This window comes from Pinus tabuliformis, chromosome 6 (genome assembly GCF_031772625.1).
Source record: "Pinus tabuliformis cultivar Carrire ecotype Pingquan chromosome 6, CPIR1, whole genome shotgun sequence".
In the NCBI taxonomy this organism is placed as follows: domain Eukaryota; kingdom Viridiplantae; phylum Streptophyta; class Pinopsida; order Pinales; family Pinaceae; genus Pinus; species Pinus tabuliformis.
In genome coordinates this window covers 898,193,950-898,266,038 of record NC_142292.1, presented here as the reverse complement: position 1 = coordinate 898,266,038, position 72,089 = coordinate 898,193,950, and the positions used below count along the sequence as shown (strand labels likewise).

At 33.6% G+C, this 72,089-nt stretch overlaps 1 protein-coding gene and 2 pseudogenes across 1 annotated transcript; all 3 read right to left on the bottom strand.

Annotated features, from left to right (window-relative positions):
• Positions 1 to 16,114: 16,114 nt before the first annotated feature.
• On the bottom strand, positions 16,115 to 29,328 carry LOC149261824 (elongation factor 1-alpha-like; annotated as a pseudogene).
• Positions 29,329 to 44,590: 15,262 nt separating this feature from the next.
• Positions 44,591 to 49,850, bottom strand: LOC149261823 (elongation factor 1-alpha-like; annotated as a pseudogene).
• Positions 49,851 to 56,284: 6,434 nt separating this feature from the next.
• Positions 56,285 to 57,097, bottom strand: LOC149261822 (uncharacterized). Its single transcript, XM_089371263.1, has one exon. It carries the CDS (start codon positions 57,095 to 57,097, stop codon positions 56,285 to 56,287), a length of 813 nt encoding a protein of 270 aa, XP_089227389.1.
• Positions 57,098 to 72,089: the final 14,992 nt, after the last annotated feature.

Genomic DNA, 72,089 nt, shown 5'->3' with positions numbered 1-72,089 from the left:
ATAAAGCATCTGCGAGTATTTCTAGGGTTGACAGGGTATTATCGCAAGTTTGTTAAGAATTATGGGAGAATAGCAGCACCTCTAACAACATTATTGAAGAAAGATTCATTTTCATGGACTCCGGAAGCAACAAAGGCCTTTAAACATCTTAAGGAGGCAATGTGCCAAGCACCAGTCTTAGCTACGCCGGACTTCACAAAAACCTTTATTGTGGAATGTGATGCTTCAGGAAATGGAATTGGTGCTCTTCTAATGCAAGATGAAAGACCCATTGCTTTTGAAAGTCGTCCAATCAAGGGAAAGTTTTTAAGCAAAGCTATTTATGAGAAGGAAATGTTGGCAATACTCCATGCACTTAAGAAATGGCGACCCTACCTAATGGGAAGACACTTCAAGGTAAAAACGGATCATGATAGCCTTAAATACTTTTTAGAACAAAGATTATCCTCTGAAGATCAACAAAAGTGGGTCACAAAGATGTTGGGTTACGACTTTGAAATCATCCACAAAAAAGGGAAGCAAAATGTGGTGGCAGATGCACTCTCAAGAAAGGATGAGGATATGGAAGCATTGTTGTGTGCCATTTCTATTATCCAACCAGATTGGATAAACGAAGCAAAGGAGGAATGGAAGAATGACGAAGAAGTGTGGGCACTTATTCGAAAGCTACAACAAGATTCCAGTACTTCTGATACATTTAGCTGGAAAAATGATTCGTTATGGTACAAAGATCGCTTATACCTCTGTAAGAATTCCCAGCTAAAACAAAAGATTCTTATGGAATTGCACACTTCTCCCTTAGGAGGGCACTCAGGATTTTTAAAAACTTACCACAGGGTTAAGAAGGAATTTTTTTGGGATGGCCTTAAATCAGATATTCAAAAGTTTGTAGCGGAATGTTTGGTTTGCCAACAAAATAAAGTTGAAACAATTAAGACACCGGGTCTATTACAACCTTTATCCATTCCAAGCCAACGTTGGGAGGAGGTTTCAATGGATTTTATCACAGGTTTACCCAAGTCTGAGGGAAAGAGTGTCATCATGGTGGTAGTTGACAGACTTACCAAGTATGCACACTTTTGTGCATTATCACATCCATTTAAAGCCAGTACAGTTTCTACCTCATTTATGGAAAAAGTTCAAAAGCTACATGGAAACCCAAAGATTATTGTAAGTGACAGAGATCCCATTTTCACTGGAAATTTTTGGACAGAATTATTTTCTTGTCTTGGTACTCAGTTAGCTCATAGCTCATCTTATCATCCTCAATCTGATGGGCAAACTGAGATAGTAAACAAATGTTTGGAAGGATATCTTCGTTGCTCTGTATCTGATAAACAGACACAATGGGTCAAATGGTTGCCTCTGGCTGAATGGTGGTATAACACTTCCTTCCATACAGCAACAAAAATGACCCCATTTATGGCACTTTATGGGTACCAACCACCATCAATCACATCATATTTAAGAGAAAATTCTAAGGTTCAAGCAGTGGAACATCACATCGAACATCAACAACAAGTCCTCCAACTCTTAAAGGATAACCTCGTGTTGGCACAAAATAGAATGAAACAACAGGCAGATCAACATCGCAGTGAAAGAAGTTTTGATGTAGGTGATTGGGTATTCCTACGGCTACAACCATATAAGCAAATGTCCCTAAAGCAAGCTAAGAAGGATAATAAATTATCACCAAAGTATTATGGTCCGTACAAGGTGTTGGAAAAGATTGGTACTATGGCATACAAATTGGAGCTTCCTGCAGCTTCTCGATTGCACCCAGTTTTCCATGTTTCATGTTTAAAGAAGGTTATAGGCGACAAGCTCCCAGTTCAAACAATATTGCCAGAACTTGACGAGGAAGGAAAAATTATATTGGAACCGGAAGCAGTCATAGAAACAAGAACTCGGCAGCTACGAAATCGATCAATTTCAGAGTATCTTATCAAGTGGAAGAACTTATCCGCTGAAGATTCCACATGGGAGGATGAGAATTTTATGCAGAAGTATCCAGAACTGCTCAAGCGTTTAGGACAACACTTTTTTTTAAGGAGAGGGGCATGTTGGGTCCCTATAATACTAGTGATTACCCCATTACTATTGTAGTTATACCCCTTATTTATATTGTTGTGCCCCTATTACCCACATATTGTTATTTCTGTGCCCCATAGAATCCCTCTATTATTATTTTTGTGGCTTTATATTGTGACTCCTTAGACTCCTATATATAGAAAGGAGGTTTTGTCATTTGTATCATCCAAGAATTGTTCATTTATGTAATGTAAAGGAGGTCGCCCCCTCGAAGAGACTGAATTCTAAGGCGTTGATCTTTCTTTTCTATCTTTTCTTGAGCTGGTTTCATAACACTTGTTCTTAGCCTATTTTATTTATTGAAGACTTGTCACAATGGCTTGGTGGAGTGTTATGCTCTTGACCTGCGAGAAGATACCAGAATACAAAATATGCGAAGAAATATACCCAGAACACAGAATAATGAGAAATAACAACATGTATTTTATTATTTAGAAAGGAAAGCAATGTTCACTAGCCTTATCAAGGGGGCAACCTCCAATAGAGCTATGCTCGATTACAAAATAAGACACGATGCTCATCAAGGGGAGTCTCTATAATTTATATAGGATTCATATATGCAATACCATGGGTCAGTACCATGGCTATTATTAATACAAACTATCTAATACCATGGCCCATTTGCAACTAACTGTGGTCCGTTGTTTAAATGCAGGTCAACCACTTACAATTATTAATATGGGCTTTATTGACTCTTTAACTAACTATAACTATGACTTGACCCTATTACATAAATAAGGGGGTTAGGTTTCAACCCTACATGCTCTCCCCCATAAAAATAGCCTTGTCCTCAAGGCTGAAGCTATGGAAACTGTTGAAGAACAATGGTTGGTTCCCAGGTCGCATCTTCTGGAGAGGTGTCTTTCCACTTGACGAGGACTTCCTTTATCATGCGGGCATGCAAGTGTTGTTCTCTGTTATGAAACCAGCTCAAGAAAAGATAAATCAACGCCTTAGAATTCAGCCTCTTCGAGGGGGCAACCTCCTTTACATTACATAAATGAACAATTCTTGGATGATACAAATGACAAAACCTCCTTTCTATATATAGGAGTCTAAGGAGTCACAATATAATCCAGCCGACCTAACAATAATAATATAAAGCCACAAAAATAACAATAGAGGGATTCTATGGGGCACAGAAATAACAATATGGGGGTAATAGGGGCACAACAATATAAATAAGGGTATAACTACAATAGTAATGGGGTAATTACTAGTATTATAGGGACCCAACATGCCCCTCTCCTTCAAAAAAGTGTTGTCCTCAACGCTTGAGCAGTTCTGGATACTTCTGCATAAAATTCTCATCCTCCCATGTGGAATCTTCAGCGGATAAGTTCTTCCACTTGATAAGATACTCTGAAATTGATCGATTTCGTAGCTGTCGAGTTCTTGTTTCTGTGACTGCTTCCGGTTCCAATATAATTTTTCCTTCCTCGTCAAGTTCTGGCAATATTGTTTGAACTGGGAGCTTGTCACCTATAACCTTCTTTAAACATGAAACATGGAAAACTGGGTGCAATCGAGAAGCTGCAGGAAGCTCCAATTTGTATGCCATAGTACCAATCTTTTCCAACACCTTGTACAGACCATAATACTTTGGTGATAATTTATTATCCTTCTTAGCTTGCTTTAGGGACATTTGCTTATATGGTTGTAGCCGTAGGAATACCCAATCACCTACATCAAAACTTCTTTCACTGCGATGTTGATCTGCCTGTTGTTTCATTCTATTTTGTGCCAACACGAGGTTATCCTTTAAGAGTTGGAGGACTTGTTGTTGATGTTCGATGTGATGTTCCACTGCCTGAACCTTAGAATTTTCTCTTAAATATGATGTGATTGATGGTGGTTGGTACCCATAAAGTGCCATAAATGGGGTCATTTTTGTTGCTGTATGGAAGGAAGTGTTATACCACCATTCAGCCAGAGGCAACCATTTGACCCATTGTGTCTGTTTATCAGATACAAAGCAACGAAGATATCCTTCCAAACATTTGTTTACTATCTCAGTTTGCCCATCAGATTGAGGATGATAAGATGAGCTATGAGCTAACTGAGTACCAAGACAAGAAAATAATTTTGTCCAAAAATTTCCAGTGAAAATGGGATCTCTGTCACTTACAATAATCTTTGGGTTTCCATGTAGCTTTTGAACTGTTTCCATAAATGCAGTAGAAACTGTACTGGCTTTAAATGGATGTGATAATGCACAAAAGTGTGCATACTTGGTAAGTCTGTCAACTACCACCATGATGACACTCTTTCCCTCAGACTTGGGTAAACCTGTGATAAAATCCATTGAAACCTCCTCCCAACGTTGGCTTGGAATGGATAAAGGTTGTAATAGACCCGGTGTCTTAATTGTTTCAACTTTATTTTGTTGGCAAACCAAACATTCCGCCACAAACTTTTGAATATCTGATTTAAGGCCATCCCAAAAAAATTCCTTCTTAACCCTGTGGTAAATTTTTAAAAATCCTGAGTGCCCTCCTAAGGGAGAAGTGTGCAATTCCATAAGAATATTTTGTTTTAGCTGGGAATTCTTACAGAGGTATAAGCGATCTTTGTACCATAACGAATCATTTTTCCAGCTAAATGTATCAGAAGTACTGGAATCTTGTTGTAGCTTTCGAATAAGTGCCCACACTTCTTCGTCATTCTTCCATTCCTCCTTTGCTTCGTTTATCCAATCTGGTTGGATAATAGAAATGGCACACAAAAATGCTTCCATATCCTCATCCTTTCTTGAGAGTGCATCTGCCACCACATTTTGCTTCCCTTTTTTGTAGATGATTTCAAAGTCATAACCCAACATCTTTGTGACCCACTTTTGTTGCTCTTCAGAGGATAATCTTTGTTCTAAAAAGTATTTAAGGCTATCATGATCTGTTTTTACCTTGAAGTGTCTTCCCATTAGGTAGGGTCGCCATTTCTTAAGTGCATGGAGTATTGCCAACATTTCCTTCTCATAAATAGCTTTGCTTAAAAACTTTCCCTTGATTGGACGACTTTCAAAAGCAATGGGTCTTTCATCTTGCATTAGAACAGCACCAATTCCATTTCCTGAAGCATCACATTCCACAATAAAGGTTTTTGTGAAGTCCGGTGTAGCTAAGACCGGTGCTTGGCACATTGCCTCTTTAAGATGTTAAAGGCCTTTGTTGCTTCCGGAGTCCATGAAAATGAATCTTTCTTCAATAATGTTGTTAGAGGTGCTGCTATTCTCCCATAATTCTTAACGAACTTGCGATAATACCCTGTCAACCCAAGAAATCCTCGCAGATGCTTTATGGATGTGGGGATTTTCCATTCCTTAATGGCTTTAATTTTGCTAGGGTCTACCTTAACTCCTTCATGAGATACAATATGACCCAAATATTCCACCTCCTGGACTCCAAAGAAACATTTGGATCTTTTTGCATATAATTGTTTCTCCTCCAATAGTTGTAGCACCTTGTCAACATGTTCAACATGATCCTTCCAAGACTTGCTGTAGATTAGTATATCATCAAAAAATACCAACACAAATTTTCTAAGGAATGGTTTGAAAATTGAATTCATCAAACCTTGAAATGTTGAAGGTGCATTGGTAAGGCCAAAAGGCATGACCAAAAATTCATAATGACCCTCATGAGTTCTAAATGCCGTTTTCAGAATGTCTTCAATCTTCATTCTGATTTGATGATATCCCGAACGAAGATCCAACTTGGTGAAGTAAATTGATCCATGCAATTCATCCAGTAATTCATCAATGACAGGAATGGGGAACTTATCTTTAATAGTGAGCTTGTTGAGCTCCCTATAATCTGGACACATGCGCCATGATCCATCCTTCTTGTGCACCAATACTACTGGAGCTGAGAAAGAACTTTGACTCGGTTGAATTATACCAGCCTCTAGCATTTTTGCAACCATACGTTCAATTTCACTTTTTTGGACATATGGATATCTGTACGGCCTGATGTTTGGAGGAACACTTCCTGGAATCAGATGAATAGCATGATCATGATCACGCATAGGTGGGAGACCTTTGGGAGTCTCAAATACCTTGGAATGATTGTCCAGGACTTTTTGGAGATCTGGAGAAATAGATGATTCCAATGTGGAAACATCTAGCGAACATAATTGTGCAATTACACCTCTTTGCTCCTTTTTTAGAAGCTTTGTCATGCCATTAGAGCTGATTATCTTTCCTGGTTTCCCTGCAATACCCCTTAATTCAACTTCCTTTCCTTCCATAGAAAATTTCATGAAAAGTTCTTGAAAATTAAAAGCTATTGTACCCAAGGATTGTAGCCATTGGACTCCTAGTACAACATCAGCACCTCCCATTGGAATGGAAAGCATTGGGCTAGTCAATACATATTCTCCCATGGATAGCTTGATATTATGGCACTTTCCAGAACAATTTATTGTTCCTCCATTTGCAATCATCACTTGACACTCTGGTGCTGGATATAGGAAGCAATTCAATTCTTTTGCTACCCTACAATGAATAAAATTGTGGGTGCTTCCTGAATCAATCAACACTATTACCTTTTTCTTCTTGATTTGTCCTTCTATCTTGATGGTTTGAGGAGTGGTAATTCCCACCAATGCATTACAAGATATGGTCGGATTTATTTGTTCTTCATCTAGGCTTTGTTCCTGGAATATATCCTCTTCTTTTGACCTTTCTTGCTCCTTTTCTTCTTCCTCTTCACAATCTATGTAGAATAATTTCTTCTCACCACACTTATGACCCTTTGTGTATTTGCTATCACAATTGTAACAAAGCCCTTTTGCTCTTTTTTCATCCAATTGTTGTGGTGTCAACCTTGTAGGTTGTGGAAGACTATGGGCAACAACACTTCCGTCTTTATAGTTGTGAATGGTATGCTTCCTAGTTGCCATAATTTTGCTTTCCATTTTTATTGCTAGCCTGAATGCCTTCTCTAATGAATCAGGTTCCCAAAGGCGCAGATCATGTTGGATATTATCCTTTAAAGACCCTATGAACACATCAATCCTATGCTCCTCTGGAATATCTTTTACCCTTATGTTCAATTTTTGGAACTCCTCAATGTGCTCCATTATTGAACCCTTTTGTTTGAGACTTATCAATTGGCTAAAAAAAGTGTTGCTTTTTGTATCCTCATAATGTGCAATCAATTCTTCCGTAAAAATTGCCCAAGTGATAAATTGTTTACGAGAACAAAGCCATTGATACCATACAAACTGATTTGGTTCCAAATATAAAGTTGCCATACGTACCTTTTGTGTGTTTTGCACATTATTGAGATCGAAGAATTGCTCCATCTGTAATATCCATGTGGCGGGATCCTTGCCATCAAACTTCCTCATATCGATTTTTGCAACATGGTGAGTCTTCGATCCAACATTAGAGTCTATGGAATCATGATTAACATTTCTTTTGTTCTCATCATGAGTTTCCTTTAGTACTCTTTCACCCTTAGTGACCATTTCTTGTAGCAACTTATTCATATTTATCTTCAATTCTTCCATCTTATCATCCATGCCATCAATTTTAGCGTCCATGCCATTCACCTGAGCTTCCATGCCCTTTATCTTAGATTCCACGCCATTTATCTTAGCATCTGTTAGCTTTTGTGAGCGTGATATTTGTTGCACTTGTTCTTGTAATTTCGATATATCATGTAGCATTTCTTCCTCTTCTTCATGAGTCATGCTAGAGCTTTCAGGTTCCTTACTAGGTGTTTGCATTTTCTTTCCTCGGGGCATCAGTTACCGATAATAATGCTTTACTATGCCCTTTGAATTCCTTCAAACCAAGCTTATGCAAAATTAAAAAGAAAACTACACACCTTTTTTTTACTTTGTAGAAGCCTGATATTGAATCTGATGTATCTCTGTAATTTCGAATCATCCAGTTCTGAAATTGTGACTTGTAGTAGCCTTCTATGTCCTCTTTCCAATGCCACTAGTCTGATCCAAATTGGATTCTCCAAGAAAGAGTTATGCACAATCTCCCGCAGTGACCTGATTATAGAATAGTTCAGTAGAGCGAACTTGCATGAAGTGCCACGTGTCACTGTTTCAACCTTTGACTCTAAAAAATATATAAAAGAAAAATACAATCCGTCCGCTTTCTGTAACTTCTTACGAAATTTCAATCTGATGCTCAGAAAGAAAGTTATGACAATTTTCCCCGGTCACCTGTTTTGAGTGTAATTCAGGAGTCTGCAAAAAGACCAACTTCCTCAGATCATATCTCCGAAAATATCGCGCGAAAAGCTCTAAAATTTGGACCCAAGGTTCAGCGTGATTTCTTCTCAAATGGGTTTTTTTTGTGACTTTCGAAACGTCCCAGAAAAAAAGTTATAGCAAAAATGCCACGATGACCTGTTTGGAGCAGCGAAACCCTAGAATCCAAAGCTCTGATACCAAATGTTATGAAACCAGCTCAAGAAAAGATAGAAAAGATAGATCAACGCCTTAGAATTCAGCCTCTTCGAGGGGGAAACCTCCTTTACATTACATAAATGAACAATTCTTGGATGATACAAATGACAAAACCTCCTTTCTATATATAGGAGTCTAAGGAGTCACAATATAATCCAGCCGACCTAACAATAATAATATAAAGCCACAAAAATAACAATAGAGGGATTCTATGGGGCACAGAAATAACAATATGGGGGTAATAGGGGCACAACAATATAAATAAGGGGTATAACTACAATAGTAATGGGGTAATTACTAGTATTATAGGGACCCAACATTCTCGCATGTCAAGAACCTGTTTAGGTTGGAGCCAAATTGAACCTTCTTCATACACTTTTGGTAGATTGGTTTGAATTCTGCAATTTTTCCCGACCACTTTCTTGAGGCATGAGACGTGGAAGACGGGATGCAATTTTGTAGTGGGTGGTAAGGCTAGGTTGCAAGCTACTTCTTTGACGCACTGAAGTATTTGATACGATTCGTAGAATTTTGGAGGTAATTTCTGACAACCCTTATCTTTGAGTGATGTTTGCTTATATGGTTGCAGCCTCAAGAGTACCTGATCCCTTTCTTGAAATTTGTGCTCTAAACGATGTTGGTCTGCCTGTTGCTTCATGCGATTTTGAGCTTGATGAAGATTCTCTTTGAGGTGGGCAAGCATGGTTGCATAGTTCTATAGGAGTTGATCCACTGCTTGTACCTTAGAGCATCCCTAGATATAAGAAGTAGGTGAAGGGGGGAGTTGACCATAAACTGCTTCATATGGAGTCATCTTGGTGGTGCCATGATAGTTTGTATTATACCACAATTTGGCTAGAGGTAACCACTGTACCCATATATGTTTCTTTTCTTAAGTGAAACACCTGAGGTAGGTCTCCAGACATTTGTTGACTGCTTCCGTTTGACCATCAGTTTGGGGATGATAGGAAGTACTGAGTTGTAGTTGGGTACCTTGTAGCCTGAAGAGTTCCTGCCAAAAGTTACTAGTGAAGATTGGGTCACGATCAGACACAATGGAAGTGGGCATGCCATGCAATTTGAGGATCTCGTCCATGAAAGATTGAGCCACCAAAGCGGGTGTAAAAGGGTAGGGTATGGCGCAAAAATGAGCATTATTAGAAAGTCTTTCCACAACCAACATGATGAATGTCTCCTTGCCTAACTTCGAAAGACTAGTAATGAAATCCATAGAAACCTTCGTACAGATTGAGGTAGTGATGAGCAATGGATGTAAGGTGCCTGGGGATTTGACTGTTTCTCCTTTGTGGCACTGACACACATCACACTCAACTACAAAAGTAAGAATGTCCTCTTTCATGCCTGTCCAAAAGAAGTAACGTCGCGTGCGAGCATAAGTCTTCTGAAAGCTTGAATGGCCTGCAATGGGAGATGAGTGAAACTCTGCCAAAATGTGACTTTTGAGGGTGGATGTTGGTGATATCACTACATTGTCCTTGTAGCGAAGAATATCATTATGCCAAGAGTAGCCCGCTGTGGAAATTGGATCCACTTGCAAGTTATTAATGAGTTGGGAGAGCGAAGGATGTGAAAACCATTCCTTGCGAGCCTCTTCAATCCATTCTGGAATGGGAAGAGAGATTGCTAGTAGGGTACTTGCCTCCTCAAATTGGCGTGATAACACATCCACTACTACATTTTCACGCCCTTTCTTGTAAATTATCTCATAATCATATCCCAACATTTTGGCTAGCCATTAATTTTGTTTTGGCAAGGATAGGCATTTCTCCAAAAAATATTTAAGGCTTTGATGGTCTGTGAAAATTTGGAAACGTTGCCCCAATAAGTATGGTCGCCAGTTGTCCATTGCATGTAAGATGGATATCAGCTCCTTCTCATAGGTAGATTGTCCCAAATTTGTCCCACTTAGTTGTTGGCTAGTGAAGGCCAAGGGTTGACCTTCCTGCATTAAGACAACCTCAATACCCGTACTTGAAGCATCACATTCAATCACAAAATATTTGGTGAAGTGAGGTAGTGCCAATACGGGAGTGGAACACATGGCATGTTCGAGAGCTATAAATGCCTTTTGCACTTCATCATTCTAGAGGAATGAATTTTTCTTGAGAAGGTGAGTGAGGGGTCTAGCAATGCAACCATAATTGTGGAAAAATCTCCGATAGTAGTTGGTGAGTCCCAAACATCCTCTCAAACCCTTCAAGGTCTTTGGTTGAGGCTAATCCTGCATTGCCTGGATCTTTATGGGATCCACCCTGACACCTTCACACCCCACAATGTGGCCCAAATACTTAACTTCTTTCATGCCAAAAGAGCACTTGGAAAATTTAACAAATAACTTATGCTTCTGGAGCAGTTACAAGAGCAAGTCTACATGCTAAAGATGTTTTTCCCAGGTGAGGCTGTAGATGAGGATGTCATCAAAGAAATCAAGGAAAAAAAATTCTGAGATATGGTTTGAGCAGGTGATTCATGAGGCTCTGAAAAGTGGATGGGGCATTACAGAGACCAAATGGCATGACCAGGAAATCATAATGGCCTTCATGAGTTTGGAAAGTAGTCTTTGGAATGTCTACTTATTTCATGTGAATTTGGTGATAGACCGAGCAAAGGTCGAGCTTAGTAAAGAATTGAGCCACATGTAGTTCATCCAACAAATCGTCAACAACCGGGATGGGAAATTTATCTTTGACCATCAGCTTGTTGAGGGCCCTGAAGTCTAGACACATACGCCATTCCCCATGTTTCTTGAGCACCATGACCATAGGCAATGGATAAGGACTAATGCTAGGACGAATGACACCGGCTTCCAGGAGTTCGTTGATGATTTTTAAAATTTCATTCTTTTGGGCAAAAGGATATCTATATGGGCACACATTTGGTGGTTGTGCCCCTGGGACCAAAGTAATGGCATGATCATGTTCCCCTCTCGAGGGTGTAAGCTCATGAGGGTTGTCAAAGACCTGCAGATGGTTGTTTAAGCCCTGTTGTAGCTTATGATAAATATGAAGAGAATTGGGCTCGAAGGCTTGTATGGAATTAAATTGGGCTATAACTCCATGGTGGCCCTTTTTTAACAACCTTTCCATCCTATGCGAGCTGATGATAGAAGGAGGACTTTCCTGGAGCCTCTGTAGGGTATGCGTGTGGTCATTCTGCTTAAAGCTCATATATAACTCCTGGCAATCCATTGTGATTGGGCCAAGTGTTCGGAGCCATTCAGCACCCAAGACAATGTCACACCCACCCATGTTGATGGCAAACATGTGGGTTTTTAGGTGATAATACCCCATCTGAAGTTTGACATTTTCACAGTGACCTTCGCATTTCATTGTCCCCCCATCAGCAATCTGGACCTGGAAATTAGAGACTACTCTAATAAAACAATGCACTGCTTTGACGACTCTTTGATGGATAAAGTGAGTTTGGGGAGAAGAAATTTCTCCCAAAGAATGGAGAAATATAACCATTTCTTCTGGTGTAGCTGGAAGCTCATTATTTGGCTCGTTGTCCTCATCTTCCTCCTATGCTCCCTCAATTGGTGGGGCTTCCTCAGATGAACTGTGACCAGTAGCATCAATTTGAAAAAATTTGGGTTCCTTGCATTTATGCCCCGGGGAGTATTTTTCATCACAATAGTAACATAGTCCTTGATTTCTTCTTTCCGCCATTTCCGCTAGTGACACCTTTTGAAACTTAACTGTTTGGGTAGTACTCGAAGCCTCGGTGGGGTGTCCTTTGGCTATGAAATTTGGATGAGTCGACTGTGCCGCTAATGGGAGTTCTACTTCACAAGTTGTTGTGCAAGCTGCCAGCCATGAGACTGGGCGTTGCATCCGAACGTGCGCTTGTATGGCGTCTTTGAGACCACTGATAAAACATTCCAAGTAGAATTCATCTGCTAGACCTCCTGTGTAGAAGGCTAATGCTTCAAAGGCTTTAATATATTCTTGCACCGTGTCTCTCCGTCGGAGCTTAGTAAGATGACCCAAAAAGTTAGATTCATGGTGAAAGTGATCAGAAAGGGCTTTTGAGAATATCTGCCAAGTCATTGGCCTTGCATAGCAGCATTGATGCCACTTCCACCATTGCCATCTTTCTTGGTCCAAGTACAGGCATCCCACACTGAGCTTAGTCGCATAATCTCTGATGTGATTCAATGTGAAATATTGCTCCATTTATGATAGCCATATGGCCAGATGAGAGCCATTAAATTTATAAATGTCTAGCTTGGGTGGTCGAGGCTCGGATTGCTGGTGGTTTCCATAGAAGTGAAAAGAATGGCTAGATTCGCCATCAAGGATTTCATTAAAAGCATATGCCTTCGATTATTCCCCTGACTTGCCCTTGGTGATTATGTCATTTAAGGACTGGATCTGCTTCGCTAATTCCTCCAAATTGTGTTCAAGGGAGTCTATCTTCTCATTAGCCATAGCTTGAGCTCTGGTTTGTACCATTCATAGATCCGGTGCACTTTTCGTTAATGTGAAAAAAAATTGTGACTACCTAAAATTTTGACACTAACAAGTGAATGGTACCACCTTGCTCAGCCCATCGACCTGATTATTATGGTCTTAGTCTCCTATAAGCGTCCCAGGACGGTCTCAAGTTTTTTTTTTCTTTTTTTTTTTTTACTCCGAAAGGAGTTTTACTCCTCTCTTAGGAATACTGTAGTCACGAATTCCCATAAAAGTTAATTGTACCCAATGTCCTGTGAGAATCACACCTAGGTATAGGGGCCACAGGCCTCCCTGCACAAATAATCAGATCCGTCGGCGAAACCCTCAACTGTAGAGTATGAGTAGGAAGGTGGTAGTGATCGAATCCTTATTGTTATATCTGAATGGCGGATCTGATTGTTGCGGTTGCGATAGAACCTAACCTGTTAGATCAGATCTGGCAAAGATGAGGTGTGATCTAGAGAGAGACAAGGGAACTATGGTCTCAACGAGTGTTAGGTGCTACAGATTGCAATATACATAAGGTTCCAATATTAGTACTCGGCCCAATATTTCAGGGCACTAACTAAGGAGGATCAACTGTATGCTTAGTTGTACTACCCAACTACCCTATTGTATGTGCGAGTAATCTCCCCGAGTGCTATTCTCGGTGTACTGTAGCAATAAGACGGTCGATATTTTATCTATAGTGAGGTTTGAAGTGAGCCTAGGGGGCTTCTGATATACCCAGAGGGTACTTGGAAGACAGTCCATGTGCGGTTCTGTCTAATGCACTACTACTCGAAGGGGTACCCACAGCAGTTACAATGGAGTTCAACAAGCGTGACCACCTCTTGTATTTCCTGTGCGCATGCCTCCCCAAATCCTCAGGTTTATGTGCTCAATGACAGATCCTGTGGTTTAAAGATGCCAGAACATGTCTCTAGCAAAAAAAAAAAAAACTGCTAAAAATGGAGATCCCACCGGCTTTGGAAAGTGCTCTGATACCACTTGTTATGCTCTTGACCTGCGAGAAGATACCAGAATACGAAATATGTGAAGAAATATACCCAGAATACATAATAATGAGAAATAACAAAATGTATTTTATTATTCAAAAAGGAAAGCAATGTTCACTTGCCTCTTCGAGGGGGCAACCTCCAATAGAGCTTGACTCGATTACAAAATAAGACATGACACTCCTCAAGGGGAGTCTCTATCCTTTATATAGGATTCATACATGCAATACCATGGGTCAATACCATGGTTCTTATTAATACAAACTACCTAATACCATGGCCCATTTGCAACTAACTGTGGCACCTTCTTTAAATGTGGGTGAATCACTTACAATTATTAATAAGGGCTTTATTGACTCTTTAACTAACTATAACTATGACTCAACCCTATTACATAAATAAGAGGGTTAGGGTTGGACCCTAAAATGGAGTGTTCAGGAGATGAAGAAGATGATCCATCAAGTGACAGAAGTTTCGGGGCTGAAGGATTGATGTTTTATCTTAGTTTTAGCCTTAGTCACATGGAGATAGGCCTTCGGGAGTAGCTGAAAGGCTCTATTCACTGGCATGCAAGCTTGTGGGAGTGGTTATAACCTCCATCACATGGATCAATGCTATGGGAGAGAATAAAGGATTTCATGAGAATTTATCTGGATTTCTTCAGTTGCTCAGCTATTTTTTATGTTGTGGTGACATTCTTGATCGAAAATTTTTGGTTTATGGTCAAGAAATTTTGTCGAACCTCCAGAAGTTGATTGAAGTTGAAATTATCAAAAAGGCTAATGGAGTTAGTGGTTGATTGAGTCAATGAGTTGAATCCAGATCTAATCAAGCATATGAACATAGTTATGAAGCCCAATAGTTCTGAGTAATTATTGAGTTGATCACTTGAGTTCATATTTATATTGGAGATAGCTCAATGATAGTTGGTTGGATGATTTGTGTGTGTGTAGAGAGTGAGCTTGGGGAAGAGTCTGCAAAATGTATTATTTGTCTAGGTAGATTTTATGAATTAGTTTGTAGTAGTAGTAGCAGATAGCTGAATTATGTTTCAACCATATATTTATGCAGTGAGTGTGGTGTTGATGTGTGGATTGAGATAGAGTTTAAAAAGATTGTTTTGTAGTTGTTGTGAACAATTTTGTGTGGAGTATTTGATGTTTGGAGTTTTGTCTCAGATTTTGTGTGCTTAGATGCTATGTTGTTGTAGCTCATGTTGAGAAAATGAGTCCAATCTGAAATATTGTGAAGCGAGGCTCACATGGCAGAAGTGAAGGCATGGAGGCTTTGAGTATATAGTGACTTGGTGGATTTAGTAGAAGGAATAGTTTCTTCATCCAATGATGGTTGGATAGTTCGACAGAAACTAGGTGTTGGCTGTGATAGTACCAGCATATCGGAGTTTGTAGAGTCGATTGTTAGTTTAGGAGTAACTGGGCAATAATCATTGATCGTTGTGGCCTTCAGCAGTTGGTAGTCTGCAGATCTGAGATAGAAACAATTTACTGCTTGACAGAGATGGGATATTGTGAAAGAAGTCAAGTCTTCTAGATCATGGGAGTGATTTTATCCATGTATAATTTGTTCAACATATAATAAAATAATTGAGTAGCATAGTAGCAGCAAGGTGGTTTTTTTCCTGGTGAAGGGCTTTCCACTAGAAACACCTATGTCCATTGTGTGATTGATTTCACGGTTTCTAATTTATGTTTGACGCACTAATATCTAATTATGTGTTTTAGTTTATGCATGTTAAATATTAAATAATTGGAGAAAAGATTATAAGTGCTGACACTACTAATTCAGTCCCCCCGCCCCGCCAGTAGTGATCTAGTTTCCAACAATTAATACCCTTCCTCAATCCAACTGCATAGATTTCCTAGCATTTCAGACATACTGATGATTTTCCCGCAACTACGAAATCTTAAATAAACTTACCCTAAACCATTAAAAAGTATTTACTATAAAATAATGTATGTTATGCCACTGTCAACCAGGAACCCAATTCCCCATTTGACAAACTAACTCTACTAACATACTATCAGGAAAATATAGAGGCATACAAGCACATAAAATGCATCACACAATTCTCCATTCCCAATCACTTTGCTGGAACATTCACTTCTTTTTAGCTACTGCCTTGGTAACCTTGGCACTAATAGGCTCATTCATTTTAATAACCTTGGTGACTCCTAAAGACTCTGCCTGATGTATGTCCCTCACTGCAAAACAACCGAATGGAGGATACTCAGCAAAGGTTTCAACAACCATGGGTTTGGTTGGAATCATCTTGACAAACCCAAAATCTCCACTCTTAAGGAACTTGTGCTCCTTCTCTAGTTCCTTGCTAGAATGCTTGTCAACCTTGGTCATGATCTCAATGAACTTGACAATAATGTGGGAGGTGTGGCAATCCAAAATAGGCATAACCATTTCCAATCTATCCTGAATGATTCATAATAATAAACCGTGCCATAAAATTGGAAGCTTCCTTTGTTGGATAGTTCTTGGAATTAGATGCCACATAACCACACTTAAGATCCTTAACAAAAACATTCTTAATTGTTGACTCCCACATTGTCACCAGAAAATGCCTCTTCAAGAGCTTCATGATACATCTCAACAAACTTAACCTCAATGGTCTGCCCAGTGGGACCAAAGGTAACAATCGTACCTGGCTCTAAGATTATACTTTCCACATGACTAATAGGCACAATCCCAATACCACCAATCTTGTAAACATTCTTAAGAGGCAACCTCAGAGGCTCGTTTGAAGGACGCTTAGGCTCTGAAACCTAGTCAAAATCTTCCTAGAGTGTTGGGACCTTATACCAATCAAGGTTGATAGAATTCTCAATGAAGTTATCACCCTCAAAACCAAAGATGGGCATAAAAGGAATATTGTATGGGTTGTATCCAACCCTCTTCAAATAAGAAGATAGTTAATTAACAATTTCATCATAACAAGCCTTAGAGTACTTTGGTGTAGTGGCATCCATCTTGTTATTACAACAAATCATTTGCTTCACTCCTAAGGTGAACACCAATGGGGCATGTTCTCTTATTTGACTGTCTTTGGAGATACAAAGTTCAAAACCTCCAGTGGTGGAGACAATGATCAAAACTTCCCATTCAACCTGAGAAGTTTAAGTAATCATATTCTTGATAAAATCACAATGACCAAGGTCATCAATCATAGTGCAGTAGCATTTAGTTGTCTCAAATTTCCATAGTTTGATATCAATTGTGTAGGTTTTAATCTTGTACAAAAATTACCTGCAAACAAATTCTTAAAAATAGAAAATATACAATGATGAGAATATAAAACAAATACACAGATATTTACCCTGGATCCCAAAAATGGGACTATTAGATTGATTTTTCATTATGTTCCTTTCAATGTTACAATACATATATATACATGCACAAGCATTCATAAAACCCTAATCCATTAACCCTCGATTATAACATAAATGTAGTTCCCTTTACCTGATCTACAAAATACCATGGGAAGAAAACCATCATGCCTAAAACCATGTGTGAAACCCATGCACAAAACCATAGGTAGGTCCGCCCACCTAATATAGGGTCTAAAAAAAAATTCCTTGGGAGCTCCTCGGACACCATGTAGGGGGGCTAACAACCCCCTGCGCTCCCCAAACCCCATGCAGGGGGGCTACCACCCGACTACAAACCATCCAATAGGGGGGCTGTCGGCAGCCCCCCGACTTCGCTCGTGGAGCTAATCGGGGGAATAAAATAACATACACCCAACAAATTGTGATACCACATTCACATTAAGGCTTGAGTTTGTCAAGAACCCAAGCATACTTGAATGATCTCTTATTCATCTCAACGAATTCTTTCTCAAAACATTCAATCACACGCTTATCAATTTCTCCAAGCTTGTAGATCAAATTCCCAGTGGTTGTTGACTTACCCAAGTCGACATGCCCAATAACCACAATGTTGATATGGTTTTTTTCCTTACATGTGATGAATTAAAACCTCTTAACAAAATCGTCTGCTTGAGTCTGGAGAATCAAAAGATTTGAAGAACAACTTCGCAGTGACATAGATATCAGAGAGACTCGTACAAGATGAAGAGGAAAAAATGACTCCAACTCTAACATTAGTAGCTTACTTTGGTAGACAAAAATGACTAGCAGAAGTTTGGCAATTGGGTTCCTTGGTACTGTTACCAATCGTCCTAGCCTAGGGACTTTGTGAACGAGAGCAAGGGAATTTCCTACACGAGCTTTAAGGTAGCAAATAAATTTTGGTGCTTGATATGGACGATGATCAATCAATATGGTATCTTTATAACAACCTTGGCAATGAAATACTTCCAACTACCTTGCCCTGATGATCGAATGGTTGAACATGTTATGATCATTTAACATATAATCCAATGGTCCATAGTGATGACATGAGGGCAAGAGGGAGGTTCTTCTCAAAGGGAACGCCTTACAACATAATTAATATGAATCATTATTATTTAAAATTATTTTGATGTGATAGGCGTACTATTATTTTTAATTGAGGAAAATTGTTTATAATTTCATTAATAAACAAGAATTACAACAAAATAAATTGAATTGAGTTGAATTATTATTTTTATTATTATTTTAATTGAGCCAACATTAAGTTCTTTTATTATTATCAGTATTTGATTTAATGCTTCATTTTTTCAGACACTACAACATCTCATATATTAAACTGATATTTAAATGTTTACACTCATTTACTAACATTACAACATCTTCACCATTGCACACGAAAATATGTCTAGACCCAAAAAAATATAAATTTTACTTATTATTATTTTTATTTTATATAATAATAATAATAATTTTCTCCATATTATAATAATTCAAAAGTGATGTTATTATTTTATGTAATATTTCCATTTAGTTCATGTATAAGTTATTTACTGAAATTACATCTTACTATGGGACATTAAATATTAAATGATTTAGTTATGCTAAACCATCTTGTGATTCACATAGTATAAACAATCCCAATTGAAATCAATCTTTTACTATTTTGATTTATAAACAATATCTAACAATCTTTTATGTCTCCATCTATGTATTTTCTTTCTTAAACAATTTTTTATTAAAAATAATGTTATTTTAACTACTTATTTAGTAAATAATACCATAATGCATATATGCCCTAAAAAGATTACAATATCTTTAGCAAATTATTATACTCAATTATATATCAATTATATTTCTTTTATAAAATAATATGTTATAAAAGAGACAATATAGTGATATATGCAAAACAACACTATATTTTAATTGCCTTTGAAAAGTTTATTGTAATATAAATTTTAGTTATTATTATTTTTATTTTTTTATAATAATAATAATAATAATTTTCTCTATATTATAATAATTCAAAAAAGGTGATATTATTATTTTATGTAATATTGCCATTTAGTTCATGTATATATGTATGATTTAGTTACTAAACTATCTTGTGATTCACATAGTATAAACAATTCCAATTATAATCAATCTTTTACTATTTTGATTTATAAACAATATCTAAAAATCTTTTATATCTCCATCTATTTCTTAAACATTTTTTTATTAAAAATAATGATATTTTAACTACTTATTCAGTGAATAATTCCATAATGGATATATGCACTAATAAGATTATAGTATCTTTAACAAATTATTATAATAAATTATATTTCTTTCATAAAATGATATGTCATTAGAAGTTATATATATATAAAAGAAAGACTATATATATAAAAGAGAGAGACAATATAGTGATATATGCAAAACAACACTATATTTTAATTACCTTCGAAAAGTTTATTGTAATTATTTGAATGGTTGAACTTGTTACCAAATAGATTTAATGTCTTCGAAGATGGTGTTTAATGTGTTTGAAGATGGTCTTCATGGTATGACAAATAAAAAGCCCTACTGAATTCTCTTCATATAATTTCCATATAAATTTGAATCATGATAAACTGGTATCATTTATATGTATATACTCATTAAATATAAAATTCTTCTTTATACATATTAAAATAATATGATAAATAATATATTATATAAGATAGATATGATTTATTTTTTTTATTTTTTCATGTAAGTAGATCATTTAGGGACTAAATGCTTATAATTGATGATGATTGTGAAAATGAAATATTATTTGAGAAGAGATTAGGTTCAAATCTTATCCTTCTTATTTGCGTAAATAGACACTTAACAATTATAATAATAATGAGAATCTAATAAAAAATAAACAAACGCAATTACCAATACTTCTTATTAAAAAATAAACGCAATTACCAATACTTTTTATTAAAAAAAGATAATTTATTTCTATTTTTCTATTTTCAATGAATTTTTTCTGACAGTTTTCTATTTTGTCTTCGGTCTTTAAAATTCGAATTCGAATTCAGATTTAAATTCAATAAGACACCATAAAAATTTAAATGAATTTTTTTTAATTAAAAAAATTCAACATTATTCGAGGTAAACTCAATTCCAACCAAGCACTGACATCCGTCATCAAAATTTTGAAAACACTGACATCCGTCATCAAAATTTTGAAAAAACACAGAAAAAGTTGTAGGGATCGAGAAAATAACAGGACGCCAGGACGCCTGTGTTTCCAAATTCCCTCATGAATATGACCTTCAAACTTACATCCCTAAGACGATGGGAATAAGACAATGCACCCGCAACGATTTTGGTAATATTGTTGTCAGGATTCAATCTCACCTCCACAATATGGGGGCACGAGATTAAATGGTGATTGTCGCATTAGGTGAAAAGCTGGCCAATCGATCCTGGTGCAAGGTTAAGATATTATGTATTGTGTGGTGTGGAAGACAATGCAAATTGAAGAAGACGTAACTAACCGTGTACTTCATTGCCCAGTATTTTTATGTATTTAATTATCGAGTAGAGCTTATGTAAGGGTGTCCGTAACTCAAAGTTGAAATTTTATTATTTAAATTAATTTTTTTTTTAATTTAAAAATAAAAATAAATAAATAATTCTACAAAATATTTAAATAATGTCAGTTCATAAAAATTGGATCCTTTTTCGTTTATGGTAGATCCATATTTAAAATGGATCTATGTTGCTTATTATTATTATCAGGTTAGGTCGGTATTAAAGATAGATCTAGGCTGATTATTATTATTATTTATAAGGTCACAACCAAGCCAAACATCAAATTGGTGTATGAGACTCCTTGTTTGTGGGACAAGGAACCCACCTCCACACAAAGATTTGACTACTAAGTCTACGAACCCCTCTCATTTTAATGCTCTTAACCATTAAGCCCGTTGGTTTTAATTCTCTTAACCATTAAACCCACAAAATGGTTTTAATGCTCTTAAACATTAAGCCCACTGGTTTTAATGCTCTTAACCATTAAACCCACTCAAATTGTATTCAATATATTAGAAAGTATCATTGGTACTCTTATGTATTCAATATCTTAGAAAGTATCATCATTAGCCTTAGTTGTTGTTTGTCTTGCTATGCACTTTACGGTAATCAAGCCCTCTTGTTTTGAACCTGTGACCTCTTAGGAAAGCACATGGTCTTAACCATTACGCCCACTAAAACTGTATTCAATATAGTAGAAAGTATCATCGGTACACTTATGTATTCAATATCTTAGAAAGTATCATCATTAGCCTTAGTTGCAATGTATGTCTTGCCATGCACTTTACGATAATCAAAGTAATACAGGTTACATTTAAAACATTAAATTGCTTTAGTATATAATTCGGTAAATTTTAAGAGGTGAACATATTGAATGCAAATTTTTATAACTATTCATACTGTAGATAGATTTTCGGAACTAAGTGTGTCTATCTTAAGGACAAAAATAACTTTTTGAAAAATGTTGCCAGAGTGTCCAAATTTTTTTATAAAGAAAGAACAAGTTTAAGAGGAAGACATTTTTTTTTAATTGTTATTATCACCAACTAATGATAATTTTGACCTTAATTATTCTCCTAATCTTGTTTTTTTTTATATATTTTTATCAATACTCTCGTACCATTATTCAAAAAGTTTTATTTTTTTTTGTGTTTAGAATAGACATATCACCCTATTTACACAATTAAATTCCACCTATCACATATTTTACATACTTTGTTTTTTCGAACATATTTTCGTATTTTGCTTTTCTCTTAATTTGAATGTGTAATATTTTAAAAGGAATCACATACCTTTGAACATCTCATTTATTAAAATTACATATAATTAAAAATTAATAATAAAAATAAAATTTTTTAAAATATCAAATACAAAATAAAATAAAATAAAAATAAAATTCTATAAATAAATTTAAAATTTATATATTTATATATTTTTATTGTGATTTTGAACGATAAAAAATTAATGCTCAAATTACTATAATTAAAATTTTAATAAATAAAAATGACATTAAAACCATTATTTTAAATAAAAAATGTATACAAATCTTATTCAAACTTTTAATCACTGTAAAAGAAACTAACAAAAACATAAAGTTCTTATACAATAATATTGATAACTACCCATATATATGTATAATTATATAATTAATTTGATAACATTTTACATTATGGAAACGTAAAGATACTTCAAAATCATGTCAAATCGTAAAAAAATTGCATGTCAACCATTGATGAAGTGACTCAAATCCTAGTTAAAGAAAAACTACTACAAACTTTGCCCACGGGAAGCCTTGTAAGCCTTGTAGACGACACCTAGAAAACTTTAATAGAGACGCTGCTTAAGGAAAGCCTTGTAGACGACACCTAAAACACCTTAGACGACGTTGGTTTCGAGATTAGCAAGGATTGGCTCCCATTAGTGAGTTAATTAATGGGAACTAACCATTAGAAACAATTATTTTATTATTATTATTATTTTTGGATTCTCGTTTTCTAGTTTTTATGATTCTCTTTTTTCCACCATAAGCTTAATTTACTTTCCTTTTACATTCTTAGAAACATGTGTTTTTATTTTTATATTCTTATTTTATATGGTTAATATTAAAATTAACAATATTAATATAATTACTATTACATAAATTAATTAATAATAATATTGATATTTTCTTATAATTTTTATACATTAATATAATTATTAGTTAACAATAATATTGATAATATTTTATATTTAGTTTTTTTATTAATTAACAATAATATTCATTTTTTTTATATTTAATTTTTAATATGAAATATATATATATATATATTTACAAGATTTACCTTTCAGTAGCTTTATTAATGATACCTATTTTCAACTAATTATACTAATAAAACTTGACAATATCGATGACAATGATGATGATGATGGTTAAGGTCTGCTGAGACCAAACATTGGTCTATCGGACCTAAAGAAACAAATTATTTATTTTGATTTAAGATTTTATTCCTATGCTCAAAAAGCTTGGAGAGAAGCCTCCCGAGCTCACTATAATTTTGACATTGTAAAAGGCTAGGAAGGTCAGTATTGTAACAAAGATTGTGAAACTAAGATCTAATGTGGTTGTACGCGGGGCACTCTAAGAGGAAGTGGTTTTCATCCTCGATGTTCCTATTCTCACATATATGGTAGATCCTTTCCATCCATGGCGTTTTAGGAACTGCCCAACAACCTGTTTCACTATGGAGCTCATGAGAATTCGTTCTAATCTTTGCTAATATTAATTTTCTTCTTTGAGCTAGTTAGAATAGAGAGATACTTTTGATCTTCTAGAGTGGGGTTGATGACCTTCTTATAATAACTTAATTTATTTTAGCCACTAAATCTTTCTCACACCACATTTTTCTTTGAAATTAGAAGTAACAATGTTTTTAATGTTATTTATGTTTTGCAATGCATCATTCTCGTTGATCTCCCAATAGTTTAACCAGGCCCTTGTGTCTTTATGCCACCCTCGATTAAGCCTTAGGTGGTTTTGGCTAGAATTCAAAGCTAACTTAGGAAGTCTATGATCGTCTATGTTATTGAATTTGTGCTTGTACATCAGAAACCTAATCATAGCTAGGCTCTCAATAGGGGAAAGACCTGGTTCTATAAGGAGAATATGATAGGGCGTATTAATTTTAATTTTCAGGTTATAAGTTATAAAACGCTTCTGGATTTGCTCAATCTTTCTCCATGATTCTCTGGAGATGCTGCAACCCCAAACCTCACAGCCATATAAGATAACAGGAGTGACTAAAGTTTCAAAGAGGAACTTCTTTTTATCCCACATTACGAGGTTTGTTGTTTTACAATTATTTTCAAGACCAAAATAAGCTTTCCACCCCCCATTAATCCTTTTCTCAATGCTATGGTTCTAGTTGAGCTTGTGATGAATATCAATTCCTAAGTACTTGTAAGAATACACTTTGTTAATCATAGCTTTTGTTTTGTCACTGTTAACAGTCATACCCATGGTAGTGCAAAAATCCTTAAGAAGCCTGAGTTGCTTATCAAGATCAGATGGGCACCTTGTGAAAAGAACAATATCGTTAGCATAGAGAAGAAGGATGATACTATCCCAGCTAAGATCATGACATCACATCTTGCTTCCTTGTTTATAAATTTTATTTATTTTTTTTTTATTAATTATTTTTTTATTAATATTATTAATTTTAATTCTATTATATTAATTAATAGATTACTCTATTTATAACCACTCATTTTAATACTAATAATATTAAAAATTTATTATCTTTTTACATAGATTACTGTATTTATAACTATTCATTTTAATATTAATAATATTTAAAATTTATTATGTTTTTGATTCTCATTTTTCACGAGTTGCTTCCCCTATAGTTTTGTCTTACGTTTTATAACCAACCTTAATATATTAATTAAAAATATTCCGTAATTTAAATTAAAATGATTTTTTTTGTATTTGCAAAAGCATGTTTTTAATCTCATATTTTGCTTAAAGTTATATAGATATACCATGTCTAAAAAATTTCATCCGTTGCATTAAAATGATCCATCTATTAGATTATGATATATTACTTTATATGATATTTTTAAATTTGCAATGGATTTCTTTTATATGATGCTTTTAATGACCTATTTTCCTTAAACTCATAGCTACATAAAGTTAAAAAATTACATTTGCAGTGACAATATGGTTTATTTGGTGAGGATTTGAATTAAGCAGGAATCCTTTTGATGATTGGAGGACGGGTTTTATGATGGAAATAATTTTTATTTTTTATTTTTATATTATATAAATAAGTTATATAATATTAATAATTATTTAAATTGATTTATTTTTTTCTTACAATGGATGAAAATTAATTTTGGAAGTTTAATAATTTTTTTTTATATCTATATAAGAGAGTTTATAAATATCAAGTTTTAAATTTAGATTATTTATGTAGTGTTATCTCATTTCAACAACTAAGGGCTTGTTAGAGAACATTCATTGACATTCAACTTATCCATTGATATTTTGCTTTTATGAAGAGGTTTGATGTTCATGGGAAACTTCCTCCTCAAAAGATGTATATGTTACTTTGCTTTTGAGGTGGGTAAAGTTATGGGTTAGATTAAAGAAAAAAAAATCCACAAATCCCCACTCCTTTAAAGAAGTCATCCAAAAAAAATTCATCTCCTCTATAGAAGAAGACTTTTAATTCAAAATTTTTAGTAATGGTGAGTTTGAAATATATCCTCGAATTTACAATAGAATTAATTGTGATTATTAAAGAAAGTTTGCATTAATTTACCAAAACTATTATTCATAGGTTATTGGGCTATGACTAATCATACACATCTTCTGTAATGGCTTCCTAAGAATTAGTAGAAATAGTTGAAGATAAAATTTACTCTTAAGGATTTTTGGTAGCTTTATTAATGAGACCTATCCTTAACTAATTTTACTAATAAAACTTGACAATATTAATATTATATTAATTTAAAATTTATATTTATTTTTCTTGTTTATAATTTTAATCATATTTTTTTATTAATTAATTTTATAATATTAATTTTAATTCTATTATATTAATTAATAGATTACTGTATTTATAACGACTCATTTTAATACTAATAATATTTAAAATTTATTATATTTTTGATAGATTACTGTATTTATAAGTATTCATTTTAATATTAATAATATTTAAAGTTTATTATCTTTTTGCTTCTCATTTTTGAAGAGTTCCTTCCCCTCTCGTTTTGTCTTATGTTTTATAACCAACCTTAATACACCAATTAAAAATATTCCGTAACTTAAATTAAAATGATTTCTTTTGTATTTGCAAAAGCATGTTTTTAATCTCATATTTTGCTTAAACTTATATAGATATACGATGTCTAAAAAAAATTCATGCAATGCATTAAAATGGTCCATCTATGATATATGATATTTTTAACTTTGTAATGACTTTCTTTTATATTTGTACAAAGATGTTTTAATTGCATATTTTCCTTAAAGTCATAGATACATAAAGTTAAAAAAGTTCATTTCATTGCATGATAGTGCAATGACAATATGGTTTATTTGGTGGGGATTTGAATTAAGCAGGAATATGATACATAAAGTTAAAAAATTACATTTCATTGCATGATATTGCAGTGACAATATGGTTTATTTGGTGGGATTTGAATTAAGTATGGAATCTTTTTTGATGAATAGAGGAGGGGTTTTATGATGGAAATTAATTTCTCTTTTATATATTATATAAATAAGTTATATAATATTAATAATTATTTAAATTGATTTAATTTTTTTTTACAATAGATGCAAATTAATTTTGGAAGTTTAATAACTTTTCTTTATATCCATATAGGAGAGTTTATAAATATCGAATTTTAAATTTTGATTGTTTATATAGTATTATCTCATTTCAACAACTAATAGCTTGTTAGAGAACATTCAATGACATTCGACTTATCCCTTGATATTTTGCTTTTATGAAGGGGTTTATGTTCAAGGGAAACTTCCTCCTCAAAGGATTTATATGTTACTTTGCTTGTGAAGTGGGTAAAGTTATGGGTTAGGTTAAAAAATGAAAAATCCACAAATCTCCACTCCTTTAAAGAAGCCATCCAAAAAAAAATCATCTCCTCTATAGAGAAAGACTTTTAATTCAAAAAATTTGGTGATGGTGAGTTTAAAAGATATCTTTGAATTTACAATAGAATTAATTGTGGTTATTAAGGAAAGTTTGCATTAATTTATCAAAACTTTTATTCACAGGTTATTGGGCTATGACTAATCATACAAATCTTCTGTAATGGCTTACTAGGAATTAGTAGAAATAGTTGAAGGTAAAATTTACTCTTAAGGATTTTGCACTACCATCTCAATAGCATGAATAAAGGACAATTGATCATGGAAACAGATCATGGTTTTGGGCTACTACTTTTTTGGGGTCAAACATTAGTTCCATAAATTCAAAAAGGTAATCATGATACTTATTTATATAACATTAATGTAGGTATGACCACCAAATATTGTAATATACTTGCAGAAGAGTTAATGTTTTGTAGGATATTTATATTTTCTTTGTAAATTTCTTAACAACTTGGAAAATGTATCACCACACCAATGGGATCAAATGTGTGGAGATTTACTTAAGTGAATGTATTAAAAGTATGTCAAGATATAATGCAAAAGGAACTTATTCCTCAAAATTGTGGATTATGAAAAAAATATTTTTTTATTATGGAATTTTTTAACAATAATATGATTTAAATGATGATTGTTCAATAGCATTAATTGCTCTAGAAAAAAATATATGATCCAAATGAAGAGGATAATCATAAATGAAGAAGAATCTTATATAGGTAGCTTCAAAATAGAAAATAAAGAAAATAAGTTCCCTCTCCTACCTCTAATGCTTTTGATGTGATTTGGATTAAATTCCTACCTTTTTAATTGATAACCCCTTAGTAGGGCCAAACATCCTCCAAGAATAAATGGGGAGTATTAAATTCTCTTGTAATTTAAAAATAAGGAAAAATAAAGCAAAAGATGACCAAAGAAAATCATTTCATTGTTTCAACATTACTAGATATGGAACATTAAGTGTTGGAAGTTACACCCTAAGGTTCATCTTAGCAAACACAAAAGAAGAACCGAAAATGGGTGTATAGCTGGAGAAGAGTACATGTTAGCACTATTATTCACAGGAGAAAAAGTAAAATAAAAAAATTATTCTTAGGGGAGAAGAACCATAATGGGGGAAGAACCAATTTTAAATATAATGGTCTCTCTACCAATATCAATATTTACTTGTGAGGAATCCATATCGTAGATATTCCTAGACATTCAGGTCCTTTAAAATTTAGGGGCAATGATTCAATAGGTTGAATCAAGTCATGGTAAGGAAATTTGCAGTATAGTTTTCAGTAATTTTTTAAGGTTGCAATAATTTCTTTAGTATTCATATTTGTTGGTCATAAAAGCATATCTTTCATGCACATTATCTTTATAATTTGTTAAATATAAAAGAGATAAGTGAAATAATTATCATTTTCTTAGGATGGTCATCAACTTGCTAAGGCTTCTTCGAGTATGACAATGGTTGCATAATATGTGTACACTCATAGAAAAGCATGTAACATTGTATTGCAAAGTGAATAGTAAGACAAAGAGTTTATTGTGCGACGTTCACAATCCATATATGAGTATAACCATGGCAAGTTGAATGAATATCATGTATGTATTCCAAAGTGAATAGTAAGACATAAAGAGTTTATTGTGCCACGTTCACAATCATGAGCATAACCATGGCAAGTTGAATGAATATCATGTATTCTCTAATTTCACATGCACATAAGAATGGCTGAGTGTTACAATGATAGAAATATGTGTTGAATTTTTTTGACAGTTTTATATTTTGTTTTGGATCTTTAAAATATAGTTACTAAATTCAGATTTAAATTCAATAAGATATCATAAAAATTCAAATGAAATTTTTTTAATTATCATAAAAATTCAAATGAAATTTTTTTAATTAAAAAAAAAATCAACATTATTCGAGGTAGACTCAATTCCAACAAAGCAAGTTAAAGATAAAGAGAATCTCTGAATCGTGAAGTTTTCCAGTAACAGACCTGTTTCACTTTACTGTTAATTAGACTTTCCCGGACTTCCACATCGTTCAGTCCATCCACAAAGCTGGACATAAGAATAACTTGGAAATTATCACCCAATCATGATGGGGGCACTCACAGGCGAAGATATTGCCCGTAGCTTCAGAGGCCTATACCTGAATATGGCCACAGACGAATGATGGCACCAGTGACAACATCTCTAGTCTGTCTTCCTTTCTGGACCACGGTGCAACTCGATACGTACATCAGTCTGAATTTTGACATTTTTCCGGAATTGCAAACTGTGCAATTTGGACACATACATTTATTACCCATGCTTGCTGGAATCCTAAATATCTGCTTACGGAACAAATTTAAACAAAATGTTGGCAAATATTGCAGGCATTGCTAGAGTGGCCGTGTTTTTTCCTAATCTATATCTTGATATAGTTTTGACCTGTTACTATTTATAGTTTAAAAAAATGGTGCGATAGACCTACATATTTTCACTGTTCAGAACAGTGAAAACAGTGTCATCCGTCATCAAAATTTTAAAAAACACAGAAAAAGTTGTAGGGTTCGACAAAATAACAGGACGCCAGGACGGCTGTGTTTCTAAATTCCCTCATGAATATGACCTTCAAACTTACAGCCCTGAGACGATGGGAATAAGAGAATGCACCCGCAACGATTTTGGTAATATTGTTGTCAGGATTCAATCTATTGTGTAAGGTGTCTCCGTATTTAATTATTGAGCCGAACGTACACCCCCAGAGTTCAGACTGAGATGACGTGTAAGTGTCTCTGTAAGGTGTTTGTTCATCATCACACTTTGAAATTGAATTTTTGTTTATTTAGGGTAATTTTTTTAAGTTAAAAATAAAAATAAATAAATAATTACATAAAATATTTAAATAATATCAGTTTTGCATTTGAAAAAAGTGGATCCTTCTCTATTCAATGTTGGTTATAATTATTATTAGGTTAGATTGGTATTAAAGATGGATCTATGCTGATTATTATTTTTATCTATAAGGTCACAACCAAGTCAAACATCAAATTGGTGTATGAGACTCCTTGTTTGTGGGACAAGGGACCCACCTCCACACAAATATTTGACTACTAAGTCTACGAACTGCTCTTAACCATTAACCCCATTGGATTCACTGTATTCAATATATTAGAAATTGGTACTCTTATGTATTCAATATCTTAGAAAGTATCATCATTAGTTTTAGTTGATGTTTGTCTTGTTATGTACTTTACAGTAATCAACCCCTCTCGTCTTGAACCTGTGACCTCTTAGGAAGACACATGCTCTTAACCATTACACCCATTCAAATTAGAAAGTATCATCAATACTCTTATGTATTCAATATCTTAAAAAGTATCATCATTAGCGTTAAGTTGCAATGTTTGTCTTGCTATGCACTTTAGGGTAATCAAAGTAATCAAGGTTACACTTAAAACATTAAATTGCTTTAGTATATAATTCGGTAAATTCTAAGAGGTGAACATATTTGAATGCAAATTTTTATAGCTATTCATATTGTAGATAGATTTTTGGAATTGAGTGTAAAAACTTTTTGAAAAATGTTGCGAGAGTGTCCAACAAATTTTATAAAAAAAGACAAGTTTAAGGGGAGACATTTTTTTTCTTAAAAATTATTATTATCATCACATAAAAATAATTTTGACCTTAATTACCCCTTAAGCTTGTTCCTTCTTTATATATTTTCATCAATACTCTTATCATCAATACTCTCATATCATTATTATTATTATTTATTTTTTGGGTCTTTGGGATAAACATATCAGTGACTCTACTTACACAATTAAGTTCCACCTATCACATATTTTACATACTTTGCTTTTAGAACATATTTTACGTAGTTTGCTTTTCTTTTAATTTGAATGTGTAATATTTTAAAAGGATTCATATACCTTTGGACCATTTCATTTACTTAAATTACATATAATTAAAAATTAATAATAAAGATACTAGAAATATGAAATATAAAATAAAATAATATAATATTTGTATAAATAAAAGAAAATATAAATATAAATAAAAAAAAATATATAAATTTACATATATAATTAAAAATGAAATAAATTTAAAATTTATATATTATTCTTATTATAATTTTGAAAAATATGAAATTTAATGATCAAATTACTATAATTAAAATTTTAATAAATAAAATTGATTTCATAAATTATAAGACAATTAAAATTCTAACTTTTAATAATTATAAAACAAACTTTAACAAAAAAAACATAAAATATATATATATATATATATATAAAAAAAAACATAAAATATATATATATATATATATAATATATATATATATATATATATATAATTAATTTAATAATTTTTTTATTATTTTAGATTAAGAAAACGTAAAGATACTTCACTGAAAAATTTTGCATCTCAACCATTGCTAAAGAGACTCACATCCTAGTTAAAGAAAAACTACTACAAAGTTTGACACCTAGAAAACTTTAATAGAGACGCTGCCCAAGGAAAGCCTTGTAGACGACACCTAGAAAACCTTAATAGAGAAGTTGATTTGGAGATTAGTAAGGACTGGCTCCCATTAGTGAGTTACTTAAAGACAACTAACAATGAGAAATAACTATTTTCCTTTATTTTATTTTTTATTTTTTTCCATCCCATTTTTCCTTTAGTCTTTTTTATTCAAATTCCTTTTCTAGTCTTTATGATTTTTTTTTTCCACTTTAAGCTTAATTTACTCTCCCTTTACATGTTTATAAACATGTGCCGTTATTTTTATATTCTTATTTATATATCGTTAATATTGATATAACGATATATTATTATTATTATCATAATATAATTATTAGTTAGCAATAATATTAATAACTTTGCATGTTTATTATATTTAATTTTTAATTTGAAAAATAATATATATATAGATATATTTATAAAGTAATTATAATAATAATATTAATATTAATAATATTTTTTTGTTAAGTGGTTTAGTATATATATATATATATATATATATATATATATATATATAAATATAATAATTTATATATATATATATAATTATAATAACAATATTAATATTAATAATATATTGTTTTTTGTTTGTTAAGTCGTTTATTTTTTTAATAGCAAAAGGTAAAACTAGATCTTCGTGACATTTAATTGTGAGTGGCTTTATTGACCAAGCCTATTCTCAACCAATTATACTAATAAGATTTGACAATATTAATATTGTATTATTTAAAATTTATATTTATTCATATTTTTTTTATTAATTAATTTTATAATATAATTTCATTTCTATTATATTAATTAATAGATCACTGTATTTATAAATACTCATTTTTAATATTAATAATATTTAAAATTTATTATTTTTTTGGTTCTTTTTTTTCGAGAGTTCTTTTTCTTCTCGTTTTGTTGTAAGTTTTATCCAACCTTAATATACCAAATAAAAAATATTTCGTAACTTAAATTAAAATGATTTCTTTTGTATAGCTCACGGGGCTTTGGATTGATGGTGAATGGGTGCACTGTTAAGGCACTCCTTCTGATAGGTCACTGGTCCAAATCCTCCTGGGTGCTTACCTACAAAAAAAAAAGATTTCTTTTATATTTGTAGAAGAATGTTTTTAATTTCATATTTTGCTTAGGCTTATAGATACACATGTCTAAGAAAATTTCATGCGTTGCATTAAAATAGTCCATCTATTAGATTATGATATATTACTTTATATGATATTTTTTTTACTTTGTATGAGTGGATTTCTTTTATATTTGCACAATGATGTTTTTAATCGCATATTTTCCTTAAACTCATAGATACATTAAATTAAAAAATTACATTTCATTTCATGATAGTGCACTGACAATATGGTTTATTTGGTGGGGATTTGAATTGAATCTCATATTTTGCTTAAACTTATAGAGACACCATGTCTAAGAAAATTTCATGCGTTGCATTAAAATGGTCCATCTATTAGATTATGATATATTACTTTATATGATATTTTTTTACTTTGTATGAGTGGCTTTCTTTTATATTTGCACAAGGATGTTTTTAACCGCATATTTTCCTTAAACTCATAGATATATTAAATTAAAAAATTGCATTTCATTTCATGATACTGCAGTCACAATATGGTTTATTTGGTGGGGATTTGAATTGAGAAGGAATCTTTTTCGATAAATGGAGGATGGTTTTATGATGGAAACTAGTTTTGTTTTTTCATATTATATAAATAAGTTATATAATACTGATAATTATTTAAATTGATTTAAATCTTTTTATAGTAGATGAAAATTAATTTTGGAAGCTTGATAACTTTTCTTTATACACATACAAGAGAGTCTATAAATATCAAGTTTTAAACTTAGATTACTTACTTAGTATTGCCTCATTCCAACAACTAATAGCTTGTTAGAGAACATTCAATGACATTCGACTTATCCCTTGATATTTTGTTTTCATGGAAGAGTTTTATGTTGAAGGGAACCCTCCACCTCAAAGGATTTATATGTTACTTTGCTTGCGAGGTGGGTAAAGTTATGGGTTGGGTTAAGAAAAAGAAAATCCACAAATCCCCACTCTTCTAAAGAAGTCATCCAAAAAAATATTCATCTCCTCTATAGAAAAAGGCTCCCAATTCAAAAATTTTAGTGATGGTGAGTTTGAAATATATCCTTGAATTTACAATAGAATTAATGGTGATTATTAAGGAAAGTTTGCATTAATTTGACAAAACTCTTATTCACATGTTATTGGGCTATGGCTAATCATACAAATCTTCTGTAATGGCTTACTAGGAATGAGTAGAAATAGTTGAAGGTAAAATTTACTCTTAAGGATTTTGCACTACCATTTCAATGGCATGAATAAAGAACAATTGATCATGGAAACAAAGCATGGATTTGGGTTACTACTTTTTTGGAGTCAAACCTTAGTTCCATAAATTTAGCAAACTAGTCATGATACTTATTTATATAACATTAATATAGGTATGGCCACCAAATCTCCTAATATACTTCTAGAAGAGTTAATGTTTTGTAGGATATTTATGTCTTCTTTGTAAATTTCTTAACAACTTGGAAAATGTATCACCACACCAATGGGATTAAATTTGTGGAGATTTACTTAAGTGAAGGTATTAAAAGTATGTCAAGATATAATGCAAAGGAAACCTGTTCCTCCAAATTGTGGATTATGAGAAAATTATTTTTTATTATGGAATTTGTTAACAATAATATTATTTAAATGATGATTGTTCACTAGTATCAATTCCTCTAGAAAAAAAATATATATATGATCCAAATCAAGAGGATAATCATAAATGAAGAAGAATCCTATAAAGTTAGCTTCAAAGTAAAAAATAAAGAAAATAAGTTCCCTCTCCTACCGATAAGGCTTTTAATGTTGATTTGGATTAAATTCCTACCTTTTTTTATTGATAACCCCTTAGGAGGGCTAAACATCCTCCAAGAATAAATGGGGAGTATTAAATTCTCTCGTAATTTAAAAATAAGGAAAGATAAAACAAAGGATGACTAAAGAAAATCATTGCATTGTTTCAACATTACTAGATATGGAACATTAAGTGTTGGAAGTTACACCCTAAGGTTCATCCCAAGAAAAAAAAGAAGAACCGAGAATCGGTGTATAACTAATGCTAAAGGAGAAGAGTACATGTTAGCACTAGTACTCATGGAAGAAAAAGTAAAATAAAAAAAAAAAATTTAAGGGAGAAGAATCATAATGGGGGAGAACCACTTTTAAATATAATGGTCTCTCTACAAATATCAAGCTTTACTAGTAAGGAATCCATATCCTAGATATTCTCGGACATTCTTGATGATAGTTGGTATGTAATTAGGTCCTTTAAAACTTAGGGGCAATGATTCAATAGGTTGAATCAAGTCATGGTAAGAAAACTTGTAGTATAGTTTTCACTAATTTTTTAAGGTTGCAATAATTTCTTTAGTATTCATATTTGTTGGTCATAAAAGCATATCCTTCATGCACATTATATTTATAATTTGTTAAATATAAAAGAAACAGGTGAAGTAATTATCATTTTCTTAGATTTGTCATCAACTTGCTAAGGCTTCTTTGAGTATGACAATGGTTGCATAATATGTGTAAACTCATAGGAAAGCAAGTAACATTGTATTCCAAAGTGAATAGTAAGACATAAAGAGTTGATTGTGTCATGTTCACATTCCATATATGAGTATAACCATGACAAATTGAATGAACATCATGTATTCTCTAATTTCACATGCACATAAGAATGGTTGAATGTTACAATGATAGAAACATGTGTTTCAGTTCTCTTATTTCCAAAATTCCTTCAACAAAGGAAGAAGTAGAAGAAAATCAATATCAAAATTTTAGAGATGTAGACATACAATCAAAATTTCATATCTTATGTGGAGGAAAACTTAATGCTACTCCTAGGATTATATTTTCTTTTCTAGAGTTCATGAATGGCGAGACAAAGGCACTTCATATTTGACACAACCCCATAGGAATTTGAACCTTCCAAGGGAATTGATATATTGGGGGAGTACACAAAAAATTCCCAAGAAAATGGAGAAGGTATGAATTTTGGAAGGGTATAAAGAAATATGGAAATAGAAAATTTGTTACCATCAATGAAAACTTTCAAATGGCCTTAAGGAATTATATCCTTACTCACTAGAGAAAGATATAAAAGTTGAAAATTTTGTAAATATATTGGTATTCTACTTGGAGCATCTGGAATAATGAGAGAAGTGAATCAATAGTAATATATGAGAACTTCTAGAGGAGGTACCTACATGAAACTAATGATGTATGTTTGCTCAAATCATCAGCAAATATTTAAAATGAATTTGATCGTAAATGTGAGCATTAAATATTATCTCACTAATGAAGATCGTTGTTGGTAAATAAGTAATAAGACAAGTGAAAATACACAATAAAGGTGGAATTATTGATAAAATAAAGGAAGGTGCAGAATTTATGGTGTTGAAATCATAACAATTGAGAGATGTAACCTAAAGTTGTTCAAAAAATTTAACAATTGGAATGCATTGAAAAGAAAGGATGAAGGCAATAATTATTTTTTCATGCTGGGCACCTAGAATATGGTAGTAATTCCCATTTCCAATTCATTGATAGGATGAATAAAAGAAGGTGATGGTTGCAAGGAATCCGCCAACAGGGAAATTTTTAATAAGGATCACAACTAACAAGGACTATAACCAAAAATGACATGGCCAATAAGGTAGTTGAATAGCAAGGAAATTGACTAATAAGAAGTTGCCAAAAATGTGATCACTAACACAAAGTGGATTAGTAACAAGGCTCATGACGAAAATGAATAATACTGACAAGGAAGTCATTAATGAAGTAGTGCCATCAGCAAGTAAATTCTTGATAAGAAAGGTCATTCAAAAATAAGAAACCCGACCCATGTCACAATTCCCAAAGTCATCGTGGCCAATTAAGAAAGATTACTACAAATGTGATATCTATGTTGACTCCACATGAAGCTATACATAAATGCAATGGAAGGAAAACAAATTATGAAGAAATATTGAATATGGTGGGAAGTTTTTATATTGATTTAGATCATTCCTATGAGATAGTTAGTGTTGTCAATTAGTAGGAAAGTTGGTAATGGGGGGAGAAATTAAAGAATATAGATATAATAGCATGGAGTGTAGATCCAACTCATATACTTGTGTGGGTGCTTCTTAATCTAGATCATTATCCGATTGGCCTAGCCAAAATTTACACCCCCAACTATGAAAGAGAGCATTCAACCTTTTAGCATTAGATGGTAGATGACCTCAATCTATGCCGTTTATGTAGTTTGTGGTTATTTTAACATGGTGAAACCAAAATAAGACAAGGGCATACCCTTTCTTGGACTTGTCAATTAGATAAGTAGAACTTTGGTTAGCCTTGAAGGCCCAACATAACATTTTTTAGCCCAACCTCCATTCACAAAGTGACTCACCTAAATAGCGATTCACATGGACCAAATTTCATAATGGAACTAACTGGATTTTCTAAATGTTAGATGAGGTTATTACCTCTAAGAATAAGTCCTTATTCTTTGAATTAACTAGTGGTTACCCACATGAATTTGACAAGATGATCACTCTTTAAAATCATCAACCAAATTGGTTATCATTTCCTTAAAGGGTCAAAGTGATTCACATGTAGCAAAAACATTGCATTCTTAATTTCTCCAGCCTTAAAGTTCCAAGATGTTTAGTTAATACTCATGTTATTTTCAATCTCACCCTTGACCATGTATGCATATTAGTGAGATACCATTGTGGAAGGATGCTCTTTTTGGAACTATAGCATTCTTGAGATGCTACAACTAATAGATTACTAAACTCCATTTTGGATGCAGCTATGTGGTACATAAATAGATAAAATGGATTAGGAACTACCTTTAATGGGCCCCGTTTGCTGAAGATAAACAACTCTATAGTTTTGGGCTTCATGATTTATTATAAGTGTAATATATGTGGTTTATGCAAGGAAGTCAAATATGCAATCAACTGAATTAGCTCAAATTGGGTGAAAATCCTATGAAAGCCTTATTATGTCCATAGCCTCCAAAGAGGATAAGGAATCCATATTTACCCTTGAAACCATCATGGCCTAATACGTGACCAAGAATATGATACTAATTTGAATAATAGGAAACTACTGCAAAGTGTTGATCATGTTCCATGAGATCTTTTATAGGAGAAATGATAGATTTGGGAACTAGCCTTGACCTTGGATAAACTAGTTGTCATCATCAATGTTATGGTGAATGAAAAATCTCATAAACTTGATTGGTTTCATGTATGAATTCTAAAAGCATACTCAAGACTCTATTCATCCTAATATTCTATATATTATAAGGGGGTGGTTTAGCAACAATCATTGGTTGTGGGTGTTAGTAAGGGTTCATCAAGTTGGTTCCCAAATCCATGTACCTTAATATCATTAGAATTGGTATTCCATCACCTTTCTCTATTCATCCTACAATATTTTAGAAAATACCCTATCTCTACTATTAACACATCATGTTTAAGATCATCCAACCTATGGATATCATCTTCATTAAGTGGTGATATATTCTAGACAAGTTATATTTGTGTGGGAGGGCTCATTCTTCTGGCTTGTGCTTTGTTTGCCAAGATTGACTTTGAGAAGCCATACAATAGAGGTAAGTGACCTTTTATGTAATGATCCAATCACCTTAAAAAATATAAGAGTTAGATGAATAAAATCAAATTTGAGGGGCCAATCTCCTTTTACAATGAATCCATTATGAAAGGAAAGATGAGATGATCCTAAGACTATGTCCTCTTGGCATATATATAGGACAAAAATGATATTGTTATAATGGATGTTGGGTGTGGAGCCTGATTATCTTCTGTATTCAAGGGTATCGCCGCATTGGACCCTAGTTCGTAATGGGGTGGCAAAGCTGGCCATAAAATATACGTTACAAGGGGTCCAGGGGGGGTGCCTATGACCTTTAGAAGCCCCCCCCTGGTGGGGGATCGGGGGAAGTGCCCCCGAAGCTAAAAATAGATGTAAAATTGCCTTGTAAAATGTTGTAATTTCGTAGTCAATCTGGCCCATTTGTTAGGCAGAAATCTGACGATAGAAGTTATGTTTAATTTAGGGTTTTTTGGCCCTAGAAGGAAACCCCTCACTATAGATGATGGAATTGTATTGCATCTATGTATATCTGTATTCTGAGTGAGGAAGAGAGAGGAGATTGAGAGCGAAGAGGGAATTATAGCAGATCCACTATAGGTTGTATCTCTTCAGTTTGTTGGATAATATAAAAGGAAGGACTCGTTGTTTCTCCATGGATGTAGCCCAAATTAGGTGAACCACATATATCTATGTCTCTCTTGTTTTATCTGTTTTATGTGTTTGTATTTCTGCAATATATTTTATGTGTTCCGTTGCTTTGTAATATATAATTTTCTAATAATGGAAGCATACAATGAAAGTTTTTGGACTACTTATTAAAATAATAATAGAAATGTAGTAACTCAATATCTAGATCTCAATAAGGGGTTTTGTGTTCATAACATGCTCCTCCCATTCAAAAAAGGGTTTTTCTAAAAACTTGACTAACTATGGGTGTTTCTATATGGATAACTCATCTTCTCATGTCATCTTTTAAACTGGCAGGTTCTTCCCTCTAATGAGGTTCTTAGTAATTGCTCGATTTTCAAACTACTTAATCCCTGTTTCAAGGATTGATTCTAGTTCTAATATGTTTTTCCTTTCTTCATCAATCTCTAGTAATATATTTTAGGTTAGGAAGTTGTCACCAATTTCCCTATTTAAGAAAGAAACATAGAAGGTTGGACGTACACGTGAAGATGGAGGAAATCCTAGATTTGTAAGCCATACTGCCAATATTTACACCACTTTATAGGGGCCATAACATGTAGGTGCTCATTTATTGTTCTTTTGTTGTTGGTTGAGTGTAATGCCCTCCTCCCACATCTATCCAAGTAACCAACCAACATGGGTAAACATGCGATGCGAGGCTACTATGATTGAACTTGACCTCCTATGTGACCTTAAGGAAGTGGAATTGACAGAACACATCAACCAACCTATCCACATAAGAAACAAAACCCTTAGGAGACATGTCAGCCACTCAGACATCCTGTCCACAGGTCCCACTGATGTTATGGACATCTTAAGCTTTAGTCGCTCTCGCGCTATAGGCATGGGAGCATCCAGAAACCTAGAGTTTCTCTCACAAGCTTTCTTCCAGCGTCGAGAGACCCAATTTTCCAATTATGTGCCCACATCCCTAGGATTTGAGCCACTTTTTGAGGCCCAGAGACTAGGTCACTGCCTAGAATGGAATGATAGCTTAATATCAGTCAAAGAACAGGGAAATAATTATGCAAAAGCAATAAGTTAAACAAGACCTTAATCAGACACCTACTAGCCATGACAGGAACTTCGTCAAATATATCATCAACACGTAACCTATAGGCGCAAATAATAGAATTAAGTGTAGGGATCCCAAACTTATCTGAGAATCAATATGAACCATTGTTACCTCATGCCATTTGTTGCATTACCATCTACTAGGCCATAGATACATTATCCATTCATTTACAAGTAAAACACGCTAAAATCCATACGTAGTTGTTGTTATAAAACACACATATAACCATCATAATAACAACAAAAATACTCATGAAAGTACAACCATATAAATCACATATGATCCATCAAAATGATCATAGTAATATAAGGAGAAATAACCTTTCATTAATGATGCAAAAACCAAACCCGGGATGGGACTTCCACATTCCACCTGACCATAGAATGGTTGAGCCAAATCACGCTTCAACCATTACCCCTGTGACTCAAACCAAAAGAACCGACCAAGGCATAAAGAGGCCAAACCACTTCACCCTCATTAATATAAACCAAGCTTTACTGTAATCCATCCCAGATCACTAGGCCAACATAATGAACACATCATAACATGCTTTATCATGATCTCCACCTAATCATTAGGCCAAGCAAGCGTAGATTCCACCTGATTTCTCCACCTACAGCATGAGGAATTTTCCTGTCTCCTAGTCTTTCAAGCTTTACCACAATCCAAACCCGGATCATTAGGCCCTAAATTGAGACCCACTATCTAGGCTTTACCGCATATCCCAAACCCAAGATTACTAGGCCCAACGGAGAGTAAACCACCACTTGGATTTACCGTATATCTTGCCATTCACCCAGAAGGATTCCTAGGCCCACCGAGGAAACACAATCCTGGCTTTATGACAACCCATAGTCTGGCTCATGGGTCACTAGGCTACTGGATTTACCATGATCCATAGTGGCTACTGGATTTACTATGATCCATAGTCTGGTTTAGGGACCGCTAGGCCATGTGCTCTATCATTTGAAGATCCACCTCACTTAGCTTCGAATCCATCTAGCAATCCAGATCAACCAAAACATGAGAACCCCATCACACATTGGCTATCTAGAAATGCCAAGGTTAGGCTGAAAACACTGTTACACCTAACAAAACCCATGCCACAACAACAAAGAACCACATGCAATATCATGAATGCCAAATCTAGCAAGGAAAATGCACATGCAAATCGATACATGTAATGAATCTAGTTGTAGTTGCTTGATCCTACCTTTCCCTACTTGATCTTTGCTTCCTCTTGTCTTATTTTGCTTTCTTGATCCAATACCAAAATTTATCCAAGAAAAATCTAAGTGTCCAAGAGTGAGAGAGAGAGAGAGAGAATAATGAGAGAACTCCAAAAATCAACTGAAAAAAGGTTACCAACTAATCCTCAGAAGAATTTTTATGAATGAAGCTTCTATTTTCTTCATTTTCCATTATTTTCCTTCAATTTCCTCCTCACATGCAACCTGTGACCTTTCACCTCCCTTTTCTCCTAATTTCCATTATTTTCATAAATAAATGTAGCAAAAAATGCAATTTTTCCTTGCCAAATCCTTATCCATTCCCTTTGCCAATTTTTTTAACCATAAAAAACCAAATGAACACCCCCTAGGATGTCTTGCCCAACATTCAACTTGGAATAAGTGTCCCATCAACCATGGTTATTTTTTTTGCCTTTATTAACTTTTATTACATGGAATTTTCACCAGGGCTGTTACAGAACCCTCCCCTTGGGGAACACCATCCTCAGTGTTAAACCACACCAAGATCTCAACAAAAAGGCTTAAAAGAAAACATACTACCCATAGAGCTTTATAACATAGCTCGATGCAGTATTTACAATGACCACCCTGCTGAAAAGAAAACCAACATAACAACATAATGACATGAGATCATAATGACATGACACCCATACCACTTATTGTAGCTTTAGAACATAGCTCATGGCTGTATTTACATCGATATACATATGTACATATAACAAACATCATCAAAACATATACCAAAGCATATACCAAAATCACACCAAAACACCAAGTCAAAACTGCTTTGCTTCAACCAACAAACAAGGAAGGATACATATCCCACATCTAATCCTCCATTTTCCATGTATCTTCATCTAGCCCAAAGTGCTTCAACTGCACTTTAATTTTATCGATTGCTCGGTTCCAAAGCATGAGAACCTTTTTTCTGCAATATACACTGGTACCACTATGTGAATCATGCTTGTTTCTCTTGTGCTTGTATGATTCGACCGTCATCTGCCTTACAACTTGTTATCTCTTCCTTTAAGCTTCTCATTGTATCTGCCAAATTAGAAGAGTGCTGCACATCACACTATTCATTTGATGCATAGGGATACTCTATGTAGTCTACCACCTTGCTAGACATTTGATCTCTTTCCTACAGTGCATAATATGTCAGATAAACCAAATCACAATAAATCAACTTACCTTAGCATAATTCGGGGAGGATACCTTGTCTACAAGAACAAAAATTAGCGTGATACATGTATAACATAAAGATAATAACATATATACATATAACAAGTAAGTGCATCAATGCATAAACATCATTCTAGCTATGGTCTAGTCATCAATGCAAGACCATATCAGCAATGCATGCTATGACCTCATGCATGAAAATGACCATTACTCCATTGTACACATTTCCACATGCAACCATCAACATGCATAAGAATTTCCCAATCAACTACACATACTGATAAACACATGTGATCGAGCATAAGCAATCAATGCTTGTAATCAACCTACAAGACTGATACATGTAATCAAAACATTCAAGAATGTACGTGATATATGAGGATGTAGTCAAGCGACATATAATCAACATGTAAGCGACATATAACCATATGTAACCAATCATATACTAATGATGATGCATTCCACAAAGTCAATCATCAAGTTCCTCATGACAACCTTACTACAACCAAAATAATCATCACACAATGCAACAAACACACAGAATGCAAGTGTAAGAAACACACATGCAATTCACATGCATGCATGGCCAATGCACACCACCCATCTAGTCCAAGGGGTGAACCATGCTCTGATACCACTCTATAACACCCTCCTAACACATCTACAAAAGTAACCAGCCAACTGGGGTAAACATTCAACAAGAGGCTACTATGATTGGATTCGACCTCCTATGTAACCTTAAGGAAGTGGAATTGATGGAACACATTAACCAAACTATCCACATCAGAAAAAAAAACCCCAGGAGACATTTCAACCACTTAGACATCCTGTCCCTGGGTCCCATTGATGTTCTGGACTATTATAAAATTATATATTACAGATCAATGGAACACATAAAATGTTGCAAAAACACAAACAAGAAAAATGCATAAAACAAGAGAGAGACAAAGATATATGTGGTTCACCCAATTTGGGCTATATCCATAGAGAAATAGCCAGTCCTTCCTTTTATATTATCCAGCAAAATGAAGAGATACAACCTATAGTCGATGCGATGTAATTTCATCTTCTCTCTCACACAGTCTCCTCTTGCTTTCTCACTCAGAATACACATCTACAAAGCCACAATACACTTCCCTCTTATATAGCGAGGGGTTGTCTTCTAGGGAAAAAAAACCCTAAATTAAACATAACTTCTACCGTCAGATCATCTGCCTAATGAACGACTCAGATTGACTACAAAATTACAATATTTTATAAGGCAATTTTACATTTATTTTTAGCTTCAGGGGCACTACCATGGAACCCCTGCTGGGGGGGCTCATAAAAATTGTCGTCGCCACCTTGTAACCCCCTAGCGGTGAACAAATGGGTGTTGTGGCTACCCCATTATGAACTGGGGTCCAATGTGGTGATACCTCTGAATAAAGAAGATAATCATGCTCCACACCCAACAATCTCCCACTTGGAGACTGATTATAACAACTCCATCGCTACTTCATTTTTTAGACAATGACTCCACTTCGGACCTGGTTGTTTCTCATCTTAATCATGATATGTGAAGACCAATTGAAATCCATCATAATCTCATTTTCTCCCTCGTTACAACTTTTGTTAACATATTTTCAAGATTTTGGCTTCTCTGTATCTTTTCTAGCTTCAACTCTCCATCCTTGAACACTGACCATATGAAATGGTACTTGAGATATATATGTTTAGTGTTGGAATGAAATATAGAGTTATTTGCAACATGAATTTCACTCTGGATATCAGTGTATAACCTGACCAACTGCTGCTTCTTACCCAATTCATCCAGAAGCCTTTATAACCAAATCATTTCTTTACTAGCCTCTGTAACAACAACATACTCTACTTCCGTTGTTGAGAGTGAAACAACACTTTGCAATTTTGAAACCCAACTGACACTTGTTCCACCTACAATAAACACATACTATAAAATAATGTATGTTATGCCACTGTCGACCAGGAACCCAATTCTGCTTTTGACAAACTAACTCTACTAACATACTATCAGGAAAATAAAGAGGCATACAAGCACATAAAATGCAGCACACAATTCTCCATTCCCAATCACTTTGTTGGAACATTCACTTCTTTTTAGCTACTGCCTTGGTAACCTTGGTACCAATAGGCTCCTTCATTTTAATAACTTTGATGACTCCTAAAGAGACTGCCTGATGTATGTCCCTCACTGCAAAACAACCGAATGGAGGATACTCAGCAAAGGTTTCAACAACCATGGGATTGGTTGGAATCATCTTGACAAACCAAAAATCTCCACTCTTAAGGAACTTGTGCTCCTTCTCTAGTTCCTTGCTAGAACGCTTGTCAACCTTGGTCATGATCTTAGTGAACTTGACAATAATGTGGGAGGTGTGGCAATCCAAAACAGGCCTAACCATTTCCAATCTATCCTGAATGATTCATAATAACAAACCGTGCCATAAAATTGGAAGCTTCCTTTGTTGGATAGTTCTTGGAATCAGATGCCACATAACCACACTTAAGATCCTTAACAAAAACATTCTTAATTGTTGACTCCCACATTGTCACCAGAAAATGCCTCTTCAAGAGCTTCATGATACATCTCAACAAACCTAACCTCAGTGGTCTGCCCAGTGGGGCCAAAGGTAACAATCATACTTGGCTCTAAGATTATACTTTCCACACGACTAATAAGCACAATCCCAATACCACCAATCTTGTAAAAATTCTTAAGAGGCAACCTCAGAGGCTCGTTTGAAGGACGCTTAGGCTCTGAAACCTAGTCAAAATCTTCCAAGAGTGTTGGGACCTTATACCAATCAAGGTTGGTAGAATGCTCAATCAAGTTGTCACCCTCAAAACCAAAGATGGGCATAAGAGGAATATTTTCTGGGTTGTATCCAACCCTCTTCAAATAAGAAGATAGTTAATTAACAATTTCATCATAACAAGCCTTAGAGTACTTCGGTGTAGTGGCATCCATCTTGTTATTACAACAAATCATTTGCTTCACTCCTAAGGTGAACACCAATGGGGCATGTTCTCTTATTTGACTGTCTTTGGAGATACAAAGTTCAAAACCTCCAGTGGTGGAGAAAATGATCAAAACTGCCCTTTCAACTTGAGATGTTTAAGTATTCATATTCTTGATAAAATCACAATGACCAAGGTCATCAATCATAGTGCAGTAGCATTTAGTTGTCTCAAATTTCCATAGTTTGATATCAATTGTGTAGGTTTTAATCTTGTACAAAAATTACCTGCAAAAAAATTCTTAAAAATAGAAAATATACAATGATGAGAATATAAAACAAATACACAGATATTTACCCTGGATCCCAAAAATGGGACTATTAAATTGATTTTTCATTATGTTCCTTTCAATGTTACAATACATATATATACATGCACAAGCATTCATAAAACCCCAATCCATTAACCCTGGATTATAACATAAATGTAGTTCCCTTTACCTGATCTACAAAATACCATGGGAAGAAAACTATCATGCCCAAAACCATGTGTGAAACCCATGCGCAAAACCATAGGTAGGTCCGCCCACCTAATATAGGGTCTAAAAAAAAATTCCTAGGGAGCTCCTCGGACACCATGTAGGGGGGCTACCAACCCCCTGCACTCCCCAAACCCCATGCAGGGTGGCTACCATCCCACTACAAACCACCCAATAGGGGGGTTGTCGGCAGCCCCCCGACTTCGCTCGTGGAGCTAGTTGGGGGAATAAAATAACATACACCCAACAAATTGTGATACCACATTCACATTAAGACTTGAGTTTCTCAAGAACCCAAGCATACTTGAATGATCTCTTATTCATCTCAACAAATTCTTTCTCAAAACATTCAATCACACGCTTATCAATTTCTCCAAGCTTGTAGATCAAATTCCCAGTGGTTGTTGACTTACCCAAGTCGACATGCCCAATAACCACAATGTTGATATGGTTTTTTTCCTTACCCGTGATGAATTAAAATCTCTTAACAAAATCGTCTGCTTGAGTCTGGAGAATCAAAAGATTTGAAGAACAACTTCGCAATGACATAGATATCAGAGAGACTCGTACAAGATGAAGAGGAAAAAATGACTCCAACTCTAACATTAGTAGCTTTCTTTGGTAGACAAAAGTGACTAGCAGAAGTTTGGCAATTGGATTCCTTGGTACTGTTACCAATCGTCCTAGCCTAGGGACTTTGTGAACGAGAGCGAGGGAATTTCCTACACGAGCTTTAAGGTAGCAAATAAATTTTGGTGCTTGATATGGATGATGATCAATCAATATGGTGTCTTTATAACAACCTTGGCAATGAGATACTTCCAACTACCTTGCCCTGATCATCGAATGGTTGAACATGTTATGATCATTTAACATATAATCCAATGGTCCATAGTGATGACATGAGCGCAAGAGGGAGGTTCTTCTCAAAGGGAACGCCTTACGACATAATTAATATGAATCATTATTATTTAAAATTATTTTGATGTGATAGGCGTATTATTATTTTTAATTGAGGAAAAATGTTTATAATTTTGTTAATAAACAAAAATTACAACAAAATAAATTGAGTTGAGTTGAATTATTATTTTTATTATTTTTCTAATTGAACCAACATTAAGTTTTTTTATTATTATCATTATTTGATTTAATTCTTCATTTTTTCAGACACTACAACATCTCATATATTAAACTGATATTTAAATGTTTACACTCATTTACTAACATTACAACATCTTCACCATTGCACCAGAAAATATGTCTAGACCTAAAAAAATATAAATTTTACTTATTATTATTTTTATTTTATATAATAATAATAATAATTTTCTCCATATTATAATAATTCAAAAGTGATGTTATTATTTTATGTAATATTTCCATTTAGTTCATGTATAAGTTATTTATTGAAATTACATCTTACTATGGGACATTAAATATTAAATGATTTAGTTATGCTAAACCATCTTGTGATTCACATAGTATAAACAATCCCAATTGAAATCAATCTTTTACTATTTTGATTTATAAACAATATCTAACAATCTTTTATATCTCCATCTATGTATCTTCTTTCTTAAACATTTTTTTATTACAAATAATGTTATTTTAACTACTTATTCAGTAAATAATACCATAATGCATATATGCCCTAATAAGATTACAATATCTTTAGCAAATTATTATACTCAATTATATTTCTTTTATAAAATAATATGTTATAAGAGGATATATATATATATATATATATATATATATATATATATATATATATATATATATAAATAAATAAAGAGACAATATAGTCATATATGCAAAACAACACTATATTTAAACAACACTATATTTTAATTGCCTTCGAAAAGTTTATTGTAATATAAATTTTACTTATTATTATTTTTATTTTTTATAATAATAATAATAATTCTCTATATTATAATAATTCAAAAAAAGTGATGTTATTATTTTATGTAATATTGCTATTTAGTTCATGTATACATGTACGATTTAGTTACCAAATTATCTTGTGATTCACATAGTATAAACAATTCCAATTATAATCAATCTTTTACTATTTTGATTTATAAACAATATCTAAAAATCTTTTATATCTCTATCTATTTCTTAAACATTTTTTAATTAAAAATAATGATATTTTAATTACTTATTCAATGAATAATTCCATAATGGATATATGCACTAATAAGATTACAATATCTTTAACAAATTGTTATAATAAATTATATTTCTTTTATAAAATGATATGTCATTAGAAGTTATATATATATAAGAGAGACAAAAATATATGTATATATATATATATATATAAAAGAGACAATATAGTGATATATGCAAAACAACACTATTTTAATTACCTTTGAAAAGTTTATTGTAATTATTTGAATGGTTGAACTTGTTACGAAATAGATTTAATGCGTTCGAAGATGGTTTTTAATGTGTTTGAAGATGGTGTTCATGGTATGAAAAATAAAAAGCCCTACTGAATCCTCTTTATATAATTTCCATATAAATTTGAATCATGATAAACTGGTATCATTTATATGTATATACTCATTAAACATAAAATTCTTCTTTATACATATTAAATAATATGATAAATAATATATTATATAAGATAGATATGATTTATTTTTCCACGTAAATAGATAATTTAGTCACTAAATGCTTAAATTTAATTGATGATGATTATGAAAATGAAATATTATTTGAAAAGAGATTAGGTTCAAATCTCATCATTTTTGTTTGTGTAAATAGAAACTTAAAAATTATAATAATAATGAAAATCTAATAAAAAATAAATAAACACAATTACCAATACTTCTTATTAAAAAAAAATAATTTATTTCTATTTTTCTACTTTCAATGAATTTTTCGATGACAGTTTTCTATTTTGTTTTCGGTCTTTAAAATAATTCAATAAGACACCATAAAAATTTAAATGAATTTTTTTTAATTAAAAAAATTCAACATTATTCGAGGTAAACTCAATTCCAACCAAGCAAGTTAGTAGTAAAGAGAATCTCTGAATCGTAAAGTTGTCCAGTAACAGACCTGTTTCACTTTACTGTTAATTAGACTTTCCCGGACTTCCACATCATTCAGTCCATCCACAATGCTCAACATAAGAATAACTTGGAAATTATCACCCAATCATAGGCGAAGATATTGCCGGTAGCTTCAGACGCCTATACCTGAATATGGCCACAGACGAATGATGGCGCCATTGACAACATCTCCAGTCTGTCTTCCTTTCTGGACCATGCTACAACTCAATCCGTACATCAGTGTGAATTGCAAGCTGTGCAATTTGGACACATACATTTATTACCCATGCTTGCCGGAATCGTAAATATCTGCTCAGGGAACAAATTTAAACAAAATGTTGGCAAATATTGCTGGCATTGCTAGAGTGGCCAAGTTTTCTCCTAATATATGTCTTGATATATTTTTGACCTGTTACTATTTATAGTTTAAAAAGAAATGGCGCGATAGAATCTACCCACATATTTTCACTGTTCAGTACAGTCAAAACACTGACATCCGTCATCAAAATTTAAAAAAACACAGAAAAAGTTGTAGGGATCGAGAAAATAACAGGACGCCAGGACGCCTGTGTTTCCAAATTCCCTCATGAATATGACCTTCAAACTTACAGCCCTAAGACGATGGGAATAAGCGAGAAAATAACAGGACGCCAGGACGCCTGTGTTTCCGAATTCCCTCATGAATATGACCTTCAAACTTACAGCCCTAAGATGATGGGAATAAGACAATGCACCCGCAACTATTTTGGTAATATTGTTGTCATAAGAGTAATCAAGCCTTTTCATTTTGAACCTGTGACCTTTTAGGAAAGTACATGGTCTTAACCATTACGCCCACTCAAACTGTATTCAATATAGTAGAAAGTATCATCAGTACACTTATGTATTCAATAACTTAGAAAGTATCATCATTAGCCTTAGTTGCAATATTTGTCTTGCTATGCACTTTACCGTAATCAAAGTAATAAAGGTTACAGTTAAAACATTAAATTGCTTTAGTATATAATTCGGTAAATTTTAAGAGGTGAACATATTGAATGCAAATTTTTATAGCTATTCATATTGTAGATAGATTTTTGGAACTAAGTGTGTCTATCTTAAGGACAAAAATAACTTTTTGAAAAATGTTGCCAAAGTGTCCAAATTTTTTTATAAAGAAAGAACAAGTTTAAAGGGAAGACATTTTTTTAATTGTTATTATCATCAACTAATCATAATTTTGACCTTAATTATTCTCTTAATCTTGTTTCTTTTTTATATATTTTTATCAATACTCTCGTACCATTATTCAAAAAAGTTCTTTTTTTTTTTTTGGTTTACAATAGACATATCACCCTATTTACACAATTAAATTCTACTTATCACATATTTTACATACTTTGTTTTTTCGAACATATTTTCATATTTTGCTTTTCTCTTAATTTATATGTGTAATATTTTAAAAGAAATCACATACCTTTGAACACCTCATTTATTAAAATTACATATAATTAAAAATTAATAATAAAAATAATATTTTTTTAAAACATCAAATATAAAATAAAATAAAATAATAAATTTATAAATAAATTTAAAATTTATATATTTTTTATTAAGATTTTGAACCATACAAAATTTAATGCTCAAATTATATAATTAAAATTTTAATAAATAAAAATGACATTAAAACCATTTAAATTTTAAATAAAAAAAAATTATCCAAATCTTATTCAAACTTTTAATCACTGTAAAAGAAACTAACAAAAACATAAAGTTCTTATACAATAATATCGATAACTACCCATATATATATAATTATATAATTAATTTGATAGTTTTTTACATTATGGGAACGTAAAGATACGTCAACATCATGTCAAATCTTAAAAAATTTGCATGTCAACCATTGATGAAGTGACTCAAATCCTAGTTAAAGAAAAACTACTACAAACTTTGCCTAATGGAAGCCTTGTAAGCCTTGTAGACGACACCTAAAACACCTTAATAGAGACGTTGGTTTCGATATTAGTAAGGATTGGCTCCCATTAGTGAGTTAATTAATGGGAACTCACCATTAAAAACAATTATTTTATTATTATTATATTTTTTTTAAGATTCTCCTTTTCTAGTCTTTATGATCCTCTTTTTTCCACCATAAGCTTAATTTACTTTGCTTGCTTTTACATTCCTAGAAACATGTGTCTTTATTTCTGAATTGTTAATATTAAAATTAACAATATCAATATAATTACTATTATATTAATTAATAAAATTAATTAATAATAATATTGATATTTTTTTATAATTTTTATATATATATATTTTTAACAGAAACGGTTATGGGGTATTTATATTCCTCTTGGCCTGAATGCCGAAAATCTGATTACATAGAGGACGTCTGTGTCCTGGTGCATCTCACTTCTATGAATGAGAATGCCTCTGAATCTTGAAGACTTCTTCCTTGATATGGGGTCTATATTTTCGATTTCTGAAATTTTCCCCCACTTGGAGATACAAACAAATTTCTTTAAAAGCAAACAGTAAAACATGGCAGTAATCAGTTTATGGGATGGGATCCCATGATTCTTCTTCGTCTTTCTTCTTGACCCCGGCTGAGAGGAGGGCAACTTTGTTGGCTTCAATGTCCGCCTCTTTATTAAGAGTTCTCAACACATGGAAGTAATTTAGCTTCTGAAAATCTTTTCCAAGGCCCTTGATTCTAGATATCAGCCTTGCTAGCTTAAGGTCCAACGCTGGGGATTTGGATATCATTGCATTTATAATGATCTGAGAGTCACCGATTACATTAGCTTCATCAATATTTAAATCTTTGAGGATCTTGAGGCCTTGAAAGAGGGCCAGAGCCTCAGCTTGAATGCTGGATGAATGTCCAAGCCCCCAAGCGAAGGAATGGATTTTTTCCCCATATGGATTTACAATAACACCTCCTGCACCAGCTTTGCCTGGATTTCCCTTTGCTGCCCCATCAAAGAAGAGAGAATGCCTTGAATGCGATTTGAGCCAGTCTTGAAAGTCAGCTTCAGATTTTCTTATTTGCCAGTCTTTAAGAGGAAGGGCGTTTCTGACTGCTGGTTGAAATTGCAAGTCGAGGAGTGAACCCCAAGCAATGTCCTGTTGGCTGAGATTAGAATCGTCTTTAATATCAGTCAAGCACTCCTTTATATGGCATTTAATTTTGATTTCTAAGGCCTTGTTGTTCTGATTAGTGCTTCTGAAAATTCTTCTATTGCGTTCTAGCCAAATCTGCCAACAAATAATCTTTGGAAGGATGGCCCATGCTGATTTAATTACTTGATTTTTAGGAGATGGACCGGGGTATCTGACTGCCCAATTAGAAAAAAGCTCAGCAGTGGAACAAGGCAGCAGGAAGTTGGGATCCAAATTGTGAGTGAAGGAGAACCAGATTTGCTTGGAGAACTTGCATTCAAGAATTAAGTGGACAGCTGTTTCTGCGTTTTCTTTGCACAACGAGCATATGGATGGCCCGTGGAATCCTTTCCTTTGCAAGATGTCATACGTTAGAATTCGTCCATGACAGAGTAGCCAAGCAAAGAAGTCGATCTTGGGCCATGAGGGAATGCGCCAGACTCCTTGCCAAGGTGCTGGGTCAGGGGGAACGTAAGGCCTCTCGTTTAGCTTGATATATCCCATGGAGACAGTGTATCCTCTGTCATTCGGTCCCCAACCTTTCGAATCTTTTTTCCTCATTTGGGTGGGTGCCAGGCCGTGGAGGTGATCTAGCAACGTGGACCATTCAATGCGCAGATGGGGCGGCACCTCAATGCGTTTCCAGCCTGCCCATACCGAGTCGCACCATAGAGAGATATCCCACAGCGTGCACAACCCTTCTCTGTCCATCCAGTAACGCAACTCTCTAATGGAGGTTCTGTCTTCGATTGGGTCCATATTCATTATTTTGTCAGTCCAGATGTTGATCTTTCTGCCATTTCCAGGGATCCAGTAGGAGTGCGCTTTGATTAAAGGGGCTGCTTTGACATACAGCTTGAGGAAAGGCGAGTTAGGCAATTGGATCACATTCTCTAAACAGCTTAAACGAGGTCCTCTGAAATATTTTTTCCATAGAGCCAATTGGGCCCAGCCAGGCTTGGGCGCAATGATCCTCCAGATAGTCTTTGCTGCCATAGCCACATTCTGCTGACATATATTTTTAAAATTCAATCCACCTTCCCACAGTGGCTTGGAAATGGTTTCCCAGCTGATGAGAGGAATTTTCTTTTCATTCTGTTTTCCGCCCTTCCAGAAGAACCTGCGCATGAACTCATCCATTTTATTTAGAATGGTTACCGGGGTGAGAAGACCAACAAATTGGAATAGGGGGAGGCTGGAGAGCACGGATTTTATAAGGACAGACTTGCCAACAGCGTTGAGCCAGCAGTAGCCCCAGGTTTGGATCCTAGACTTGAATTTTTCAAGCTGAGGGAGCCAGTCTTTGATTGTAAGTCTCTTATGAAAAACAGGGAGGCCCAAATATTTGAAAGAGGTCCAGGAAGAGGAGGCTGCAAAGCCCAGACATCTAGATATAGCAGAGAGTATCCTGGGCGAGGTGTTCCAGCTGAAGATATGACATTTATTCTTGTTAACAGCGCTGCCCAAGGCCTCACTGAAATCATCCAAAACAACTTTAAACTTAGAGGCTGAGGAAAGGGTGGCATTGCCTAAAAGCAGTGTGTCATCCGCAAATAAGGCATGGTTTATGCTTTTGACCCCTCTTGCAATACACAGTCCATTAATTTCTTGATCTTGCATCTTTTTGTCTAACAGAAAGCTGAGAACAGAGGCTTGGATGACAAAAAGCAGAGGGGAAAGGGGACACCCCTGCCTAAGTCCTCTCGAGGCTTTGAAAAAATCAGTGGCTCTTCCATTTACAAGAGGGGAAATCCATGGCTCTGAGATGCATGCCCGGATCCATTTTATGAAATTTGCTCCAAAACCAAACTTGCACATGACTTTTAAAAGAAATCTATGATTTACTCGATCAAAGGCATTTGCTAAATCGAGTTTGATCACCATACCTTGTTCTTTTCGGAGAAGACTTGAATGTATTGCCTCTTGAACGAGAGTGAAATTGTCCACGATCTGCCTTCCCTGGATGAAGCCTCCTTGATTTTCTGGAATTATTCTAGGAAGAATAGGCTTCAGTCTATTTGCAATTACTTTGGTGATTAATTTGTACCCAGTGTTGCATAATGAGATCGGGCGGAATCTGCTGAAGTTGTTGGCACCTTTTTCCTTTGGAATGAGGGCTAAGAAAGCGGAGTTTGTGCTGCCTCCTATTTTCTGAGTATTTTGAGACTTTTGTACCATTTTGAGGAGGTCCTTTTCAACAATCGCCCAACAAACTTGGAGGAACCTGGCGGAGAAGCCATCTGGCCCCGGGGCCTTGTCCAGATCCATGTCAAAGAGGGCCTTTTTAACTTCCTCTTTAGTGATTTTGGCCTCTAGAATCCCGTTCATACGAGGAGAGATTGCTGGAGGGATAATGTCTAGCAACTCTGGGTGTTGGAGCGAATCCTGATCATCACTGTACAAGTTTTGGAAATGAGAGAAGGTTGCTTTCTTAATGTCTGCAAATTCCTTGTGCGTGTCATTATCCTCCTTGATCTCAGAAATAGTGTTGAAGCATTTCCTGGCCTGGGCTTGCTTGTGAAAAAAACCCGTGTTCCTGTCCCCTGCTTTGAGCCAAAGGTTTCGAGATTTTAATCTCCAGTATTCTTCTTCAGCTAAGCAGGCCTTATGGTAGCTCTGTTGCAGCTGAGTTTCTTGATCTAACATCTCCTCTGTGACTGTAGCTCTCTCCATATGAGTTTGATGAGAGACAAGAGAGGCTTTAATGGCTTTCCTTTCTGTTACAGGATTGGACAGGGTTTTGGCCCAACGTTTCAGAACTCCTTTAACCCTTCTAAGCTTTTCCTCCCAGATGAAGAAAGGTGAACCTTTGACAGGCTGGCTCCAACAGTCCTTGACTGTTTGCATGAAAAGAGGCTCCTTGACCCAGAGGGGACTAAATCGAAAGGGGATAGGGCCCAGATCTAGATGGGCAAGGAGCTCTAGCTTTACGGGCTTATGATCCGAGACGCTGCTAGCAAGAATGTGCATTCTGGGTTCTAAACCAAGTAACAGGAAAGAGCTTTGAATGAAAAATCTATCTAGCCTGGCAGCAATATGGCCAGGACCTACTCTTTTGTTAGACCAAGAGAACTTACCGGATGAAGGCTTGATGTCCAGCAAGTCCCAATCCTGCAAAAGATCCTCCGCCCATTCCCTTGCCGGATCTCGGACTGCACTTCCTCCCCTTTTTTTAGTCGAATGAAGAGTGAGGTTGAGGTCTCCAGCGATGATTGTATTTTCCAGATTTGTCAAGTCTGCCTGGTGTCTTATAGAGTCCCAACAATCCTTTTTCTCCCGGATATTAACTGGAGAATATACATTGAAGAGGCTGAAGGTTTCCTTAGTGTCCAGATTCTGCATTTTCAGCAGCAACCAGTGAGTGTTGCTCGCTTCAAAGATGACTGCATATTTATTGGAGTTCCATAGAGTACCAATCCCTCCCGAGGCACCCCTGGCAGAGATTGCTCTTGCTTCACTTTTAAACCACAGATTTTTGCTTGCTTGCAGGAAGACTTTGTCTTCCAGCTTGGTCTCCTGGACGAGAAGTATGTCTGGAGTTTCTGTTCTTATTAAGTTTCTTATGGCTTCTTCCTTAACTTTACTCCCCATACCTCTGCAATTCCAGGAGATGACCTTCATTATTTATGTTTCTGGTGGGCTCCCTTGGAGCCTTGGGGCTGATTTTTCAACATCTTGGGCTTTGAGGCTAGCAGTTTTTCCAGAGTTGGCTGGCTACCCTGTAGCTTGTCTTTGTAGGTCTGCTGCTCTCTTTTTTCCTTGTCTATTTTACAGCCTCTTGTAGATCTTCTTACCGAGGTTTGGGACTCTCCTATTTCTCCTTCTTCTTCTGACTCATCAGTTTCCTGCTCTTCTTCCTCATCCTCTAAAGTCATGCCTTTGGGGTTTTCAGCTTCTTTGGGGGAAGCTGAGGGAGTACCTTTACTTGGAGAGACTGGTTTTTGGGTCTCTATCTCCAGAGTGTCTTCTGTCGGCTGGCTTAGAGGATCAAATTTGTTTTCTTGCGCCTTTTTGGGAGGGGGACGCTGGACATTAGCCTGGAGATAGCCTTTGCCAGAGGGTCCACCCTGTTTCTACCCTTTGTGGTTGGTTCTTGCTCGCTTGACTTGGTTCCAACCCTCTTCATTCCCTTTCTCTGGCTCTGCATTGGTCGGACAGTTTCTGGCAAAATGCCCATAAACGTGACATTTCCTGCATTTGAATGGCAGTTGTTCATAATCCAAGATCTGCACATGAGACCAGCTGCCAACTTTGATTTTGATTGCCTCTGGTAGACCCACCTCTAGATCTACCTCTACACAGATCCTGGCACAGTCGTACTGATCCTTGTTGTTTGCCCGATCTATGAATTTCCCGAGGGAGTTGCCAATGTGCTTCAAGGAGTCCCAGTTCCAGCAATGAACTGGCAGATTTGGGAGACGAACCCACACCGAGACAGCCTTGGGAACATCGACCGCCGGGTCAAAGTCCGGAGTCCATTTGTTCAGGTAGAGGCCCTGAGGGCCCATGAAATACGGCCCATTTTGGAAGATCAGATCTTTGTCTTCTTTGGAGGTGAATTCGAAAAGGAAATACCCTCGCCCAAGAAAGTATGAGGTAACACTTTGCTTGATCAGAGGCGCCCAGTTCCTATTAACCCATTGCTCAGTAGATTTCGGAGAGGGCCAAAGTCCCGTGAATTGGCCAATGAGTCCACGATCAGCCAGAGACAAAGCTACTTGGATGGGGGTCTCCGGAGGCAAAGAGATCTCAGGAATTTCATCGAGCTTCTTAACGAATTTTGAAGCATCACTTCTTTTCTTCGGAGGCAAGCCGGCCAGAAGCTGGTTGAAAGCATCAAAGGCAGGATCAGAGGGCAGATCCGTGGATTGACCCTGCGTCTCCATATGATCTGGCCTGATGCCGGCCGCCACAGGGGCAGCCACGCAGCAGAAGCCCAACCCTAGCCAGAGGACAATGCTTCAACTGACGACCGCAGAATAGAACCAGGCCTTCTGCGGGCAGGCCCGCAGGGAGCAGATGCCGCAGAGAGCGAGCACAGCCGCAGGCTTCAGAGCCCGCGAAGAGCGGATCTCGCAGAAGGGTGGGAGCCGAGGCTCCAGGTTGCAGAGAAAATTCTTTTCCTCCTAAGGAGGCAAATGTCTTTTTATGATTTTTATATATTAATATAATTATTAGTTAACAATAATATTGATAATATTTTATATTTTTTATATTTAGTTTTTTTATTAATTAACAATAATATTAATTTTTATTTTTTATTTTTTTTTATATTTAATTTTTAATATGAAATATATATATATATATATATATATATATATATATATATATATTCTTGCGAGCTTTAATTTTCAGTAGCTTTATTAATGATACCTATCCTTAACTAAGTATACTAATAAAACTTGACAATATTGATGATGATGATGATGATGATGATGATGATGATGATGATGATGATGATGATGATGATGGTTAACGTTCGCTGAGACCAAACATTGGTCTATCGGACCTAAAGAAGCAAATTATTATTTTGATTTAAGATTTTATTCCTATGCTCAAAAAGCTTGGAGAGAAGCCTCCCGAGCTCACTATAATTTTGACATTGTAAAAGGGTAGGAAGGTCAGTGTTGTAACAAAGATTGTGAAACTGAGATCTAATGTGGTTATACGCGGGGCACTCTAAGAGGAAGTGGTTTTCATCCTCGATGTTCCTATTCTCACATATATGGCAGATCCTTTCCATCCATGGCGTTTTAGGAATTGCCCAACGACCTGTTTCACTATGGAGCTCATGAGAATTCGTTCTAATCATTGCTATATTAATTTTCTTCTTTGAGCTAGTTAAAATAGAGAGATACTTTTGATCTTCTAGGGTGGGGTTGATGACCTCCTTATAATAACTTAATTTTATTTTAGTCTCTAAATCTTTCTCACACCACATTTTTTCTTTGAAGTTAGAAGTAACAATATCTTTAGTGTTATTTATGTTTTGCAATGCATCATTCTCATTAATCTCCCAATAGTTTAACCAGGCCCATGTGTCTTTATGCCACCCCCGATTGAGCCTTAGGTGGTTTTGGCTGGAATTTAAAGCTAGCTTAGGAAGTCTATGATCATCTATGTTATTGAGTTTGTGCTTGTACAACAAAAACCTAATCATAGCTAGGCTCTCAATAGGGAAAGACCTGCTTCTATAAGGAGAATAGGATAGGGTGTATTACTTTTAATTTTCAAGTTATAAGTTATAAAACGCTTCTAGATTTACTCAATCTTTCTCCATGATTCTCTGGAGATGGTGCAACCCCAAACCTCACAGCCATATAAGATAACCGGAGTGACTAAAGTTTCAAAGAGGAACTTCTTTTTATCCCACATTACGAGGTTTGTTGTTTTACAACTAGTTTCAAGACCAAAATAAGCTTTCCACCCCCCATTAATCCTTTTCTCAATGCTATGGTTCTAGTTGAGCTTGTGATGAATATCAATTCCTAGGTACTTGTAAGAATACACTTTGATAATCATAACTTTTGTTTTGTCTATGTTAACAGTCATACCCATGGTAGTGTAGAAATCCTTAAGAAGCCTGAGTTGCTTATAAAGATCAGATGGGCACCTTGCGAAAAGAACAATATCGCCAGCATAGAGAAGAAGGATGACGACTATAACCGTGGTAGTGCAGAAATCCTTAAGAAGCCCGAGTTTCTTATCAAGATCAGATGGGCACCTTGCGAAAAGAAAAATATCGTGAGCATAGAGAAGAAGGATGATGACTATCCCAGCTAAGATCGTGCCATCACATCCTGCTTCCTCTAAATAACTTTCAAGATTAAATTTATATTTATTTTTCTTGTTTATAATTTTAATCATATTTTTTTATTAATTAATTTTATAATATTAATTTTAATTCTAATATATTAATTAATAGATTACTATATTTATAACCACTCATTTTAATACCAATAATACTCAAAATTTATTATCTTTTTAGATAAATAACTGTATTTCTAACTATTCATTTTAATATTAATAACATTTAAAATTTATTATCCTTTTGGTTCTCATTTTTCAAGAGTTCCTTCCCCTCTCGTTTTGTCTTCAATTTTATAACCAACCTTAATACACCAATTAAAATATTCCGTAACTTAAATTAAAATAATATTTCGTAACTTAAATTAAAATGATTTCTTTTATATTTGCAAAAGCATGTTTTTAATCTCATATTTTGCTTAAACTTATATAGATATATCATGTCTAAAAAAAATTCATGTGTTGCAATAAAATGGTCCATCTATCTATTAGATTATGATATATTACTTTATATGATATTTTTAACTTTGTAATGGATTTCTTTTATATTTGTACAAAGAAGTTTTTAATGGCCTATTTTCCTTAAACCCATAGCTACATAAAGTTAAAAAATTACATTTCATTGCATGATAGTGCAGTGACAATATGGTTTATTTGGTGGGGATTTGAATTAAGCATGAATTTTTTTGATGAATGGAGGAGGGGTTTTATGATGGAATTTTTTTTTTTTAATAATATTATATAAATATGTTATATAATATTAATAATTATTTAAATTGATTGAATTTTTTTTTACAATAGATGAAAATTAATTTTGGAGGTTTAATAATTTTTCTTTATACCCATAAGAGAGTTTATAAATATCAAGTTTTAAATTTAGATTATTTATATAGTGTTATCTCATTTCAACAACTAATAACTTGTTAGAGAACATTCATTGACATTCGACTTATCCCTTGATATTTTGCTTTTATGAAGAGGTTTTATGTTCAAGGGAAACTTCCTCCTCAAAATATTTATATGTTACTTTTCTTGTGAGGTGGGTAAAGTTATGGGTTAGGTTAGAAAAAGAAAAATCCACAAATCCCCACTCCCTTAAAGAAGTCGTCCAAAAAAAATTCATCTCTTCTATTGAAAAAGATTCAATTTTGGTAATGGTGAATTTGAAAGATATCCTTGAATTTACAATAGAATTAATTGTGATTATTAAAGAAAGTTTGCATTAATTTATCAAAACTCTTATTCATAGGTTATTCGGCTATGACTAATCATACAAATCTTCTGTAATGGCTTACTAAGAATTAATAGAAATAGTTGAAGATAAAATTTACTCTTAAGGATTTTCGGTAGCTTTATTAATGAGACTTGTCCTTAACTAATTATACTAATAAAATTTGACAATATTAATATTATATTAATTTAAAATTTATATTTATTTTTCTGTTTATAATTTTAATCATATTTTTTTATTAATTAATTTTACAATATTAATTTTAATTCTATTATATTAATTAATAGATTACTGTATCTATAACCACTCATTTCAATACTAATAATATTTAAAATTTATTATCTTTTTGGTTCTCATTTTTGAAGAGTTCCTTCCCCTTTCGTTTTGTCTTAAGTTTTATAACCAACCTTAATACACCAATTAAAAATATTCTGTAACTTAAATTAAAATGATTTCTTTTGTATTTGCAAAAGCATGTTTTTAATCTCATATTTTGCTTAAACTTATATAGATATACCATGTCTAAAGAAAATTCATGGGTTGCATTAAAATGGTCCATCTATTAGATTATGATAGATTACTTTATATGATATTTTTAACTTTGTAATGACTTTTTTTGATATTTGTACACAGATGTTTCTAATTGCATATTTTCCTTAAAGTCATAGATACATAAAGTTAAAAAATTACATTTCATTGCTTGATAGTGTAGTGACAATATGGTTTATTTGGTGGGGATTTGAATTCCTGACTTTTTTGATGAATAGAGGAGGGCTTTTATGATGGAAATTAATTTTGTTTTTATATATTATATAAATAAGTTACATAATATTAATAATTATTTAAATTGATTTAATTTTTTTACAATAGATGAAAATTAATTTTGGAAGTTTAATAACTTTTCTTTATATTCATATAGGAGAGTTTATAAATATCAAGTTTTAAATTTAGATTGTTTATATAGTATTATCTCATTTCAAAAACTAATAGCTTGTTAGAGAACATTCAATGACATTCGACTTATCTCTTGATATTTTGCTTTTATGAAGGGGTTTTGTGTTGAGGGGATACTTCCTCCTCAAAGGATTTATATGTTATTTTGCTTGTGAAGTGGGTAAAGTTATGGGTTAGGTTAAAAAAAAAAAATCCACAAATCTCCACTCCTTTAAAGAAGTCATCCAAAAAAAAATCATCTCCTCTATAGAAAAATACTTTTAATTCAAAAATTTTGGTGATGGTGAGTTTAAAATATATCCTTGAATTTACAATAGAATTAATTGTGATTATTAAGGAAAGTTTGCATTAATTTATCAAAGCTCTTATTCATAGGTTATTGGGCTATGACTAATCATACAAATCTTCTGTAATGGATTACTAGGAATTAGTAGAAATAGTTGAAGGTAAAATTTACTCTTAAGGATTTTGCACTACCATTTCAATAGCATGAATAAAGGACAATTGATCATGGAAACAGATCATGGCTTTGGGCTACTACTTTTTTGGGGTCAAACATTAGTTCCATAAATTCAAAAAGGTAATCATGATACTTATTTATATAACATTAATGTAGGTATGGCCACCAAATATCCTAATATACTTGCAGAAGAGTTAATGTTTTGTAGGATATTTATATTTTCTTTGTAAATTTCTTAACAACTTGGAAAATGTATCACCACACCAATGGGATCAAATGTGTGGAGATTTACTTAGGTGAATGTATTAAAAGTATGTCAAGATATAATGCAGAAGGAACTTATTCCCCCAAATTGTGGATTAAGAAAAAAACATTTTTTTATTATGGAATTTGTTAACAATAATATGATTTAAATGATGATTGTTCAATAGTATCAATTCCTCTAGAAAAAAATATATGATCCAAATGAAGAGGATAATCATAAATAAAAAAGAATCCTATATAGGTAGCTTCGAAATAGAAAATAAAGAAAATAAGTTCCCTCTCCTACCTCTAAGGCTTTTGATGTTGATTTGGATTAAATTCCTACCTTTTTAATTGATAACCCCTTAGTAGGGCCAAACATCTTCCACGAATAAATGGGGAGTATTAAATTCTCTTGTAATTTAAAAATAAAGAAAAATAAAACAAAGCATGAACAAAGAAAATCATTCCATTTGTTTGAACATTACTAGATATGGAACATTAAGTGTTGGAAGTTACACCCTAAAGTTCATCCTAGGCAACATAAAAGAAGAACCGAGAATAGGTGTATAGCTAATGCTCAAGGAAAAGAGATGCTCAAGGAAAAGAGCACATGTTAACGGTAGTACTCAAAGGAGAAAATGTAAAATAAAAAAATTATTCCTAAGGGAGAAGAACCATAATGGGGGAGAACCAATTTTAAATATAATGGTCTCTCTACCAATATCAAGATTTATTTGTGAGGAATCCATATCGTAGATATTCCTAGACATTCAGGTCCTTTAAAATTTAGGGGCAATGATTCAATAGGTTGAATCAAGTCATGGTAAGGAAACTTGCAGTATAGTTTTCTCTAAATTTTTAAGGTTAGTATTCATATTTGTTGGTCATAAAAGCATATCTTTCGTGCACATCATCTTTATAATTTGTTAAAAAAAAAAAAAAAATGTGAAATAATTATCATTTTCTTAGGATGGTCATCAACATGCTACGGCTTCTTCGAGTATGAGTATAACCATGGCAAGTCGAATGAATATCATGTATTCTCTAATTTCACATGCACATAAGAATGGTTGAGTGTTACAATGATAAAAGTATGTGTTGAATTTTTTTCGACAGTTTTATATTTTGTTTTAGATCTTTAAAATATAGTTACTAAATTCAAATTTAGATTTAAATTCAATAAGATATCATAAAAATTCAAATAAAACTTTTTTAATTAAAAAAAAATCAACATTATTCGAGGTAAACTAAATTCCAACAAAGCAAGTTAAAGATAAAGAGAATCTCTGATCGTGAAGTTTTCCAGTAACAGACCTGTTTCACTTTACTGTTGGTTAGACTTTCCTGGACTTCCACATCATTCAGTCCATCCACAAAGCTGGACATAAGAATAACTTGGAAATTATCACCCAATCATAGGCGAAGATATTGCCGGTAGCTTCAGACGCGTATACCTGAATATGGCCACAGACGAATGATGGCACCATTGACAACATCTCCAGTCTGTCTTCCTTTCTGGACCACGGTGCAACTCGATACGTACATCAGTCTGAATTTTGACATTTTTCCGGAATTGCAAGCTGTGCAATTTGGACACATACATTTATTACCCATGCTTGCCGGAATCGTAAATATCTGCTTAGGGAACAAATTTAAACAAAATGTTGGCAAATATTGCAGGCATTGCTAGAGTGGCCGTGTTTTTTCCTAATATATATCTTGATATAGTTTTGACCTGTTACTATTTATAGTTAAAAAAAAATGGTGCGATAGAATCTACCCACATATTTTCACTGTTCAGAACAGTCAAAACAGTGTCATCCGTCATCAAAATTTTAAAAAACACAGAAAAAGTTGTAGGGTTCGACAAAATAACAGGACGCCAGGACGGCTGTGTTTCTAAATTCCCTCATGAATATGACCTTCAAACTTACAGCCCTGAGACGATGGGAATAAGAGAATGCACCCGCAACGATTTTGGTAATATTGTTGTCAGGATTCAATCTGAACTCGACAATATGGGGGCGGGAGATTAAATGGTGATTGTCGCATTGGGTGAAGAGCGGGCCAATCGATCCTGGTGCAGGGTTAAGATATTATGTATTGTGTGGTGTGGAAGACAATGCAAATTGAAGAAGACGTAACTGTTCGTGTACTTCATTGCCCAGTATTTTTCCGTATTTAATTATTGAGCCGAACGTACACCCCTAGAGCTTGGATGACCGTGTAAGTGTCTAGTAATGTGTTTGTTCGTCATCAAAGTTGAAATTTTGTTTATTTAGGGTAGTTTTTTTAAGTTAAAAATAAAAATAAATAAATAATTATACAAAATATTTAAATGATGTCAGCTTTGCATGTGAAAAAAGTGGATCCCTCTCTATTTAATGTTGGTTATTATTATTAGGTTAGATCAGTATTAAAGATGGATCTATGCTGATTATTATTATTATCTATAGGGTCACAACCAAGTCAAACATCAAATTGGTGTATGAGACTCTTTGTTTGTGGGACAAGGGACCCACCTCCACATAAAGATTTGTTGATTATTATTATTATCTATAGGGTCACAACCAAGTCAAACATCAAATTGGTGTATGAGTCTCTTTGTTTGTGGGACAAGGGACCCACCTCCACACAAAGATTTGACTACTATTGGATTCACTGTATTCAATATATTAGAAATTGGTACTCTTATATATTCAATATCTTAGAAACTATCATCATTAGCCTTAGTTGATGTTTGTCTTGCTATGCACTTTACAATAATCAACCCCTCGTTTTGAACTTGTGACCTCTTAGGAAGACACATGCTCTTAACCATTACGCCCACTCAAACTGCATTCAAATTAGAAAGTATCATCAATACTCTTATGTATTCAATATCTTAAAAAGTATCATCATTAGCCTTACATTGCAATGTTTGTCTTGCTATGCACTTTAGGGTAATCAAAGTAATCAAGGTTACACTTAAAACATTAAATTGCTTTAGTATATAATTCGGTAAATTCTAAGAGGTGAACATATTTGAATGCAAATTTTTATAGCTATTCATATTGTAGATAGCTTTTTGGAATTAAGTGTAAAAAATATTTGAAAAATGTTGCAAGAGTGTCTAACAAATTTTATTAAAAAAGGACAAGTTTAAAGGAAGACATTTTTTTCTTAAAGATTATTATTATCATCACATAAAAATAATTTTAACCTTAATTACCCCTTAAGCTTGTTCCTCCTTTATAGATTTTCATCAATACTCTCATATCATTATTATTATTTTTTTTTTGGATTTTTGGGATAAACATATCAATGACCCTACTTACACAATTAAGTTCCACCTATCACCTATTTTACATACTTTGCTTTTAGAACATATTTTACATAGTTTGCTTTTCTCTTAATTTGAATGTGTAATATTTTAAAAGGATTCATATACCCTTTGACCATTTCATTTATTTAGATTACATATAATTAAAAATTAATAATAAAGATACTAGAAACATGAAATATAAAATAAAATATATAATATTTGTATAAATAAAAAAAAATATAAATATAAATAAAAAAATTATATAAATTTACATATATAATTAAAAATGAAATAAGTTTAAAATTTATATATTTGTATTATTCTTATTATAATTTTGAAAATTATGAAATTTAATAATCAAATTACTATAATTAAAATTTTAATAAATAAAAATGATTTCGTAAGTTATAACACAATTAAAATTCTAAATAAAAAAATGTATCCAAATTTTATTCAAACTTTTAATAATTATAAAACAAACTTTAACAAAAAAAAATCAAGTTATATATATATATATATATATATAATTAATTTAATAATTTTTTACATTATTTTAGATTAAGAAAACGTAAAGATACTTCAATATCATGTCAAATCTGAAAAATTTTGCATCTCAACCATCGCTGAAGAGACTCAAATCCTAGTGAAAGAAAAACTACTACAAACTTTGCCTAAAGGAAGCCTTTTAAACGACACCTAGAAAACTTTAATAGAGACGCTGCCCAAGGAAAGCCTTGTAGACGACACCTAGAAAACCTTAATAGAGAAGTTGATTTGGAGATTAGTAAGGACTGGCTCCCATTAGTGAGTTACTTAAAGACAACTAACAATGAGAAATAACTATTTTCCTTTTTTATTTTTTTCCATCCCATTTTTCCTTTAGTCTTTTATATTCAAATTCCTTTTCTAGTCTTTATGATTCTTTTTATTCCACTTTAAGCTTAATTTACTCTCCCTTTACATTCCTATAAACATGTGCCTTTATTTTTATATTCTTATTTTTATATTGTTAATATTGATATTAACGATATCAATATAATTATTATTATATTAATATAATTATTAGTTAGCAATAATATTAATAACTTATTCATATTTCATTTATTAATTAATTTTATAATATAATTTCATTTCTATTATATTAATTAATAGATCACTGTATTTATAACTACTAATTTTTAATATTAATAATATTTAAAATTTAATTTTTTGGTTCTCTTTTTTCGAGAGTTCCTTCCCCTCTCGCTTTGTTTTAAGTTTTACCCAACCTTAATATACCAAATAAAAAATATTTCATAACTTAAATTAAAATGATTTCTTTTGTATAGCTTACAGGGCTTTGGATTGACCGTGAATGGGTGCACTGTTAAGGCACTCCTTGTGATAGGTCACTGGTCCAAATCCTCGTGGGTGCTTACCTACAAAAAAGAAATGATTTCTTTTATATTTGCTAATATTTTTATGCTTGCAATTTCTGGGTGAGTGGTTAGTTATTTCTTCTGCGCTGATCTGTCGCGGCGTGCAACCAAGCTTCAAAGTTTTTCTGCCGTTGATTTGCGGTTCTTCTACGGCTGATCTGCTGCGGCTGGGTTTTGAGGGTTTTCTTTGCTCTGCCGTTAATTCATTCCAATCCTGTCGCTTTCATCGGCATGTCATTGATTCTTTTTTCCAGATCTGCGCATCCACTTTGGCAGTGTCGGGCGATTTTTTCGCAGATTTTGCTTCTAAGGATCTGTGGAAATGGCTTTGATTTAGAATTACAGCTCCCACGTTTTGTTTTGCGGCTCTTCTGCCATTGATCTATGGTTCTTCTATGGCTGATCTACCGTAGTTGGGTTTTGATCGACTATTTTCTCTGCCACGGTAACCTCTTCAGCAGGACTGGACACAGGTGTTGGTTGAGATCCATAGATCTGTTTATGGGCCATACAATCAAAATATGCTAAGGGTTTCTTGCAGATTAAAAAGCTTACTGAGATTCTGCCGTTGGGTTTTAGATCTAATCTTGTGCAGCTAGATCTAGATCTAGATCTAATTTTCTTTACGGCTAGGTTCTAGATCTAATCTTCTGCGGCTAGGTCTAGATCTAATCTTATCTTTTGCTTTTTTTTTTTCTATGGCTGGGTTCTACAGGCAAGGAAAATATGGCTCCCAGCTTTGCGAAAATAGCTGCTGGCTCATTTCTATCTGCTTCTGGAGGGCAAGCTCCTGCCCATATCGTTAGTGAAGCCCCAACTCCCACTGTCCAGGTGGTCCAGGCCTCACTCGATGAGGCTTTGAAGTTTTCTGAAAGTGCCCTAATTTTTCGGTTCAATGGTTTTTGGCCGCGGCTGACAGGTCTCCACAATTGGATCTCGAAGGTATGGAAGCTTCTCATTTCTGATGAAATTAATATCTACCCCTGTGCTAGGGGTTTCTTTATAGTAGATTTTGAAAATCCTGAAAGTAGACAATGTATTCTAGATTCTGGCCCTTGGTTTTGGGAAAAATCAGGCCTATTCATGAAGCCATGGAATCCATCATTCGATCCGTCAACAACAGTAATAACCTCAGCACTAGTTTGGGTGAGATTGCCAAGTCTACCCTTGCATCTCTGGAACCAATCCTCACTAAAAGCCATTGGAAATGCAATTGGGGAATTTTACTGCAGGTGCCCATAAACAGAGGAATATGCCAAAACTACCTATGCACGCATCTGTGTGGAAATGGACTTCAGCGCCAGATTCCCAACTGAAATAAACCTAACAAGTAAAGACTATATGTGGAACCAGAAACTCGATTATCAAAGTTTCTTCTTCAGATGTCGATCTTGCTTTGAGATAGGCCATCTAGCCAAAAATTTCCCAAAAGCCTCCGAGAAAAATTCTTCTAGAAAAAACCACCACAGATCTGCATGGTGGGAAGGAGCACAAAAAGAACACTACATTGTCATCAAAGAAGAATACTCTAGAGAAAACAATGAATCATAAGAAATCGAGCAAGAAAGAAACAACTCTCAAGACAAGCAGGGAGAAAGCCCCACCCAACAACAAAAAATTGAACTCGACAACCCCTCAAGCATCAATAGTGATGAGGATTCGAATACCGCACAAAATAAATCTTCATTTAACAGCAAAGCAGATCTCTTACACCAAAATTCTTCTCCGATTACCTTTAAAAGGACGAACACAATGGATCACGAAGCTAAGACACCAATGTCCCAAGAACCAGAAGAGATGAAGGAGATGCAAGATAAAGGAAGTTAGAAGACTGTAGAGAAAAAAAAGAAAGTTACAGCACCAATCTCGCCTATAAAGACGAGGAGCCAGATAATGAAAAACTAAGAAAATTATACATCTGATAGATCAATTTGGTCTCAGTGGACGTTAACCACCATCATCATCACCATCATCAAAAGCATGTTTCTAATCTCATATTTTGCTTAAACTTATAGATACACCATGTCTAAGAAAATTTCATGGGTTGCATTAAAATGGTCCATCTATTAGATTATGATATATTACTTTATATGATATTTTTTTACTTTGTATGAGTGGATTTCTTTTATATTTGCACGAGAATTTTTTTAATCACATATTTTCCTTAAACTCATAGATACATTAAGTTAAAAAATTACATTTCATTTCATGATAGTGCAGTGACAATATGGTTTATTTGGTGGGGATTTGAATTGAATCTCATATTTTTCTTAAACTTATAGAGATACCATGTCTAAGAAAATTTCATGCGTTGAATTAAAATGGTCCATCTATTAGATTATGATATATTACTTTGTATGATATTTTTTTACTTTGTATGAGTGGCTTTCTTTTATGTTTGCACAAGGATGTTTTTAATCGCATATTTTCCTTAAACTCACAGATACATTAAATTAAAAAATTACATTTCATTTCATGATAGTGCGGTGACAATATGGTTTATTTGGTGGGGATTTGAATTGAGAAGGAATCTTTTTTGATGAATGGAGGATGGTTTTATCATGGAAACTAGTTTTTTTTTTTCATATTATATAAATAAGTTATATAGTATTGATCATTATTTAAATTGATTTAAATCTTTTTATAGTAGATGAAAATTAATTTTGGAAGCTTGATAACTTTTCTTTATACACATACAAGAGAGTCTATAAATATCAAGTTTTAAACCTAGATTACTTACTCAGTATTGCCTCATTCCAACAACTAATAGCTTGTTATAGAACATTCAATGACATTCAACTTATCCCTTGATATTTTGTTTTCATGGAAGAGTTTTATGTTGAAGGGAAACCTCCTCCTCAAAGGATTTATATGCTACTTTGCTTGTGAGGCGGGTAAAGTTATGGGTTGGGTTAAAAAAAAGAAAATCCACAAATCCCCACTCTTCTAAAGAAGTCATCCAAAAAAATATTCATCTCCTCTATAGAAAGGGGCTCTTAATTCAAAATTTTTAGTGATGGTGAGTTTGAAAGATATCATTGAATTTACAATAGAATTAATGGTGATTATTAAGGAAAGTTTGCATTAATTTGACAAAACTCTTATTCACACGTTATTGGGCTATGGCTAATCATACAAATATTTTGTAATGGCTTACTAGGAATGAGTAGAAATAGTTGAAGGTAAAATTTACTCTTAAGGATTTTGCACTACCATTTCAATGGCATGAATAAAGAACAATTGATCATGGAAACAAAGCATGGATTTGGGTTACTACTTTTTTGGGGTCAAACCTTAGTTCCATAAATTCAACAAAGTAATCATGATACTTATTTATATAACATTGATATAGGTATGGCCACCAAATCTCCTAATATACTTCTAGAAGAGTTAATGTTTTGTAGGATATTTATATCTTCTTTGTAAATTTCTTAACAACTTGGAAAATGTATCACCACACCAATGGGATTAAATGTGTGGAGATTTACTTAAGTGAATGTATTAAAAGTATGTCAAGATATAATGCAAAGGAAACTTGTTCCTCCAAATTGTCATTTATGAGAAAATTATTTGTTATTATGGAATTTGTTAACAATAATATTATTTAAATGATGATTGTTCACTAGTATCAATTCCTCTAGAAAAAAAAAATATATGATCCAAATCAAGAGGATAATCATAAATGAGGAAGAATCTTATAAAGTTAGCTTCAAAATAAAAAAATAAAGAAAATAAGTTCCCTCTGCTACCGATAAGGCTTTTAATGTTGATTTGGATTAAATTCCTACCTTTTTATGTTGATAACCCCTTAGGAGGGCTAAACAACCTCCAAGAATAAATGGGGAGTATTAAATTCTCTCGTAATTTAAAAATAAGGAAAGATAAAACAAAGGATGACTAAAGAAAATCATTGCATTTGTTTCAACATTACTAGATCTGGAACATTAAGTGTTGGAAGTTACACCCTAAGGTTCATCCCAAGAAGAAAAAAGAAGAACCGAGAATCGGTGTATAACTAATGCTAAAGGAGAAGAGTACATGTTAGCACTAGTACTCATGGAAGAAAAAGTAAAATAAAAAAAATATTCTTAAGGGAGAAGAATCATAATGGGGGAGAACCACTTTTAAATATAATGGTCTCTCTACAAATATCAAGCTTTACTGGTAAGGAATCCATATCCTAGATATTCTTGGACATTCTTGATGATAGTTGGTATGTAATTAGGTCCTTTAAAACTTAGGGGCAATGATTCAATAGGTTGAATCAAGTCATGGTAAGAAAACTTGTAGTATAGTTTTCGCTAATTTTTTAAGGTTGCAATAATTTCTTTAGTATTCATATTTGTTGGTCATAAAAGCATATCCTTCATGCACATTATCTTTATAATTTGTTAAATATAAAAGAAATAGGTGAAGTAATTATCATTTTCTTAGATTTGTCATCAACTTGCTAAGGCTTCTTTGAGTATGACAATGGTTGCATAATATGTGTAAACTCATATGAAAGCAAGTAACATTGTATTCAAAAGTGAATAGTAAGACATAAAGAGTTGATTGTGTCATGTTCGCAATCCATATATGAGTATAACCATGAAAAATTGAATGAACATCATGTATTCTCTAATTTCACATGCACATAGGAATGGTTGAATGTTACAATGATAGAAACATGTGTTTCAATTCTCTTATTTCCAAAATTCCTTCAACAAAGGAAGAAGTAGAAGAAAATCAATATCAAAATTTTAGAGATGTAGACATACAATCAAAATTTCATATGTTATGTGGAGGGAAACTTAATGCTACTCCCAGGATTATATTTTTTTTCTAGAGTTCATGAATGGCGATACAATGGCACTTCATATTTGACACAACCCCATAGGAATTTGAACCTTCCAAGGGAATTGATATATTGGGGGTGTACACAAAAAATTCTCAAGAAAATGGAGAAGGTATGAATTGTGGAAGGGTATAAAGAATTATGGAAATAGAAAATTTGTTACCATCAACGAAAACTTTCAAATGGCCTTAAGGAATTATATCCTTACTCACTAGAGAAAGATATAAATGTTGAAAATTTTGTAAATATATTGGTATTCTACTTGGGGAAGCATCTGGGTTAATGAGAGAAGTGAATCAATAGTAATATATGAGCACTTCTAGATGAGGTACCTACATGAAACTGATGATGTATGTTTACTCAAATCATCAACAAATATTTACAATGAATTTGATCATAAATGTGAGCATTAAATATTATCTCACTAATGAAGATCATTGTTGGTAAAGAAGTAATAAGACAAGTGAAAATACACAATAAAGGTGCAATTATTGATAAAATAAAGGAAGGTGCAAAATTTATGGTGTTGAAATCATAACAATTGAGAGATGTAATCTAAAGTTGTTCAAAAAATTTAACAATTGGAATGCATTGAAGGGAAAGGATGAAGGCAATAATTAT

What these genes read in the sequence shown, in the direction of transcription:
- LOC149261822 (XM_089371263.1), bottom strand. Translation starts at nt 57,097, where the DNA reads ATGGAGACGCAGGGTCAATCCACGGATCTGCCCTCTGATCCTGCCTTT.